General features: G+C 40.4%; 1 protein-coding gene, 1 long non-coding RNA gene and 1 other non-coding gene across 3 annotated transcripts; 2 read left to right on the top strand and 1 right to left on the bottom strand.

Moving 5' to 3' along the window:
* Positions 1–43,526: 43,526 nt before the first annotated feature.
* On the bottom strand, positions 43,527–43,633 carry LOC141593854 (small nucleolar RNA R71). The gene has a single exon (XR_012521913.1). It is a non-coding gene; the product is annotated as a small nucleolar RNA R71 (small nucleolar RNA).
* Positions 43,634–49,771: 6,138 nt separating this feature from the next.
* LOC141590816 (uncharacterized) lies at positions 49,772–52,898 on the top strand. Its single transcript, XR_012520500.1, has 6 exons — positions 49,772–50,009; positions 50,727–51,056; positions 51,445–51,551; positions 51,665–51,754; positions 52,426–52,486; positions 52,586–52,898. It is a non-coding gene; the product is annotated as an uncharacterized LOC141590816 (long non-coding RNA).
* A 10,397-nt stretch (positions 52,899–63,295) lies between these two features.
* LOC141591394 (L-ascorbate oxidase homolog) lies at positions 63,296–67,454 on the top strand. The gene is made up of 8 exons (XM_074411697.1): positions 63,296–63,721; positions 63,986–64,095; positions 64,708–64,978; positions 65,134–65,230; positions 65,513–65,858; positions 66,392–66,757; positions 66,843–66,921; positions 67,056–67,454. The coding sequence occupies exons 1-8, from the start codon at positions 63,572–63,574 to the stop codon at positions 67,257–67,259; spliced, it is 1,623 nt and encodes a 540-aa protein (XP_074267798.1). The 5' UTR covers positions 63,296–63,571; the 3' UTR covers positions 67,260–67,454.
* The last annotated feature ends 4,635 nt before the right edge of the window (positions 67,455–72,089 follow it).

Genomic DNA, 72,089 nt, shown 5'->3' with positions numbered 1-72,089 from the left:
AAAAACACCCAAAACCCCCAACATTACCCAATTAGGGTTTTAAAGAAACTCAACCAAACGCTATATAAATTATACAAGGAACTTACCCCTGTCACGATGATCACAATGGTATAACGAACGAGATTATCCGACAAACCTAGCCTTGAGATTTGACAATAACGCGAGAGATTCGAACAATGTAACTTCTAATCTCTTTTGAAAGGTTTTAGAATGTTGAAAATTATTTAAGAAAATAATGACGGAAGCTTTTATATTAATCTCGCGTTATTACCAAAACCTGGCTAATCAAACCCGTAAAACACACTTACTCGATCGAGTAAGTGACTTACTCGATCGAGTGCCCCTTACTCGATCGAGTCCCCAACTTACTCGATCGAGTACCCTACGGGCAGACTAATGTTTTGCGTCAAAAGCTACTTACTCGACAGAGTAAGCCCTACTCGATAGAGTACCCATAGACATAGAAAACCATAGTATTACACCTGGGCAGTAGACAGGGTGAGCAGACCACGGCTAGGCAGCACGGCCTTAATCCGTGTGTGTCCAGCTCGTCTTTTGTGCAGTCTGCGATCGTCTTTCCTCCTTTGTTCTATGCCTTGTTATGTTCTATATTAAGCTTTGAACATGCCTTGTAGTTGTTGGGTCACTCTTATATTGTGGTGTTGCTTATGAATGATTCACATGTGGTTATTTACGCTTCATCTCATGTTTTACATAATGTAATTTTTCATTTCCGCTTGTTTATATTTTGTTTAAGTGGCTTAGTTATATGAAATAAAATGGTGGTTCTCGTTATAAAAGTATGAAATGACGTGTTTCCAGTATAATATAAGTCCAATTTAATTATTTATGTTTTGTAAGTAATAAATGATCTATCCTACATTTGAGTCATTTATAATGCAATTCTTGTTTTGCTCATTATAAATGGTTCAATTCCTTTTATTTACATTTTTATTCAAGTGACAAGTATTTAAGAAATAAATTACTAATTCATGTTTATGAGTATAAAGTGGCTTGGAGTGTCTTATTGGGATTATTATTTGCCTATTATATTTATTCTTCCCTTTCCAAATTGAATCATGCCATTTTGAATATTTATTTGATTGAGTCGTATTCTTGTAAAAATACCATTATGCTATACTTTATTGCTTGACGTATCTTTACGCCTACTTGTGCCGTTCTACCAAGTATTGGTTGCACCACTCTCGTGCCGTTTTTCCGGGAGTTGGTTATCTTATTTCTTCCTCCCCTTTCGGACTATTCTGCCAAATGTGGGTACTCGACTTCCGTTATGTCGATCGAGTCTTGGATGTGGATTGTTCCGCCGCATGTCGAATCATGAACTGTTCTATCCCAAGAGTCTGGCCATATTTGGACTAGGATTGAGTCATTGTGATCATTATTGTCGTCCTACCAGGGGAATTATATTGATTGAGTAGTGAAGGTCTTGCATGGTTGGATAATTTGCATTTGTCATATTTCATTAGAATTCGAGCTCGTGATTAAGTGATCATGCCCATGTTCTTATTTTCTTTCTTATCTTACCTACTAATGCCTATGAATATTTGAGTTTTTAAAATGCTAATATTGATCTATCTTGTTTCCCTCTCATTTAATTGACATGTTTAATTATAGATCTTTTGATGTCCATGTCATTTGTATTGCGTTATATAATTTACATATTTGAGTTCCTTGTTATGTGTATTTCGACATATTGTGGCTGAGAGAACCCTGAGTTACTCCCCACTGACTGTGTCTTTCATGATTACATGAATGACAGGTTTGTGAAGATTTCATGTGTGGGGTTTAGACGTGTGAGCTAGCGAGCACCTTGGATTAGTAGTCTATTTAGTAGGATTGCATAGACGTGTGAGCTAGCATTGCACTCGTTTCATTTTGTTAGTGACTCCCGCATATTAAACTTTAACTAGTAATAAAAAGTTTTTTAAAAATTTCACATTTTCCGCTTGTATTTATTGGTTTTACCTTCCGCTTTATCGCGGGGTGTCAGAGGCAGAACATATAAGATCCATAACTCATATTGACAACAACTTTTTACCATTTTACTGAAGTCATTTAGGAGAGTCCACATGAGTTCAAATCGAAAAGGAGGGGCTTTCTTATGAACTTGGTCATGCAACTTCACTGAGATAGGACAACGGTCGGAGAAGCATGGTGCATAAATTGAAAGTTTGGATAACTACTAATCCAATTAGGAGAGGCTAACGCTTTATCTAGAATTTCCAAAACATTTTCAGAACCATTTTTCTTCTTTTTTTTCCAGGTAAAAAAATTCCCAAAGAATGGAAGGTCTACACAATTAGTATTCCTTAAAAGCTTATTTAATTTCACACAATGCGCATTAGTAACTTTTGCAACCCCTTCTTTTTCACTAGGACCCTTAATCTCGTTGAGATCTCCTAGTAATAGTAAAGGCAAATTAAGATTAAGGATAAAATTCTGCAATTCACTCCAAAGTTCCGCCTTTTCACTCGGTTGAGCTGGAACATAAATGAAAATAAGGCAAAAGACTACATTGTTCCTTACGTCATACACTTCACAAGCAATTAATCTAATTGATTTAAAAAATGACATTTATCGAAAAAAATCATGGTGTAACACCCCCATACACCAAGTGCCTTACCAGAACTACCTAATGCACGGGAATGCTACCATCTCGGTTACCCGAGGCAATGTATATCAAATAGACAATAACGAAACGTACTTTATTAAGTAAATTTAAAGCGATACACGTTTGAACCAAAACTGTCAAAAGGAAATACAACCGTTCCAAAAAGCTAACTCAAATAAAGTAGATAAATGTTTAAGACACGGCGAAAGACTTCTAGACATCTCGTGGCAACTCAACCCAGCTATCCCAAGCTCGTCCATCTCATACCTGCTCAATAACTGCTCACCACCCCCGAATGGATCACCACAATTTTCAAAACATTTAAACGGGGTCAGTTACTGATTACACAAAAACAATACAATAGAAACAATACACAATCACCCAATCTCCATCATAACTCCACACACCTGACTACACACTAAAGTGTGTACTTCTACCAGAATGCCCATCTCAACAAGTATTCCACACCGCCAGTGGTGGACTGCAGCCGTTCCCACCTAAGCCCCACTCATCTCATCCGAGCAATCACCCATGTTCCTTAATGTGCACATCCCCTCTGTGGCGGGTTCCCCAGAGGGCGAATCAAGGGTGTGAAGCCACTCTCGCAAGTGACTCCACTTAGCCGAGGACGCACCTCGAGAACCACAGACAAACAATCACAACCAACTATACAATCAACAATCAACAATCACCAATTTTCCAATTCCAATACGATATGAATCAACAACAATAAACAACCATCAACAACACTATGTAATCAATAACCAAGTAGGGAAACCCTACCTGGAATAAGCAACCACAAGACCGTCACAAGCAGCTAATCAGTAATACTCCTCTACGAAACCTTCTCCTATAAAAACATATTTATAAATTTACCATCTAATCAACATAATTCTCCCAAAACCCCCAATTCTACCCAATTACGGTTTTAAACAAAATCAACAAAACAATATAAAAATTATACATGGAGCTTACCCTTGACACGACGAACTCAACGGCGTAAAGAACACGACGATACGACTACCTTAGCCTTTGGGATTTGATAGCAACACGACAAAAGAGAGCAACGTAACTTGTTTTCTTTTTGAAAGGTTTTAGAAAAGGTGAAAAGTGACAAACAAGGTGACGGAAGGCTTTATATATTAATCACGCGTTACTAAAAAACCCGTCTAAAACAACCCACATAACCGACTTACTCGATCGAGTAAGTTACTTACTCGATCGAGTGCCCCTTACTCGATCGAGTGTCACATGTACTCGATCGAGTACCCATCAGACAGACTACTGTTTCGTATAAAAACATACTTACTCGACAGAGTAAGCCCTACTCAATAGAGTACCCATAAACATAGAAAACCGTTGTATTACAGTCTTCCCTCCTTAAAAGGAACTTCGTCCCCAATGTTCAACCCATACTCAAAAACAAACATACTAACTCGATAAAGACACAACAACGCAACTAAGAACTCAAAACAAAACCCCAGCCTATAAAACATGAACTCGTAACACCAACTCCACCAACTATGCCTACCTCCACAACATGGCTCACGATATCGTATCAACTATATTATAGTCTCTTGACCGTAACCCCATACACTATCAAATACCATCCATACACTATCAACAACATGGCTCACGATATCGCTAGATCCATTTCATTAACATATTATCCACTATAAAATCCATAATCAAAAATATCCACCAAGCAAGATCAACCACTAAACGGAATGTTACATTCTACCACCCTTAAAATGAACTTCGTCCTCGACGTTTACTAACACTCATAAACATCATCATCCAACTGTCAACACTATCGAAGTTTACTTATACTCCTAAACATCATACTACTACAAGCACGGCCATGACCTTTAATAAAATCAACCACAACAAAGATCCATCCTTTATGCTACACCAACACTCTACTTCCAATTATACTACAATATGTACAACCATCAACCTCTCTTTATCGCATCCTACTCCCCTTAAGATAAAGGTTACGTCCTCATAACCCACTAATACTAAATCCTTAGTTGTATCTTCTCATCACCACCACATGTGAATGATAACCGCCTATAAACTCAACACTTACAACCATTCCTATATCCAAGGCTCTCTTACTTTAACAGTTCTCATACCTCAATTCATTCGGCATATCACCTAACCTATATCACAAAATCCTTAGCACAACCAATACTCCAACTCTTCCACATTACCGCAAAACGACATACCTCTCTATATAAAGTACCTATCTCCAAAAGCATACTCACGATCCATACTTGTTACACACACTCACACTAGATCCTCAAGTTCTTTTCTGTTATTATCGCAAAACTCATCCATAACTTAACATGATACTAATTCTCAACACTCTATACTAACTATCTCAATAAAAGATTATGAACCATCTGCTTCTTTCAGATCAGTACAACATATGTCCTGCAAATCACTTGCCATTACTATGTCCACCAATGCCTCATCTAAAACAAGGTCAAAAATACTATAACGACCTCTCACAACTGTGTCTTATAAACAGAATATTACTATATCACGACAACAACTGAAACATAACCAACTCTCTTTCCTATCATACTCTACCTCACTCCCAAGCCGAAACTGGAAAAAACATCAATAAACAAAACAACCGTCGATCTGTCCAAATTAAATCTCACAGGAAACAGCAGTAAACAAAACAACAATTTATATAACTGGTATACACTTTCGAAAACTCGTCTCATAAGTATCTCGTCTACTCCACCACAACCGATGACAGCATTGCAACACCGCCACCAACAGCCGCACCGCAGTGCGAAAGTACCCGCATCACAACACGAAGTACCGTACCCGGATCACCACCCGAGGCACAACAACCACATCGATAGTCATCGCAACTTATACAATGTCATAAACACTGACTCAGTATAACTTCCTAGACAAGAAAAGTTACTCAAAACCGCCTTACTAGATCCAACGCAACATATTACACGAAATAAACAGATAAGAACCTCATGAATATCATCCACACCATTTCACGGAATAAACATATGTCATGAATACACATACAAGTACAACTAGCCATGCCAGATCACCCAAACTATCACTTTTGAATATCATTCCATTAGGTTAGCGTACCCAACATACATTACAAAACATTCAGATAACAACTTTATAACTATTACATCATACCACTTCTCGTGAGGTCAGAACCTCACACAAACATTTATACACATCATAGACCCGTAATCACATCCAACTAGTCAATCCTGATCACGTAAGTTACCATTTGATAAAGGTTATATCTCACCCAGGCTTAACTCGTATGCCCCTCATAACACATTCTCCCATTCGCATAACCATCACCTCCTGCCAAATATAACCATACCTCTAATACTCAACTACTAGCAACCGCCTCCTATAACCACATCTTATACTCCCTCACAACCATGCATATCAATCTGGTCTCTACAAAATCAACCTTTTTAGAATGGCTACCTTTCCTATTAATCATCACCCTTAACCACTAGTGACAACACCACAACACCACCACTGTTCGTATAACACATCTCTTACACTCACCTCTAAATATCACGGTTCCTTTCCTATCTTCGGTTAACATCCCAAATAACGAACATCAAATCCACCAACAAAATTTACCTCAACATTTTTCCCAATACTATTCTTAACTGTATCGTCATCTAACTCTCCACCAAAATCTCATATCGTGCAGATACTTGTAGATACCCAGTATCTGCTGAGACTCTAACAAACACCCGATGATTATCGGACTACAACATGCTTTGGAATCGCCGCGTTTGATCGACAGTTTGTGTACAACTTTACGCCGGAAAACTTAAAACGATTTCGAAAATAAAACATCTCAAAACATTTCAAAAATACCTGGAGTGTTTAATGCACGGCGACGGGGTCGCAATGACACTAACTAGAGTCAAAATCGGCACCGGACCAAAAACCGACTCAAAAATTCAAATCCCGACTCCAACAACGAGTCAAACCGAGTCAACCACAAAAAACCAAACATTTCAAACCTTCTACCTTAAGTTTTCCCGGATTCATGTTAAACAAGTACCAAACATGTGACTACAAAACCTAGGGTAGAACAAATCATGATTGCGTTTGTTGTGAAAGTGACAACACAGCTCGAAGACCCGCGACGTGGCTCGCGCCTCTTTGAGCAGCCCAAGTGGTCACGTCGCTCAAAACTCACACAACCACTCATTCTCCTATAAATACCCCTCAAATGCCACCCATTTGAGAGTTACGCGAGTGTCCGCCCCCTCTTTTCTCCCTTTAAATTCTCGACTCGACTTCTAAAGTCAAAATCCGACGCGTATTTACGGCCTACCGATCGTAAACACGAGCCTTACACATTGTTTGGTACCGTCATCGTGCATTAAATCACTTGACCGACCACTTCGACCACTACACCATCACTAAACTTTTAAAACACTCTTTTACTTACCAAAACGGTTTTAAACCGAGTTTTTTCCGATCAAACGAGTTGTTACACTTACGTCGGTCACTCGCCATAACCAAACATGTAAGTATGAGGGTGTAAAAATCCTCTTTTATTGTGTTTTCATTTGTTTCATGACTCTAACATGCTAAAACATGCATAACATGAAACCAAAACATGGAATAAACGAGCCAAAACTGATTTTTGGTCTGAGGCAGAAGCCCCTTAGGTCGCCAACTAGCTCGCGCCTAAATGGGGTATTCAGACCAGAAATCAACCGTGTTTGTTCTCGTCATTTCCCTTAATCCATTTTTCATATTTGTAATCGGTTTTCACCATTTCAAGTATTTTCGAACCTTTGTTGTTTTATTTCACATGTTTTAACCATAAAGCATTTTTCACCCTTGGTTCTTCATACCATGACGGTTAAATCCGTGTTTCGGTGATAATATTTGGTTAATGACATTTAAAAGGTATTTTAAAGCCTTTTATTTCGTTTCTTTACATTTTCAAACAAACATATTAGTCACCAACACAAAGTCATCCTTGGTTCTACATACCATACCGGATTTTAACCCGGGTACGATGATGAGTACCGACTAATAACATTCAAATGAACTTAAAACAATTAGTCCATAATCATTTTCAAAACTATTCATGTCAAGTTTGTCAAACCGAACCCGACACCGAATATTATCAAATAATGATGATTATTCGAGTCTAGTTCTTCAAATCAACAAATGTGGTTTAAGAAACCCCTTTCAAATCAAATCGGGTTCAAACACCCATTTTCAACACGTTTTACAACGTTTTCTAAAAGGTCAGAACACGGTACATGAACCGTGGGCTAACCCGCGCCTAAACAGGCTCTCCATTTCTCATTTTCAAAACCAGAGGAATGCCCTTTGTATCGCCAGCTAGCTCGCGCCTCATGTAGCTGTCTGATACAGGGCCTGTTCCCTTCCACCATTAGTCTAGGACGATCCCGACTCCGATTAACCCGGATATAGGACGGATCAGACGACTATTCAAACCATATTTGTAAAATGCCTTACTAAGACAAATGGATCATGTTATGCACCCTAAACCTAATACGGTAAATGGATGTTTGATTTCCGTCTTGCATGCAAATCAATCATTAATCCAACTCGACATCTTATACTTGATACTTTGATTAAATCAACCGACTTAGAAAGCTCTCACATGTTAGGTTTAAATTATTGGATGTGCATTCATGCATTTAAACCGTTCTATCAACTTTTGCATTCAACCAACCAAGATCGATTAGTAGAGGCCGCTAAACGCGGGAGGGATTGGGTGTCTGATTAAAGGGCTTCCCAATACGTACCTTCACCTCTTACTCAGAAACTTTGGATAGTGGACGACCTTATCCAGGGCATACGAGAGTCATTCTAGAGATATGATGCTAAAGAGGGACGATTTCCTTATCTTTAGTACCTATGTCAAACGCTGCTTTGTGCTTCGATTTGACCGAGGTATAAAGTGGAATTCGAACGGGTTCCAGGCATCCCACAAATGCTTGGTGGCGATTCCAAACATCTCTAATCGTTTCGAGACCCTTACCGAGACGAAACCGACCGATCTTAAACGATCCGGTCGAAAGCATTTTTACGCCGCCGAGCGTGACTTTCAAAAACACCGTTGTGCGTCCATAGATCGAAGTTGGCTCGCAGGTGGCCCATGACCGCAGATTGGTAAGTGGCCCAAATCCACAGACCGAGACGTGGCCCATGTCCACAGATTGGCGACTCCGCTGGGGAGAACTAGGACACTTACGTCTTTGTGATCCCTAGATGGTGAGACTCGAACGAGGTCTTGGTTGGAAAGCATTAATTGATATTACGGTCACGGTCGGGTTTCCTTGTCCGGGCCCACAACCTAACCCTTTTCGACCAATTGGCTCGTTTCGTCGGCGTGAGTTTTCTCATCCCCGCGTTTCAAATCCCGATTGAGTCAAGCATACCGTTGACGTCACACATTTTTGTTTCGTCAAAGAGCTTTCATCACTTTCGAGCAAGAGGCTAGGGCACCCTCCTTACACATTTTATTTGGATTGGTATCCCTCTCGCAAATCGGGGTTTAATTGCTTGGTGTGTAACCCACCCTTCTAAGCCAAAACCCGTGTCAGCATAATGCATAATATAATGAAACTGTGAGTGCTTATGTGCTATCTGATCATAAGTCCTTCCGTGTCATTTCTTTTCAAAAAACACCTTTTCGCGCCGTTATAATGGCCATTTCAAACCTCGGTCTTTCGCCGACCGATGCACGCCTTTCTAGGCCGTCATAATGACGATTTTCAAACTCGGTTTTGTATAACCATTTAAACACGCCTTTTTAGGCCGTCGTAATGACGATTTTCAAACCCGGTTTTTAGAACCATTTCAACACGCCTTTCTAGGCCGTCATAATGACGATTTTCAAACCCGGTTTTGTATAACCATTTCAAATCACCTTTTTACGCCGTTATAATCGCTGCGTCTAGACACAGATTTTAACCCGTTTCGCGCCGACAATGGCTCTTTCAAAACGCGAGAAAAGCACACACCCTTTTCTCGAGACACTTTCGGGATCCCGAGGACCATGCACCGTCCCCGAGACCTCTTTAAACATTTCAAACTCGATTTTCAAAACATACAATTTTGAATTTCAAAACCGTTTTGGGAAACAATGCACTGTTTTCCGAGCCGACTCAAACTCAAACCGTCTTTTGCAAATAAACTTAAGACAGCCTTTTCAACTGATTGACTTGCGGAGATTTCTATATTCGGAAGCCGCCCATTTAAAAGCGATAAATGAATCTTTTTGAAAATTTCTTTTTTCGAAAACTTCAGTCCACCATTCCAATTCCGCCTCGTGTCTATCGAGTCAAAGCAAACGTACTTATGGGTCTTTACTTCTGATTCGTCTCACCACAAGACCCACCCAATGGCGTCGCGCCGTCATAATTGGACTCGTGTCAAAGGTTCGGGCAAACACCGTCACGTCATAAATCGAGTCAGCACCGAGGGACCAGACACGGTCGCCCCGTCTTGTTGAGTCTGTCTTTGTCTCGTCCTCTGCGTTATCTGCGTTTAGTCTTGGAACCGTGTCGGATTGAGTTGTAATGTGAGTCGTTTTTCTGCCTCAGAGCCATGGCCCCGTCTTCAGCTTCATCCAACAACAACAATGATAACAACAGAGATGTCACAACTGATCAGCTAGCCAGCCTGCTTACCGCTCTTAAGGTCACCCTGGATCGCGTCGAGACCCGTCTCGATGCCCTGGAGAACAAGGAAATGAAGGAATATAATACCCCACCTCTGACTGAAACTAAGAAGAGACTGAAACTCTTGGAAGAACGGCTCCTAGCCCGGGGTAACAATATCCATCTTGAGAACAACCGAAGGTTCGAGCCAGTCGGGGACCAGTTACCTGACAACTTCACCCTGACTTACGTACCTAAGTTCAAGGGAGTGGAGGACCCACTCAACCATATCCGTGCTTTCAAGGACTACATGGCCATTAAGGGGGTCAAACAGGAGCTCTTTACCCGGATCTTCCCGTCCTCTTTGGAACCGATTCCTCGCCAATGGTACTACTCCTTGGACCCGAAAAACCTTACTACTTGGGATGAGATCGCAGTTGAGTTTGCCAAGCAGTATGCCGACAACGTCGAAATCCAGGCCAACACCCGCACTCTCGAGGTGTTAACCCAAAATGACAAGGAAGGGTTCACTGAGTTCCTAACCCGTTGGAGGAGGGTGAGTACTCAATTGGTCAGTAAGCCGAGTGAATCAACTCTGGTGGAAAAATTTGTCAACAATCTCCGCCCGGTTTATGCCAACCTACTGAGGTATTACAATATCAAAACTTTCCAGGATCTGCAGATTCTGGGGACGCGTATTGAGGACGACCTCCGAAAGGGTGTCTTAGGAAAGACCACTGGCAGGGGTTACCAGGGATCCACCTCAACCGAATCTCGCCCTTACGGTCAGACAAACAAGATTGATGAGGTCAACCTCGTCGAACCATCTACCAAGAAAACCGAGCGCCCCCAGAGAGTGTTCACCAACATAGGGTCGACTTATGCAAGTGCCCTGAAAAGGCTCATGGACCAAGGGAAGCTACAACCGATCGGACCCACCCCAGATCCGACCGACGCCAAGAAGTCCCGATTTTGGAACCCCAACGCATACTGCCAGTATCATCAAGGGAAGGGGCATGATACCGAAAATTGCTTCAAACTCAAGCACCTTATTCAAGACATGATTGAGAAGGGAGATTTGCCTATACCCCCACCAACTAAGCCGAACAACAAGATAAATCCTCTGGGAATTCACGCCATCTCTGACGATGAGCCGACCCTAGACTGCTCTCACCTCATCTTGCTGATTGACGACGAGGTGAATGTTCTGGAAAAGGATCCTTCAGACGGAGTGTTTGTGTTTAGTGCTGCCACTATGCTCACTATGTTTCAACAAGTTGAAGAGGCCATAGCCAGCCTCTCTGAAAGAATCACCCTACTCGACGACGCCTACCGTCGACTCATCTTCAATCCCCCAACACCGCGCCCAAGGGAGAATTCCCCAAGCATTCAAAACTACCCACCCCAGGATGGATTGCTCCCGCGACCATTCTGGCATAGACCTCACGAAAATCACCTTCAAAATAACTACCCTCAAAATGACTACCCTCATAAAAATCGCCCTCACAAAAATATTCCCCACAAGAACTACCCACCGAGGAATACCCCTCCAAGGTATCCTCGAGACTGAAATTAACGGCATATGGAGGGATGATGTTGAGGATGTCTATATCCTCCCAGGGAAGGAGAAGCGGACGAAGAAATCGGACATCTCACCCGGTCCTGACGCCCCTATCAAAATCCGAACAGTCCAACGATCGTTTCAACAACGAATGACCAAATCGTCCCAGAGGTGGACACTCAACCCAAGGCCCCCGAGAACTCAATCCTGAAACAGCTCCAAAAAGCAAAAGTCGAAATCTCAATTTGGCAACTGAGCGCAACGTCTTTTGAGAACCGACAGGCCTTGCTGCAGGCCTTGGGAAAATTAACCGTGCCCTCCATCTCTTCCCCAGAAGAAATAGTGGCGCACATGACGAAAGACGCCCCTGATCTGAGTAACTCGGTCGTCTTCTCCGACGAGGATATCCCTCCGTTTGGAGCCAATCATAACCTGGCCCTGTACATCACCGTACAATGCCTCCAGAAAAATATACCAATGGTCCTCGTGGATGACGGTTCCGCCGTGAATGTCATTCCTCTCAAAACTGCCCGCGGGCTGGGTGTCAAGGAATCTGATTTGATCCCAACGAATCGAGGAGTACGCGCCTACGACGGCACTCGTCGCAAGGTCGCTAGGCTAGTCACTTTGACCGTCGCAACCGGACCCTTAGAAAGACAAACCAGTTTTCAAGTGGTCGACATCGACGCGTCCTTCAACATGCTCCTGGGACGTCCCTGGATTCACGCCGTGAAGGTGGTCACATCAACTCTCCACCAGAAGATCAGGGTCCCCTTCAACGGGAAAACAATCACGATTCCCGCTTCCCCAATCAAAGCAGTTATGAGAAGGGGGATAGCCTCCCAAGCCATTGAGGAGGACGACAATGAAATGTGGGGTTTCCAAGCTGTAAACGCCATAACTGATGAATCGGCGACCTCTGACTGTGACCCGTTCACCAACCTCACGGTCAACCGTATTATGATGCGCCTGGGTTACTTCCCAGGTTTGCAACTCAATCCACTAAAGGACCCATTGCCTCTCTTGAAACAGGCTAAGGTCCCCAACATTCCCTTTGGGATGGGGTACGAACCTTCTGACCAAGATATCCGGGAGATGAACCTCCTAATCCGAAAACGCAAGAAGCACGGGGTTATCCTCCGTCCCTACCACCTGACTCTCAACGGATACTTTGTCCCCGAGGGAGAGTCCGAGCTCTACCACGGCTTTCCGGAACCGATCTATGACTCTGTGGCCAAGGCTAGGTACCCGGGAGTGGAAGTCTTCCAGGACTGCTACTTTATCCCCGACAATATCGAAGCTGCATCAACTGAGTCCAGACCGTCACCATGCCTTGACGGACAAGATGTCACACTCCTCTTTGGGGAAGATAACGTCAAACACCTCGATTATGAGGACATCATCAACATCGCCCTGAAAGACAATAAATTTGATCCAACCGCCTTGATCTCCGATACTGACCCGAAGAAGGCCACCCAAGGTTGGAGAAAGACCATCAAGTGGACCGATCGCCAAGGCCGCGTTCTCAAGATAACAACTGGAGAAGGCCCTATATTCAAAGAGGGAAGTGAAGAAGGATCTGAGTCCGAGTCTGAGTCGGAGTCAGAGCCTGTCATAGCTCCTAACACTCCTAATATCCCGGTCAAGGTCCCCTTCCCACTATTTTATCACAAAGTCGTGGCTGATTCAGAGGCTGAGTCTAGTAGGGTCACCCCCACTCCCATGAAAGGTGACAACCTGCAGCCTGTTCTAGTGGCCACTTCCTCTGTCGTGTCGCCTCTGACTGACCACGAGATGTCTGTCCTTTTCGAGCTTTTCGCTCTTGTCAACTTAATGAACGCTAAGTTTGCTTATGACTCGTCTCAATTTAACTGCAATGCGATTCTGAATGACTATGAGGAATTTGACTTGAGTGACTACCCACCTCACTTAGCCAAAGAACTTGACAAACAGGAAACCAGAACCCCCATCATTAAGGAAACTGAACCAATTAACATAGGAACCGACAATACACCTCAAGAACTTAGGATAGGGACAACCCTAGACCCCTCGGAAAAACAACAGTTCATTGACCTCCTCCACGAATACAAGGACGTGTTCGCCTGGTCTTACAGAGATATGCCTAGGGTTGACAGAGAAATTGCGAGCAGGATACCCATTAAACCGGGGCTAAACTCGTGAAGCGAAGCTACGCCGGATGCGTCCCAGTGGGCCCTAAAAATCAACGAAGACGTGGACAAACGGTTCAAGGTGGGTTCATCAAAGTGTCGAATACTCACATTTGGTGACCAACATTGTGTCCGTACCAAAGAAAGACGGAAGAATTCGGGTTTGCGTCGACTTCAGGGATTTGAACAAGGCAAGTCCTAAGGACGACTTCCCTTTGCCACATGTTGACATTCTGGTGGACAACACTGCCGAACATGCTCTCCTATCATTCATGGACGGGTATGCTGGGTACAACCAGATTAAAATGGCTGAGGAAGACATGCACAAGACTGCGTTCACTACACAGTGGGGTACATATTGCTACACGGCCATGCCTTTCGGCCTCATCAACGACGGGGCAACCTATCAGAGAACCGCTACCACTCTCCTACATGATATAATGCAAAAGGAGGTAGAGGTATATATCGATGACATGATTGTCAAATCAAAAGAGCGGGACGGCCACATCAATGCCCTCCGGAAATTCTTCACTCGTCTGCGGAAATACAACATGAGACTAAATCCTCAGAAGTATGCATTCGGGGTCACCTCCGGAAAACTCTTGGGACACGTCGTCAGCAAAAGAGGCATTGAGATTGATCCAACCAAAATCAAAGCCCTTCAACAAATGCCTCCGCCTAGGAACGAGAAGGAGATTCGGGGATTTCTCGGTCATGTCCAATACATCAGCCGGTTCATTGCCAAGCTTACTATGATCTGTGAACCGATATTCAAGAAGCTTCGGACCTCCGATCACACCGATTGGGACGACGACTGTTAGAAAGCGTTCGACAGGATAAAGGAAATCCTATCCAAACCTCCTGTCCTCATGCCACCTCAACCGGGGATTCCTCTATCCCTATACCTGACTGTTACCAACACAACCATGGGAGCAATGCTAACACAAACAGTTGGCAACGAAGAGCGAGCCATCTACTACATCAGCAAAAAGTTCATTGAGTACGAAACGAGGTATACCCAACTAGAAAAGACATGCCTTGCCCTAGTATGGTCAATAAAGAAGCTGCGGCATTACATGCTCAGCTATACGGTCCACATCTACTCCAAGATGGACCCGGTTAAATACATCTTCGAAAAACCCGTACTAAACGGAAGGCTGTCTAGGTGGACACTCATGCTGTCCGAATTTGACCTCAAGTTTGTACCCCTCAAGGTTATCAAGGGAAGAGCAGTCGCTGATTTCCTAGCAGAAAATCCCGTCAACGAGGATCTAACGACCGACACATGGTCACTTCCTGACGAAGACATCCTTTGTGTCGACTCCGACGCATGGGACCTATACTTTGATGGTGTATCTAATCTGAGAGGCTTCGGGGTAGGAATCCTTCTATTATCACCAGAGGGAGAACATGTTCCGATCTCGGTCAAGCTAGACTTCGCCGTCACCAACAATTCCGCTGAATATGAAGCATGTCTCATCGGCCTACAAGCAGCCATCACACTTGGCATCAAGAGACTGAGGGTCCACGGCGATTCCTCACTCATCATCAATCAGGTATCCGGATCATGGAAAATCCGATCTGACAGCTTAGCTCCCTACCAAGCGAAGATCAGTCAAGAGGCCGAATTCTTCGACCAAGTCGACTACTTCCACTTGCCACGAGAGGAAAATCAATTTGCTGATGCCCTGGCAAAACTTGTCGCGCTCGTCAACAAACCTGACGATATAACATCAATGCCCCTATGTGTCGAAAGACGGAGCGAGCCAGCTCACATTTGTGCTATTATCGACGACGAGGAAAGCCATGATGAACCTTGGTACCAAGCCATCCTCAATTACAAAACCAAAAACGAATTCCCTCCCAACTGTGATCAAAGAGGACAAAGAGCCATCCGTTTACTTGCATCACAATTCGTGATAAACCAAAACCAACTCTACAAAAGAACACCCCAAGGAATTCTCCTCCTTTGCATTGACCATCACAAAGCCAAGAAAGTCATGGGAGAGGTTCACGACGGAGAATGTGGCCCTCACATGAGTGCAATGATGCTTACACGGAAAATAACGCGGCTAGGTTACTACTGGACCACCATGGAAGCCGATTGCCGTAACTACGTCAAACATTGCCACAATTGCCAAATCTTTGCCAACATACAACACATACCACCATCCCTTTTATACACCATGACATCACCCTGGCCTTTCTCAACCTGGGGCATCGACATCATCGGAAAAGTCAACCCGATAGGCACCAAGGGGCATTGCTTCGTCCTCGTCGCCATCGACTACTTCACCAAATGGGTGGAAGCGCAGTCATATGCAATCTTGACTGCCAAACAAGTGGCCAAGTTCATTCAAAACAACATCATCTACCGATACGGGGTACCCCATGAAATCATCAGCGATCAAGGCACTCACTTTCGGGCGGAAACTCAAGCTTTGATGGACAAATACAAGATTAAACAACATCAATCATCCCCCTACCGTCCCAAAACTAACGGAGCGATGGAGGCAGCGAACAAAACTCTTGTCACCATTATCAAGAAAATGCAAGACAACTACCGCGATTGGCCGAGCAAACTCCCATTCGCACTCTGGGGATACCGAACCTCCATTCGAACACCGACAGGCGCCACCGCCTTCTACCTAGCATACGGTATGGAGGCGGTTCAACCGGTAGAATTAGAGGTCCCATCTCTACGCATCCTACTGGAGAGTCAAGTCCCTGAGGCGGAATGGACCCGTCGAAGGTACGAACAACTCACTCTTCTAGACGAACGGCGACTCAACGCCTTGCACAACGTCCAGTTATACCAACGACGTATACAACGGGCATTCAACAAGAAGGTCAAACCCAGACACATCCAGGAGGGAGACTTGGTCCTCAAGTCAGTTCGAGCACCATTACCCGTCGATCCGAGGGGAAAATTCAAACCCAACTGGGCAGGGCCCTACCTGGTTAAGAAAATACTTTCGGGGGGTGCAGTGAGACTGAGTGACCTAGATGGGGAGGACTTTACAAACCCGACCAACCTAGACCAACTCAAGAAGTACTACCCTTGAACCCTAGCAACCAACGACCTAGCCTAGTTTTACAACTAGCAACGACCTCAACACTTTTCAAGTCAAGTTCCTCAACGTGTTCTGATTTGAAATTGCATGTTTTATCTAGTCTAAGCTGCGGCACCTTGCCCGTTTCGAATGTCCTTTGATCTGTCAAAGGCAACGTCCATTTGCACTAAAACAAAAAAACCCCTGAACTACGAGCATGGTTTGATTTAACCTCTTCAGGTGAATACGTAGGCAGTCCCTCTTATGCCTGAGGGATACAACCACAAAACCCAATCAAATCTACAAAAATCCCTGAACTACGAGCATGGTTTGATTTCACCTCTTCAGGTGGATACGTAGGCAGTCCCTCTTATGCATGAGGGATACAACCACAAAACCCAATCAAATTTACAAAACGTTTCGAACTACGATCATGGTTTGATTTCACTTCTCCAGGTGAATACGTAGGCAGTCCTTTCTTACACAAGAAGGATACAACCATTCCCCGCAATCAAAAAAACATCCATCCCCATACAAAAAATCCCCACGTAGAAAAAAAACATCCCCATCAAAAAAGGAGAAAAGAGAAAACCATTCCTTTTCCCACAAAAATACAAACAATAAGCCTTTCTCCCTTTCCACAAAATACCACTTTTCCAAGTGCAAATGTTTAGGATAATTCAAATCGAATTGCCTTTACAGAATGGATGGAAGAAACAAGCGTTCACAATTTTCGACACGAGGAATCCTCTTATTTAATTAATAATGGGAGGGATTACAATTTCAACAAATAAAGCTCGACGAGTCTACAACTTGTCAAAGCTAAGGTGTCAACTAAAACACCTCACATAATAAAACTAGCACAAAACAAACAATAACTAGCTAGTACAATGTAATAAAAACTCACAACAATAATACAACATAATAATAAAGTCGGGTAATGGAGGTCTTCACTCTTCCATTCTACCCTTGCCTTTTCCCTCGGGGAACATCTTCCCCTTGTTCTTCTTGTTGGCCCGCCTAGCATGGACTTCTTCCTCGGAACGGATCCTAAACGGATCTAAGACGGCAACGGCCTCTGGTCTAGCACAAGACCCTATGTTCGACCCAAAAAGGGCCAATGCACGGCCCACCATATTCTTGGGACCGGAACTCCTCCTCTTCGGTGGTCTCATCACATCGGGAGTAGCTCCATCAATATACTCCTCAAAGAAGGCACGGTTGGCCTTGCCAACCTCTCGGTACTTCAAATCGACAACCTCGTCCTTACGAAATTTGGATCTCTCTTCCAAGGACGGAGCACATGACCACTTGACATAAGCGGGAGTCACCCATGTCGTGGCAACGGGGTTTGGCACCTCCCAAAGAGGCCGAGTGGCCCACCATCTTTCGAAGAACTCCACAAGCTCGGAGTTCTGGAAAATATACTCTTGGACAAGAGTATCTTGAGCGGGCACCTTTTGTTGACGCCCCATTTGCCTCATGAGCCTTTCGGGATAAATGAAGGAAACAACCTTCAAACCCACCACCATCAAAGAACGAGCACTATCACCCGAAGCGGGCAACCCCGTGAAGGACCTCAAGTGCCACCATGGCACCACCCAACGGATATGAGGACCACCCTCCTCCGCCAATCTTGCGGCCCAGTAGGCCTCGGTGGAAGCAAAACTATCCGGGTACAACTTCTTCCTCATAGTAAGGTGATGGAAGGAGTAAGAAGAAGGATTAACCGGAGGCTCTAAATACCTTAGCCTCTCCAAAAGCCACACTTGGAGGATCCTTGGGGATCCGAAAGAGGGAGCTTCTCCACAAGAGCCTTCCTTGTCCAAAGCTTTGATAATCTCTCCAAGCACCAATCATAATGGATCTCTACCATGCTCCATTTGCTCAATCACATGGATAAGGGTCATACTACCATGGCATCTCGGCCCCTCCTTCTTCAAGACATCAACAAAGAGGTACACATGGACAAGGCAAAATGCAAGAGCCCTTCTCCTAGCCACCTCCGAGACATTAACATCCAATGGGTTTGAAAAGATGTTGATAAGAGCCAACATATCCACACCATGTGGAGCAAGAAGAAAGTTGATTTGGCTTGTTGACAAGCCCAACATGGAACGGAATTTCTCCTTGTAGCACAACCGAGTCGGAGGAAGCACCGAAGCACAACCCGGCCACCCACCAATGGCTCCAACTTCTTCGGCAAGAGGACAAAGCTCACCTTTCGGGAAAACGAAAACATGGTGTTTCGAATCCCAAAATCGATAACATGCTTCAAGAAACGAAGGTTGCACCTTGACTTGACGAAGCACCAACAATTGGCCAACTCCCATGCAAACGAGTTGATGCTTTTCGGGAGGCGACAAATCTCGTTACCATTGTCGCAATGCGTTCTCAAAAGCATCCATGAAATATTTTTGTGGAAGAAGAAGAGGTTTTTTAGAGATGTTTTTGTGTTTCGGATGATGAAACAATGAAGCGCAAACGTCCCTATTTATACAAAATGATCAGCGCATTTTTCAGAAAAAGGGGAGAGCCGGCTTCCATCGCCAAGCTGCTCGCGCCTCTTTGAGGCTTCTCAAGGATTCCCGCTGTTGACTTGTCTCTTTCAACTTGTGCTTTCTCCTGACACCTCAAACCTCCCGCTAGGAAGCTCGCGCCTTTTCGGGATAATCCGGGACATTTTGTGTTTCCTCACACTCACATTTCTTTGTTTTCGCATTTTACGAAATCCGACACGGTTTCCATGACGCAGCTTTAAACATACAGATTTTTCTTTCTTTTTTTTAAGGTGGGAACGGCTAGTCGCCCAGATTCGCGATGGATCGTTTCCATGTCAGTCGAAATTGCGAAAAAGTTTTCGCTTTCTCGCAATTTTCCATCAAAAATCAAAATCGAGAATTGATAACACGACATCAATTTTCCTCAAAAACTCAAGCACTCACAAATTCGAGTCTTGACCTCAAAAACCAAATATACTCGCAAAAATCCTTTCCTAAAATTCTTTCCCTGACGGTTTGAGTTTGAATTTTTCGAGTCAACTTCGATAATTTCGATGCAATTTAATTCACGACACGAGTTAATTGCTCAAATTTTCAAATCATTTCTTTTTGAATTCCGAACGTGACGACTTGTCACGGAATTTTCAAAAGTCATTTCAAAATTTCAAATTTTAACTTCAAGTCATCTTGGTTAATTTTTGTTTTCCAATCAAATGCTTTTACGTGTTTACGTTTATGCGTATGCGCTATTTGTTGCTTGTTTTCTACACTAACGATGCAGGAACTAGTGCAAAGCAAAAGGAGAATCAACAGCCGACAGCGCTCCTCCGAAACACAACACATAAAGCCAAAAATCAAAAAATGAACCACAATCCAAAAACACATATATACAAATCGCCTCACGCAAAATGTAAATATGTACAGACAAGGGTCCAAGACACGGACAAGCTACAAAAACTACTCAGCATCTCCCGTTGGACCAGTCATGGTCTCACTAGGGGTCGCCGCCAACGCAGACACCACCACCTGCTCAGGCTCCCTCTCCGGAGAACTCTCTAGCGTCTCCTCCTCCATCACGACGCGAACCTCCTCCGCCGTAGCCAACTGAGCCCTGAGGGAGGCAATCTTCGCGTCTCGACTCCGCAGCTCGTCATCACGACGCCTCAACTCCTTGGCCCAACGAGTGATTCCCAACCCCTGGGCCTCGATCATCGACCTTTCTGCCTCAGACTCAGCACGGACCCGAGCAAGCTCCGCCGGATCCGCAGTGCCCTGCAAAACACAATAACAGATCCTCAAGATCTAAAAACATGAAATACAACACCAAATACACAAAAACAGCACACAAAACGTACCTGAGAAAACCGAGCCTCCCTCGTAGCCAGGTCACCAGCAAGCGCCCTCCAGCGGTTAGCCATCCGCCACAAGTTCTGGTGACTAATAGTCGTCACCTACAAAACAAAAATGTCCTTCAATACAATGCAAGGCAAAGTATAATCGGAGAAAGTGTTCAATTCAGGAACTCACCCTCAGAACAATCAACCTCCACTCCATGCCAACATCGGTCACCTCGGCCACCGCGGGCTCCGATAAGCGCAACTGAAGCTCCTTGCCACCCGGCCCCTGGAAACTGGTCTCCGCCGGGAAAGCTGGGGGCTGAGTCCTCATCAGCGGGTCAACTCCCTACCAATTGGATCCACATCAAAGATGACAAACCCTCCTATCAAGGGAGGCAATGAAAATAAAAGAAAAGAGGAAAACATACCTCGATCGGGTACCAAGCAAGCCTCGACAACCGGAAGGTGTCGTAGTCGGCGTTCCGCAGCAACAGCTCCTCACCTCCCCGACCATGAAGGTGCTCCTCAACCTCGTCAGGGGTCGACTCCTGGAACAACACCTTAGGCGGGTCAACCGGCACGACGAAAGTCTCGGTACAGCACTGGCGAACTAAACGCTCACCCAAGTACCAGACCGGCTCAATCGTCGTCTCCAAGTATAGACGCAAGGATATGCGAGGCCGCAAATGCTCCCTGATGGCAGCCGGTACACCCGTGTAGTTCTCCCAAGGCCGCCCAACAAACTGCATCCAAAGCAAAGCTATTCAGCTAACTGGGGGCTTCATGAGCTACCTAATCATCCTATCTCTATCTATTTCTATAAAGGAGAAGGGAAAGAAAGCGGAAACTTACATTAGCCACCCGAAGCTTGTTCACGAGACGCCTGCAGTCCTCGTAAGTCGACTTAGTCGACTTCTTCCGAGCCACCGTCCAACCCCTCACAACAGGGTAAGCCGAGGGAATGCCGTATGTAGTCCCCGGACGCAGAGGAGTGAAGTAAGCATACAACCAAGCCTGTAAGCAAACACAGCAAACACAAATTAGCCAATTTCTCAAAAATTGCCAAAGTCAAACTCAAAAAAAAAACTACCACAAAAAACTCGTACCTCAAAGATGAGGCCGGGACCAACCAAAGCAGGAGCACTACCCGCTCCCACTGTCTCCGGACGCACCGCCGCGTGCAAGTACCTCGTGAAACTCGCCAAAGCCGGCGTAACCCAGTCAAACCGACCCAAAGTGTCAAGGTCGGTGAGGAGAGGAAGCACCTTGGTCGACAAGCGCTCACCCTTGTCACCAAAGTAAGTGGAACCCAAGAAGTACCACAACCACAGCCACGCCTCCTTTGCGTCGGCCTCAACCTCTGCCTCCGGGCTCGCCAACGGCGCCGGAGCAACACCTGCCGTCCTCTCAGTGAAGTGGTCCGTCACGTACGAACTCGCAATCAGGTACGGAGTGACGTCGGAAGGCTCCGGCAAAGCGATCCGATCAAGCGAATGCGCAGGAGAGGACACTCTCTCCGGTGTCGCGATAAACTCAATGGGCAGCTCGCCGCAGGGAAGGCCGGATACCATGGCGAAGTCCTCTAAAGTCACGCCGACCTCCCCAAACTCCATGTGGAACGACGACGTCGTATCCCAATACCGATCCAACATAGCGCGGATCAAACACAGGTTCGCCCTAATCGAGGACCTGTGAATGTCCCGCCAAGCGGCCACCAACGGCCCAAAAGCCGACCTCTCTATCAACGCCCTCGACCCGGCTCGGAGAACGTCGTAGAGACCCAAGCAGGTAGAAAAGCCCGAGAAAGTCCTCATGGTGCCAATCTTCTGAAATAAAAAACAGACAACGTCAGAATGCCTATTTAGGCCCGACACTTCAAAAAATGACAAAATTCAACCAAAAAATACGACTCACCATGCCCTCGTGAGCACGGTAGGAAAGGTGTCGGTCTAGTCGAAGCAACAACTGGCTACCGTCAAAACCCTCAGCCCACTCAGGCGCCGCCCGTAAAAGCAACCCCCGCGGGGCCGTAACTCGCCTGGCTCTCCAGCTCGCGACGTCAGCATCGTCCTCGGCTGTCTCCACTCTCCGTCTCTTATGGCCACGAGACTCGACGTGGTGGGTAGGGCCCAATTCAACGACCCTGTTGACGTCCCGCAACGACCGCCTAGTCGCCCGAGGACGTCGCTCCCTCGAAGAAACCCTCCTCCCGGAGGTACTCGCCTCAGCCCCAGTCTGAGCTCCCCCAGTGCTAACAACCCCAACAACGGGCTCCTCACGCTCCTCGACGGCCCCTGAGGCCCCAACAGTCTGCTCAGGAGGTCTCTCCTCCTCAGTGACGGCCTCCACAACCACGGCAGGCGTGCTAACCGAAGTGCTAACCGGGCCCGACCCGAATAACTCCTCAAGAGTCGCAGCCATGGACTCGGCCTGCCCCGAACGCTCTCCTACAAACAATCAGCCGGAATTTCGGCATTACGACGGCATGAAATGGATAAATCCAAAAACAAAAAAACAACCTGCGATGCAGAAACAAGGGCAATCCCGCCCAAAATCCAACCAAACAAAACCATTCACAAAAAAAAACACAAAAACGACTCGCCCCTCTTTTCAAGCAAAAGACGAGTCAAAATCACAAAAACGGCATTTCAAGACCCATACAAGGTCTGCCAACAACCCAAAATACATTCCCGACACAATGGGGATTTTTCTACGGTTCAAAAAGGCAATTCATACGTTAATTTGAGCCCAAACCGGTCAAAATTTCAAAACGACCGCAAAAAGGCAAACGTGATTTTATCCCGCCTCAAGGTGACCTAAATTACCAATAAGGTCCAATTCAAGGCAGACTGACTCAATTCAAGCCCAAACAGACGCTTAATTTGTCAGACGTAAGACCGTCGCAAAAGGCAAAAATCCAAATTTTGCCCACAAGCATCCAACGAAGGTCCTTAAATGGCAAATGCGGGTTTTCCCAACTACAATGCAACCTAGTGGGAGCCAGTACCCAAGCAAATAAACTTGGCATTGTGAAATGAGACGGTTTCTCGCCTCACTCACGTTTTTCGAGCATAGGGAGCGGGAACGGGGACCAAAATGCAAACTAAAAGCACCCCTATACTCCTAAACAGGTTTCTAACCTAATGCAAGCATCAATTTCACTCGAAATGGGCTCAATCAAAAACGCCCAATTCGATTTTTAGGGCAAAATTCGCCCTAATTCAATCAAGCTAAAGATCAACAAATTTGAATGGATTCAAGAGGAAATACTTACCTTGAGATGACATTGTTGATGAAGGCAAGAATTCGAACAAGCAAGAAGGACCAACAATGGCGGATTCGGCTTTGTTTTGTCGAAGAGAAAGAAGACGAGATGATGAATGGTATGCGGCCTGCACTCGCGTCTTTTACAGAAAAATAGGGAAGCCCCTTTGGTTCGCCAGGTGGCTCGCACCTAAACCAGGCCTCCCCCTTGCTCTTTCAGCGGATTTTGGGCTTTAGCCCAATTTTCTGTGACAAACTACAAATTTCCATTTGACGATATTAAAGGTCGTCATTTTTCTCAAAAACAAATAGTGAAAATTCAAATTCACTATTTTTGAAAGCTTTAAACGACGGCACATAAACCGTCCCTCCAATCAAATAGTGAAAATTTAAATTCACTAGTTTCGGGAATTTTCAAGCAAACGGCGATCAAAACCGCCAATTTCAGAAATAATGGTGAAATCAAAATTCACCATTACCCTTCAAAATTTCAAAAATAATGGCGAAAATTCAAAAACCACTATTTCTCCAAATTTTAAGCGACGGCAATTAAAACCGTCATTTTCAAAATAATAGTTGGAATTTGAATTCTACTATTTTCACCACACATGTCAATGGCGGCATATAAACCGTCACTTCAATTAATAGAGAAGATTCCAAATTCACTATTTCCATCAAATGTCAACGACGGCATATAAACCGTCACTTCAAACACAATAGCAAACTTAAAATTTGCTATTTTCCTTCAAAATTAAAACAAACGGCGATCAAAACCGTCACTTCAAGTTCAAAAAAGAACGACGAATGGTGAAGATGCCAAATTCACTATTCTTTCAAATACCAGCAGGGGGCTTCCTCGCGGAACCCGCTCATTCCAAAAACAGTAATAGTGAAAATCCATACTCACTATTCCCACAGCGGCATCATGAGTTCGCTACTTTCAAAACAAGCCCATTCGACGCGGCTGTTCCCATGGTCCATTAATCGACCTTACCATTGGCTGGCAAGCGTTTGTCCGCAACTTTTCAAGGACAGATCCCGAAAATGCCTCGGGTACATTTCCTTACCATGGCTGGCGAGCCTTTGTCCGCAACCTTTCAACGACAGATCCCGAAAATGCCTCGGGTGCATTTCCTTACCACGGCTGGCGAGCCTTTGTCCGCAAGCCTTTCAAGGACAGATCCCGAAGATGCCTCGGGTACATTTCCTTACCATGGCTGGCGAGCCTTTGTCCGCAACCTTTCAAGGACAGATGCCGAAAATGCCTCGGGTACATTTCCTTACCATGACTGGCGAGCCTTTGTCCGTAAACCTTTTAAGGACAGATCCCGAAGATGCCTCGGGTACATTTCCTTACCATGGCTGGCGAGCCTTTGTCAGCAAGCCTTTCAAGGACAGATCCCAAAGATGCCTCGGGTAAATTTCCTTACCACGGCTGGCGAGCCTTTATCCGCAACCTTCCAAGGACACATCCCGAAGATGCCACAGGTACATTTCCTTGTCTCAGCTGGCGGGCCTTTGTCCGCAAACATGAAAGGACATATCCGAAGATGCCTCAGGTATGACTCCTTTCTATGGCTGGCGAGCCTTTGTACGTAGTCTAACGGACTCTAAACGACCCACACGGACAGTCGACAGACTCTAAACTGTTCTTGACGACAGGTCCTTGACTTTTACCCTCAAGTCGCCTTGGCGTCGCCCTTCTCGACGGCAGGTCCTTGGCCCGAATCCTTTCGAGCCGCCTCGACGTCGCTTGGGTCTCCAGGTTGTAATCTTCGATTGACCTGGGGGCTCTACTTTGACTTTCACCCTGTCCAAGCCTAAGTCAAAGTGGAGGCTCTGTAGATAACTAGTATCTGCTAAGACTCCAACAAACACCCGATGATTATCGGACTACAACATGCTTTGGAATCGCGGCGTTTGATCGACAGTTTGTGTACAACTTTACGTCGGAAAACTTAAAACGATTTCGAAAATAAAACATCTCAAAACATTTCAAAAATACCTGGAGTGTTTAATGCACGACGACGGAGTCACAATGACACTAACTAGAGTCAAAACCGGCACCGGACCAAAAACCGACTCAAAAATTCAAATTCCGACTCCAACAACGAGGCAAACCGAGTCAACCACAAAAAACCAAACATTTCAAACCTTCTACCTTAAGTTTTCCCGGATTCATGTTGGTCAAGTACCAAACATGTGACTATAAAACCTAGGATAGAACAAATCATAATTGCGTTTGTTGTGAAATTGACAACACAGCTCGAAGACCCGCGACGTGGCTCGCGCCTCTTTGAGCAGCCCAAGTGGCCACGTCGCTCAAAACTCACACAACCACTCATTATCCTATAAATACCCCTCAAATGCCACCCATTTGAGAGTTACGCAAGTGTCCACCCCCTCTTTTCTCCCTTCAAATTCTCGACTCGACTTCTAAAGTCACAATCCGACGCGAATTTACGACCTACCGATCGTAAACACGAGCCTTACACATTGTTTGGTACCGTCATCATGCATTAAATCATTTGACCGACCATTTCGACCACTACACCATCACTAAACTTTTAAAACACTCTTTTACATACCAAAACGGTTTTAAACCGAGTTTTTTCCGATCAAACGAGTTGTTACAGTTACGTCGGTCACTCGCCATAACCAAACATGTAAGTATGAGGGTGTAAAAATCCTCTTTTATTGTGTTTTCATTTGTTTCATGACTCTAACATGCTAAAACATGCATAACATGAACCAAAACATGGAATAAAAGAGCCAAAACGGATTTTTGGTCTGAGGCAGAAGCCCCTTAGGTCGCCAACTAGCTCGCGCCTAAATGGGGTATTCAGACCAGAAATCAACCGTGTTTGTTCTCGTCATTTCCCTTAATCCATTTTTCATATTTGTAATCGGTTTTCACCATTTCAAGTATTTTCGAACATTTGTTGTTTTATTTCACATGTTTTAACCATAAAGCATTTTTCACCCTTGGTTCTTCATACCATGACGGTTAAATCCGTGTTTCGGTGATAATATTTGGTTAATGACATTTAAAAGGTATTTGAAAGCCTTTTATTTTGTTTGTTTACATTTTCAAACAAACATATTAGTCACCAACACAAAGTCATCCTTGGTTCTACATACCATGCCGGATTTTAACCCGGGTACGATAATGAGTACCGACTAATAACATTCAAATGGACTTAAAACAATTAGTCCATAATCATTTTCAAAACTATTCATGTTAAGTTTGTCAAACCGAACCCGACACCGAATATTATCAAATAATGATGATTATTCGAGTCTAGTTCTTCAAATCAACAAATGCGGTCACCCCTTTCAAATCAAACCGGGTTCAAACACCCATTTTCAACACGTTTTACAACGTTTTCTAAAAGGTCAGAACACGGTACATGAAGCGTGGGCTAACCTGCGCCTAAATCGGCTCTCCATTTCTCATTTTCAAAATCAGAAGGAAGCCCTTTGTATCGCCAGCTGGCCCGCGCTTCATGTAGCAGTCTGATACAGGGCCTGTTCCCTTCCAGCATTAGTCTAGGACGATCCCGACTCCGATTAACCCGGATATAGGACGGATCAGACGACTATTCAAACCATATTTGCAAAATGCCTTACTAAGACAAATGGATCATGTTATGCACCCTAAACCTAATACGGTAAATGGATGTTTAATTTCCGTCTTGCATGAAAATCAATCATTAATCCAACTCGACATCTTATACTTGATACTTGGATTAAATCAACCGACTTAGAAACCTCTCACATGTTAGGTTTATATTATTGGATGCGCATTCATGCATTTAAACCGTTCTATAAACTTTTGCATTCAACCAACCAAGATCGATCAGTAGAGGCCGCTAAACGCGGGCGGGATTGGGTGTCTGATTAAAGGGCTTCCCAATACGTACCTTCACCTCTTACTCAGAAACTTTGGATAGTGGACAACCTTATCCAGGGCGTACGAGAGTCATTCTAGAGATAGGATGCTAAAGAGGGACGATTTCCTTATATTTAGTACCTATGTCAAATGCTGCTTTGTGCTTCGATTTGACCGAGGTATAAAGTGGAATTCGAACGGGTTCTAGGCATCCCACAAATGCTTGGTGGCGACTCCGAACATCTCTAATTGTTTCGAGACCCTTACCGAGATGAAACCGACCGATCTAAAACGATCCGGTCGAAAGCATTTTTACGCCGTCGAGCGTGGCTTTCAAAAAGACCGCTGTGCGTCCACAGATCGAAGTGGGCTCGCAGGTGGCCCGTGACCGCAGATCGGTAGGTGGCCCAAATCCACTGACCGAGACGTGGCCCATGTCCACAATACTCTACCAACTTCTTACTCCCTTAATTCCTCGAAAGTCATGACTAACATGTTGTCCTGAAACTCCTATATAACCATTAACTCTCATCCTCATGATAGTATCATATATCTCGACGATTCCTTACTTCTATATCACATAACTCCGGTCAACATTCTCCTAGTTTACTCACCTCATTCTTTTCTTTTTACACTCGAAAAATCAATTAACACTTCAACTCTTTATTCCTTCTACCTAACTCTTTAGACGTGCTCCGGTTACCTTCTCATTGCTCCAAAACTCAAATTCCATTATTTCATATCAGTACCATCTCACTCTTTCTTACCATGGATCTTCTCTCATCATGTTATCACTCACACTTGTCACCAATCCGTCCACACAAGCAAAGTATACCATCTAATTTCCTCTAGGAACCAAAACTGATTTCATACCGTTAATTGCCCAAGGAAATCGCACACTAGGTTCACCTCTTAATAAACCAAATTTCCCAAACTCACTCACTACCTACAAATCCAGGTCGTGATATGTCTCCATCTAAGTTCACTATATAGCACTCTTCTCCATCTCTCTACAACGACCTTTCATTACATATATTCTTAACCAACCCGGTTACAACTATCTCCCTTCATAATCCTTCAACATCCCAAGTTACTACCATATGCATCCCTCATTTCAATCTTTTCATTCTCAGGTTCCATAAACTTACATCACCCCCTTACCTATATTCACTTACTTTTACATTACTCAAATTCGCAATTAAATCACTCACCACGTCTCACAAAACTTGCACCATGCCTCAATAAGCCTTGCCAATCTTCCTTTTCTTTTTCCACTATCTATCACAACCACATATAACTCATGTCCTCCCCACCGAACTCATACCCACCATAAGGTGCCACTCCTTACATCATAAGATTGGGTAACTTACGCATCAGGACCAACACATATGTAAAACAATGCATAAAGAAGCAAAATAACACCTTTGAATTAAACATAATATGCGACGAAGTCAAAAGATAAGCATACGACCCAAAACAGGGGTCACTAGATCGAGTACAGCCTACTCGATCGAGTAGGTAAGGTCAGAAGCACGTATAAGAAATTACCAGGGCTACTCGATCGAGTAAGGGTTACTCGATCGAGTAACAAGAGGTGCACTTGATCGAGTAAGGGCCACTCGATCGAGTACCCTACGCAGTTCTCAACACTATCCAATTTTCATAAAACGGTCATATCTCACTCGTTTCTTGGTCATTTTGGGCGTGTGACCTATCATTAGAATCGTAAAAGAACAAGCTATCACCTCCAATTAGAATCGCATCAAAATCATATATACATCGCAAGTTATAACAGTTTAAAGATAACTTCGCTGTAATCGGACTACATAACTATTTGATTTTTACTTCCAAACAACTTAAATAACAACAACGTAAACAAAACGACTCAATGCACATAAAACCAGTATCCCTAACCACATGTTACTATCTTCCAAAAGCCAAGCAACAACATCCATCATTCACATATATTATTCAACTTGCTAATCATATGTATTACACACATGCTTTTATTCTATAACTTTACGTAAGAACAATAACATAATATATAACATCAAATTTTCCATTCATATGTTACTAGCATAACAGAATTATACAAATTCACTTCCGTCATATAAATATGCTTAAATTATGAAATCGTATTCTTATACAACATTACTTCACCTTTTCCACCAAATCATTCATCATACACTTTAGCCAACATATGCATATGAAATAATAGTAAACAAGTAGCTTAACCACAAGTCATATTACCCTATACAATTACTTTCATCTTTTCCACCACATCCTCCGTTCAACCACATACCATTCATCCAACAAATTCATATATACATATTCATCCAACATATGCAATTGAACATTAGTAAACATATAGCGATTCCATCAAACCCCATAGTAACCGGTTCAAAGTTGCAGGGCGAGATCTTACCCGGGTTCATTTTATTTTGACTCCCTCGATTCAATGGGTTCATTAGTTACAGGTTCCAGAATCGTCGCTCTGATACCATTTTGTAACACCCCCACACACCAAGTACCTTACCAGGACCACTTAATGCACGGGAATTCTACCATCTCGGTTAGCCGAGGCAATTTATATCAAATAGAAAATAACGAAACGTACTTTATTAAGTAAATTTAAAGCGATATACATTCGAACCAAAACTGTCAAAAGGAAATACAATCGTTCCAAAAAGCTAACTCAAATAAAGTACATAAATGTTTAAGACACAGCGGAAGACTTCTAGACAACTCGTGGCAACTCAACCCAGCTATCACATGCGCGTCCATCTCATATCTGCTCAATAACTGCTCACCATCCCCGAATGGATCACCACAGTTTTCAAAACATTTAAACGGGGTCAATTACTGATTACATAAAAACAATACAACAGAAACAATACACAATCACCCATTCTCCATCATAACTCAACACACCTGACTACACACTAAAGTGAGTAGTCCTGCCAGAATACCCATCTCAACAAGTATTCCACACTGCCAGTGGGGGACCTCAGCTACTCCCATCAAAGCCCCGCTCATCTCATCCGAGCAATAACCTATGTTCCTTAATGTGCACATCCCCTCTGTGGCGGGTTCCACAAAGGGCAAATCAAGGGCGTGAAGCCACTTCCACAAGTGACTCCACTCAGCCGAAGACGCACCTAGAGAACCACATACAAACAATCACAACCAACTATACAATCAACAATCACCAATTTTCCAAGTCCAATACGATATGAATCAACAACAATAAACAACCATCAACAACACTATGTAATCAGTAACCGAGTAGGGAAACCCTACCTAAAATAAGCAACCACAAGTCCGTCACAAGCAGCTAATCAGTAATGCTCCTCTACTAAACCTCCTTCTATAAACATATATTTATACAATTACCATCTAATCAACATAATACTCACAAAACCCCCCAATTCTACCCAATTAGGGTTTTAAACAAAATCAACAAAACAATATAAAAACTATACATGGATCTTACCCTTGACACGACGAACTCAACGGCGTAAAGAACACGACGATCCGACAACCTTAGCCTTTGGGATTTGATAGCAACGCAATGAAAGAGAGCAACGTAACTTGTTTTCTTTTTGAAAGGGTTTAGAAAAGTTTAAAAGTGACAAAGAAGGTGACGGAAGGCTTTTTATATTAATCACGCATTACTAACAAAACCCGGCTAAAACAACCCGCATAACCGACTTACTCGATCGAGTAAGTCACTTACTCGATCGGGTGCCCCTTACTCGATCGAGTGTCACACGTACTCGATCGAGTACCCATCAGACAGACTACTATTTCTTATAAAAACATACTTACTTGACAGAGTAAGCCTCACTCGATAGAGTACCCATAAACATAGAAAACCGTACTTATTACACATAGATATAAACTCTTTCCAAAATAACCAAATAGCACCTGATAACCTAACACTGGGAATAAAATCGCACTAATTAAACCTAAAACGGACAGTCATATAAGGATCAGGCTTAGAATTTGATTTAGTATCACATAGAGCTAAGATTTTAATACCATTTGACGAGTTAAAGATAATATTGCCTTGTTTATAAGAGATCCGCATATTATAATAGACGCGAAAAAGACAAAAAAATAACGACAAAGTAAGCAACACACATACTTACATGGTTCAATAACGGTGTGTTAAGTGTAACACCCGTCATTTCTTGAGTTAGAATTTATAATTCTAATTCTTTCTCGTTTGGAATTTTTAAGACTTGGGAATTTAATTTAGTTAAATTCATTTTCACCGTCATCTCGATAATTCCATTTTATTTAGTTTTTATTAAAGAGATTTATGTTCATTTTATTTTCACTATTTTAGTTTAATATTTCAAATTAAACCCGTCATTGGTCAATTTTTAGTCCGATTTTATAAATGGACCAACATTTATTCAAATGTCACATTTTTATAAAATGGGTAAATGATTTTGGTCATCACTATTTTTGTACCAACTAATGAAATGTAAACAAAAGCAAATATGAAAAGTAGGAAATGTAAACAAATGATGAAAAGCACTAGGGTGTCATGGGTTCATAGGGTTAATCAAATGGTTGTACACATGTGAATCTAAATTAGGTCAATATTGTAGTCGGACTATGGAATGAGGCTCTCGATCTTACGGCCCTACTGATCCATGCTTTTTATATGCATTTATTCCATTTTTTGCACGCATTTCTATGCATTATTGAGAAGCGTTATATACTATTCTCCCTTATTTTTGCTACTTTGGGTCATGTTGTGGTTTATGCAGGTTATAGGCCCGAGTATATGAAAACAAGCTAAAACCCGTAACTAAAGCTTGCAATATTAGCCTTTGTACGAAATGAGCTTCGAAACCACCCTTTTTAGAGTCCTTAGTCAAGTAAGGAAGCTTAACAAGCAAATGAAGAGCTTCACATTACTAGTGCCTACTTTAAAGAGACATAACAAGAGTTTTATGATTGATAATCAAGGGATTAAAATTGGAGGTGAAATCTTATCCTGCTATCTTTCCAACGCCATTGAAAACGCTTGATTTGCTCAAGTAACGAAGAAATGGCAGTCGTTTGAAGTTCAGTGCGCATTGCAAGAACTGCGCAACGCAGAAAAGTCGATCGACCGTTCCTCTTGGTCGATCGAATTATCTCCAGTTTGTTCAAAATATGCTTTATAATTTCGGCCCATTACTCTTTATATTGTTTAATAGGAACTTAGAAAACATATTAGGTTTTCTTTCAAATTGCTTAAACTCTCTTTCACGTTACTTTTGCTCAACTTTGGATCTGCAATTGTAACCTTTCTCTTTTCATTCGGTAATTCGATTAACCTTTGTTCTTCAATTATTTCTTCTTCCTATTTATTTTAATCTTCCTTGTTCTTGTTTATAGCTTATGTTTAATTGTTTTTCAGTTCTTTCATCATGCTTACTTGAATCAATTTTGTTATCTCGATCATGTATAGCTAATTTCCTTCGCTAGGATTTAAGGGATCCATGGGTATGTAATGGTAAGTAATTAGGATATCATATTTGGTGTAATTTCCGTGTTTAAATTGTTAATCGTAGCAATTAATCTTATTTAATTAGTTGAATGTAACACCCCCATTTATTCGGGAGCCTTTAGCTAGACATTCCCAAATAAATAGAACTGTTACCATCTCGGTTTCCCGATGTAGTGAATAACAAAGTCCAACTCACCAAAGTACTTTAAATTAAAACGTTAATGATTACATACGTATTACAAATTATTCAAAAACTTAATATAAAATAATTACAACTCGCAGCGGAAATAAATAAAGTGATTAAATAATCTATGTGGTCTAGACTTCTAGGTAGATTGTCCAAGTCCTCACGCATTCCCATAAGCTCCCAAGTCAGCTAATCTTTAGTACCTGTCAAATCTGCTCCCCATTAAGGTTCACCACAGGTGTTCACGAATACACTGTCAACCACGAGGTTGAGTAGGAATAGCCAAGCAACCACAATAATATACAAGAACAATATTAAATGCAAATGCAATGTATGCTCATGATCAATCCTCCGACGCTCCCGTTCATCCCGCCAATCCCTGGCCGGGGTTGTCTCATCATCCCAACCGAAGTTGAGGTAGTCTCATCATACCAGAACAAGTCCTGCAGAACCAGTTCTGAGGTATCCAATGCAAGTGCTCATGATATGAAAATGCAAACAATTAAGCAACACAACTTTTTACCATCTCAGACACGAAGCTGAGGAATCCAATAATCAATATAATCATCTCAGTCACGAGCGGAGGTAGTCAATAATCAAATCATCTCAGTCACGAGCTGAGGTAGTCAATAATCAAGTCATCTCAGTCACGAGCTGAGGTAATCATTAAACAATTTATCTCAACGCAACCAACCAACAATCATATATCATCCATCACAATTCCAAATAATTCAACCAATAAAATCAGATAATACCATTCAAGTAAACATTAAAGTGATTGAGTAGCTATCCTACCTTGATAGCAAATTTCCAACTGAGAAGCCCAACAAGAATCCGAATAATGAAGCACGCGAATCAAGTAGTAATAATATTACCGTCTCACAAGGTCGATACCTAAATAAATAATTAAATAGGCTGGGGTTTTTAGTGGGTTATTCGGTTTGGTTGTTCCTTGTGCATTAGGTTACGGTTTGTAGTTGGTTGTTGAGCATCACCGGTGTGGGTGGTGTGTCGGTGGTCTACTTAACCAGTGGTGCCTCCTGTTTGCTCGAGCGGTTGCCTGGGTGGTGGTTTTCGTGCGGGTTTTGGTTTGGTGGCTATATTGGTTTTTTGTGCAGGTCGGGTGTGGGGTTTTGCTACTTCTTTCATGCCCGAGCTAGTGCGGTACCATTGTCCTTTTTCGAGTCTTCATGGGTGTCGGGATGGTTTCGGTAAGGGCCTTACAAAGGCAGCTTGGAAGAAACATTTGCAGGACCGACATTGTCATGAAGGGGCGTTGGACCTTACGCGCGAGACTCTTTTCGATAGTTTGATTTGTCTATTCCAACGCCGAGAGTTCTTTGAGACGGATGGGGTTCTGGTTGTGTGGGGTGTGTTTTATGATCCATACTCTTGGTGCTAGATGTCGGCATAATCGGGGTGATATTGTGGAGCATCCGGAGTGTGTTGATGGCATTTACTCCTTCCATATTCATGGTATTCCGAGACCGTTGGCTCCTTCTACTTCGGTTTCTTCTGATGATAGTGTGGAGCTCGTTCAGTGGTCTATATCTTCGTTGGATCGTTTGCTGTCTTTGGGCCTTCGCACTGTGAAATCTATTCCTCCTAAGTGCCGTCTTGGGTTTGCTCGGGCTTTGAAAGGGGCCTTGGATGCGGTGTTTGATGCCCCTAGTGATCTCTCCCGCTGGGTTCGTTTGCTTGCTTTACCTCTTTGTTTTCTCAGGACTTTCGCTCCTCGGAGTAATCATGAGTGTCGGTCTGCTATTCGGCGTCAGCATCAGGAGGAGAGTATTGCCAGGGCTATTCTTGCTTGGGGGACACCTGGGGGGGTTTGCAGTTGTTACAGGAGTGCTTTGATGAGGGTCCTTCTTCTTTTTATGTGGATGAGGATCTCGATTTGAGTGACCTTAACCTCCGCCAATGCCGGCGGAAAATATCGATGGCCATTATCTGCTTTCTTTGTCAGACGAGTGCTTTCTTCCTCAGGGTCGCCCCCTACTCCGATGCCACTCTCGTGGCCCTGCGTGAGAAGCATCCTGTCGCCCCGCCTCCTTCATTGCCTCCTCTGTCTGGGGATCATCATCCTCTGGTTGCCTCTTCCGCGGTGGTCTTGGATATGATTCGGAGCTTCCCTCGTGGTACTTCTTGTGGGAGGGATGGTTTTGGCCCTGACACCTTATGGATGTTTGAGTGGCGCTTTGTGGCTATCTCCGATGATTTGATCACTTCTATTGCTAGGGTGGTTAATCTTTTTCTTGAGGGTCGATGCCCTCTTCCCGGGTGAGTACATTGCCAGGCGCCCCTCTCACACCACTCGTTAAACCGGGTGGTGGAGTTCGTCCTATTCTTTGTCGGTGCAGTGCGGAGACGGCTTGTCTCTAAGGTTGGTGCTTCTTTGGTTGGCCCGTCCTTATCTTCTTATTTTGATGGGCTTCAGTTCGGGGTGGGTGTGTCCGGTGGAGGAGAGGCTATATTGCATGCCTTGAACCGGCTCATTGAGGCTCGGGGGGAACAGGTGGGGCTTTCTATGTTGCTGGTTGATTTCCAGAATGCGTTCAACCTTGTTGACCGTTCGACCATGCTTCAGGAGGTCCGCCGTCGGTGCCCGGCTCTCTCCCGTTGGGTGGAGTTTTGTTATTCCAGCCCGGCCCGCCTTTTTTATGGGGAGCATTGCTTATGGTCTTGTCGGGGTGTTGTGGGGTGATCCATTGGGGCCTTTGCTTTTCGCGTTGGTTTTGCATCCTTTGGTTTGCAAGATCCGGGACACTTTTGACCTCACTTTGCAGGCATGGTACTTAGATGATGGCACCATTGTGGGAGATACTTTGGAGGTGGGGAAGGTGTTGGATTTGATTAGGTTGGATGGCCCTCGTTTTGGTTTACACCTAAATGTCTCCAAGACGGAGGTCTTTTGGCTGTTGAGGATCCACGGAGCCGGCTTAGGGGTTTTCCCACTTCTATTTCTCGGCCATTGCGCGGTGTTACGATTTTGGGAGGACCTGTCAAGATTACTTGTCTTGGTTTTAGCGGTGAGATTGTGGCGACGAGAGTAACTAAGACCATTGAGCTGATGGACTTGGTTGCGAGGATCGAGGACCCGCAGTGTGAGTTGCTTCTTCTTCGAGCTTGTACTGGTATATCTAAGCTCTACTTCTCTCTTCGCACTTGCTCCCCTAGTGTTTTTGGGTCTGTTCATCTTCCTTTTGATGTCGCTCTGCGTTCTAGCTTGGAACGTATTGTCACCGCATCGGGGGGGGTTTTGGGGATTGGCGGTGGCGCCTTGCTACATTCCCTTTTCATCTTGGTGGGCTTGGTGTTTATGCGGCAGGAGATGTTTTGTTCTATGCTTTTATTGCGTCCCGCTTGCAATCTATTTGGTTTGCGGGCTAAGCTCCTCGGCCCTTCTCGTGTTGTAGGCTGCTGGCCTGCTTTTGATGATGCCGCACGTGTGTTTACTGCGACTACGAGGTTCGATATATTAGGTCACCCTAGTGAAATTGTTGCCCCCAAACTTATGAAGAAATTGGCAGATATTTATTTCACGACGGTTGCTCTTGCCTAGTCTGTTTTTTTCTTTGACACCTCGCCGAGATCGCTCTTTGGCGTCTCAGCAGGTTCTCACTCCTCCGATTGGTTACGTGCGGTTCCTATCTCGGGGTTGGGTCAGACTATGAACGGGAGGACTTACCGTAGTGTCTTTGGGGTATCGCCCGGGTGTTCCGTTATTCTCGGTATCTAGGCCCCTGTCCCGCTTGCTCTCGGGTTTTTTCTTTGGGGATGTTTTTGGGGACCACGCTGTTTCTTGTCTCTTGCATCTTGTGGGCGTTAAACATCGGCATAACCTTGTCAGGGACACTCTCTTCGACATCCGCTATAGATCCTGGTATTTCGCGGGGAAGGAGGTTGATATCGGTTTGGTTGATGGGCATGGTGGCTCTCTTCGTCCTGCGGATTTATTGCTTTATTCTTGGGACAGGGGCGTGATGTGTGTCGACCGACGGGTTCTTCACCCTTGACTCGATCGGGTTGGCGGATTTTGTGCCGGGCCGGGTTGTTCTTGATCTTTGCTCGGCGAAAGTGTGCTAAGTATGGGGATTTGTGCGCGGTAGCGGGTTATGGTTTCCTACCTTTCTCTTTCTCTTCACTTGGGAAGTTGAGTTCGGATCTTTGTTGCCTTGCTCAAGCGGATCCAGAAATTCTCGGTATCTCAGGATGCTGGGGCTCGGGTAGCCGCTTACATTTTTACTCGTATTAGCTTTACTATTGCTAAGGGTGTGGGAGCCCAGATTGTCTCTCGGCTCCCCACCAATTTCATGTAAACCTTTAATTTTTTATTATAATGAAAGCTGCGCGCATTTATAATAAAAAAAAAAAAAAAATAAAAAAAAAAAAATAATAATAATAATAATAATAAACAATAATTACATTCTATTAATAATTTAATATATAAACTAATTAATTAATTAAATCCGGGTTAATAACTCACTAACCAATTATCCCGACTCATCTTAACTAAACTTGATTAAATTCCCGACTCAATGAACAAATAAATTAAACCCGACTCCAAAATAATCCCACACAACCCCATACACGGCCCAAGGCTTCAACCCATTTTCCCACATAACCCGACACCAACACACCCGAGTCAAAACCCGTCACCAAGCAATGTAATAATAATAAAAACATTATGACTCCTAAAACCCGTCACAAGATTCAAACCACTACCCATACACCCGTGTTCCCTCCTTTGCACCCGACATCAACCAACCATAATAGGCCGTTGCAGCCACCCCTGCCACGCCTGCCACCACCACGCCTGGTCTGACCACCGCCCCCATTACCACCAGCCACACCCTTCTTCAATCCCCCTTTCCCCTCTCGACACAACTACAACTACAACAACACCGAAACCTCCTTTTTCTTCCCCAGCCAGTCACCACCACGAACCAGTAGCAGCACCACCACAACCCAGCCGCCGCACCTACCACTCACAGCCACCATGCTCAGCCTCTCCTCGTCCTAACGCCATCACATCAAACACCACGCGCCACCACAACAGCCACCCTGGACCTACCCATAACCACCCTAGACTACCGCCACCTATCCCTCAGTCAGTCAATTCTCATGTGGGTTTCCAATCCCCTGTAAATCGCATAACAACAATAACATCAAACCGTAATAGCCCAGCCTGCAAAACGCCTCGCTACCACCGCCAGCCACCCTTATCTCCGCCGACAACACCGCCGTCACGACCCCCATACACCACCCTAGCCCTGCCCTTAACTCACTTGGGTCGAAACAATATATGGGTTGGATTTTGGGGTCTCTTAAGATGGGTCCAAGTATAAAAAACAACAATAATATGCTTTGATTAAATCCCAAACTAAAGCGGGTCAACGGTCAACGGGTCATGGTCAACAAGTCAAGGTCAGTCTAGGTCGAGTCCCTGGTCAAAGTCGAGTCAACATATTATTACATTATATCAATTCAATTATAAGAAAGACTTTATGAGACGGTTACCTTAAGACGGTTGTAAGATAGATATAAAGCTCCATTTTTCTTCTTATTTCTCTGTCTCTCACTTTTAATTGTGATTTATGTGAATATAAGTGACAAAAGAATAGCCAGAGGGTTCTATTTATACTAATAGGTAGGTGGAGGAACTTTCCTTATCTTATTAGGTAATATTATTATTATTATTATCTCATATTAATACCATATAAAATACTTGTTACCTTATTTATCGTATAATACCGTCACCATATATACTTATACTAGTATGCGTCATATGTATACATCCTCGGTTATATATTATTATATATTGTTTAATTATTATTTCCCGTCTCAATAATTAATAAATAATTAAAATATAAAATATCCATTTCCATAAATCACATTTTAATAAATGATGTTGACCAAACCTTTGACCATCTTCTAAAATACGGGGTATTACAGTCTTCCCTCTTTACAAAGAACTTCGTCCCGAAGTTCGCCCACAACTTCTACCACAACACTTATAAACATCCTCACAACTAAGCACCATCCAACACAATCATCCACAATCATCCATTTACGATTATCAACCACACCAATCTTATCACAAAGTATCACAACAATAACTCAAAACATTCGTAGTATTACTTTGAATGAATGCGACTAGTTATCTAATCTGGTAAACTCCGACCTAGATCGAGAGATTGGAGAGAGTGAGACCTGCTATGAATAATAGAATACCCTAATAAGAACGAAAGCATATTAGAAGCCTTCTAGGGCGAATAGCTGACCGAAATGACCTTTTCACTACCCTTCAGACCGTACTTATGTTGATCTTTGACCCTTTCCTTTACCATTGTTAGACCATGGTGAACTGACTGTCCTAGCTATTTCTCCTTATATTTTTAGACTCTTTTATCTTTCCGTCATTGCTTATAGTTTAGTAAATCAAACAAAACAAACCCTCGAATTTGTTACTCAAACAGATTTAGATTTTGCAAATAGAATACAATTGTCTCCCTGTGGATACGATCCCGACTTCCTCTACTGCATTAGTTTAGGCCAGTTGGTTTATCTTTGATTAGGTGTGCGATTTAGCCTGTCAAATTTTGGAGTCGTTGCCGGGGAGGCAACTATTTTCTGTTTGTTTTTGTTTTTGTTTAATTTGTCTTTTGTCTTAGGGAACTTCAGTTCCTTGAGACCGTTCTAATGATTTCTATCCAGTTTCCACAGAGTGAAGATGAGAACTTCCACGATTACATGCATAGATGGAATTATTGTATTCGTTCTCATAACTGTGAACGCACACTCCCATGGCTTACCGTGTGCCTTACCATCATAAGACGTATGAACAAATAAACCCAGGCCTACATAGACTCCATAGGTAGGGGAGATTATGGTGGTAAGAATATTGAAGATGTCCTTTCTTTTTTTTTGAATGGCTTGCTCTTGAATGCATTAAACTCACTTTCTCATTTCAATCAGACATGGATGAGGGCATGGTTAAGTCCATAGAAACCGTTTTAAAGAATGAAAAAGTTATCGCCGGAAGCATAGAGGATAAGACCATATACTCAGTTGATAACCCCTTCTTTGAGGCTAATTTAGATCCCCTCTACGACAACTTTACAAAAGGCGAGCAACATGAGGAACATTTGACAAGCCCCCTAGATAACCCTTTTTGTGACGAGTCTTGCGCTAAGGAGAGTGAGGATGTGCGATTGAAAGGTCTTGAGGTCAAATGGGATACATATGACGATATAATAGATGAGCTTATTATGAGATATCTCTGATGTGACTCATATTTGAGCATATTTAGTCCCCGAATCAGCCTCGTTCCTTTGCTTTTTAGTGCATAACTGGGTCATTTACTATATTTAGTTTCTCATTTTGCATATTCTTTGAGTTTTTGATCCCTTGGTAGGAAAGGAGTAAGAACCTTGCATTTTCATGGCAAAATGAAGCTAAATTGATCGAATTCAATGACCAAGCATCAAAGGGAAGACAATGCTAGAAGGCCTATGTAGATAATAAAGTAGATTGGGTAATGATGAAAGGATCCTTGCATCTCCAACAAGATCCCCGAGGATTGTTGAAGAAAGAAAAGAGGAGAAGTGACTGTGAAGGAATCCGAGCGTCGTAGTGCCCAGAACGAGCGTCTCCCAATGCCACAATCCGAGCGTCTCGATGCCAAGACACTCGTCTTGAGGCCAATTGATCTGAGCGTCCCTCCAACAAGCCGCTCAGATTCTGCTCCAGAACCAACCGTCCCTGCAGCCAAGACGCTCGGGACGAGCGTATTACTTGTAGACCACCAAAACGGAGATGAGCATCTCCATGGAGAGGAGCACTTCCTCAACTTTTCTTAAGGGTCTTAATAGTCATTTAAGCCCTTAGTAACCCTAATCTTTGTACCTAATCTCTAGTATAAATACCCCATTGTACTACCTAGATTAGCATGTCATCTTAATCTTATTATAATCAAGTCTTAATACTCTCTTAATCTTGTAATCAACTCTTAATTTAGCATTAATACAAATCTCATCTATTAATCTTTACTTAATTTCTCTATTGTTCATCATTTTATTTTGGGTTATTGAAGATTATTTAGGGTTTATTTGGAGGATTGACAACCTTCCATCAATCATCATGTACTTCTATTATTCTTTGCTTTATTATTTGGAATCATCTTTATAGGTATAATTCTCTCTTAATCCCTTTTAACTATTGTTAATCATCTTCATTTGTTCATCATGTTTTGCCTTGCTAGTATGATTGACAACCTTGTTAGCATGTTAAACTTGATAATTAGTGAGTAGTTACCTTAACTAGGGTTAATGGGGAATTAGGGAAAACCAACATGGGGATTAATTCATGCTTAATCTAATAAGCTTTAATAATTAATTTGCTTGCTTGTTGTGATTTCAACTTATGCACACGTTATGTTTGATGAAATGCGAGCCTATGAATCCTTGCATTTTTTACCCATCACTTACCTTTTCAATGAGACTTGTAAGACATAAACCAACTCGAGTCTCATTAGACCATGCATATAGTTGGATAAGGAGGATTAAGTCGACTTGTAGGTGTTGTACAATCTAATCGATTCGGCTCCAGGACCCAAACCTTCCTAGGGATTGTAAGATATACACTAACTCGATCTCATCACAATAATAATTGCATGCATTTAGTAGAAAACATGTTTGTATAATCAAATCCCATGAATCCCCTATGAACCCATGACACCCTAGTGCTTTTAATCAATTGTTTACATCTCATTTTAATCATCTTGCTTGCTTTCATTACTTTATTTACATTGTTATTTAGTTTAGTTGATCTCCTACCTCAACCCAAATTGTGACACCCTTAGACACGACCATTTGCAATTGAAAATTTTACATCAATACCTGTCCCTTGGGATCCGACATTTACTTACCTCTTTACTAAAAGTAAAGTAGTTTGTGAAGTTATAAATATTGTTTTGGTCTAGGTAACTCTTAACGACAAGTAACTGAAATCCATAGCCCGACCAAAAATGGCGTCGTTGCCGGGGACGATGTTAACTTAATTTGATTTTCTTTTATTGTTTTTAGTTGTGTCTTTCTTTACCTTGGGGAAGTAAAACTCTTCAAGGTTTGTTCTAATTGTTTTTGAGTTGTTTGATATTTTGCATGTCTAGGATATCACAAGGTAACTTGTTACTCATTGATCTTGAAATTGAAAGAACTTTGACCAACAATAGAAGACTTGCTAGAAATACTTTGAGAGGTATTGGTGAGATTGTGGATATTCAACCAAATACTATTGATTTCATCAACCCTTTTGCAAGAGAAGGAAAGGATAACCCAACACCAAATCAACCAAAAAATCAACCCACAATGCCTAAATTTTCATCACATTTCATACCAACCGAGGAGAACCTACCAAATGGTACTCTCACACCACAATATTTGACCGTTAATTTCATTGCAAAATCCGCATTTATCCAATTAGTCGAAAGAAGTCAATTTGGGGGGATGCCTAGTGAAGACCCTCATTCTCATATGGAGACTTTTTGTGACTATGGTGATGCGATTTCTCAAACCGGAGTGACTCAAAACCAAATTCGATGGGTCTTATTTCCTTTTTCTTTGATTGGTACCGCGAAACAATGGTTAAAGAGCCTTGATAAGGCTACTCTTGGTATTGACTCTTGGAAGAAATTGGCACTTTCTTTCTACAAAAAGTTATATCCTCCGGAAAAGACTAACATGTTAAGAGCCCAAATCACCGGGTTCAAACAAAGGGACGAAGAATCTTTGTATGAAGCTTGGGAGAGATTCAAAGGAACTTGCCGCTCATGTCCTCATCATGGACTTAACGAGTGGTTCTTGGTACAACAATTTTGGAATGGTCTTTATGAAGACTCCCGAAACATTCTCAATATGGGATCAAATGGTATGTTCACCAAAGTTGACGATAATCAAACATGGAACAAGATTGAGGAAATGGCGGTCCATAACTCACAATATAGTAGACCTCGGAAGGCTACTAGAGGAGGAAAGCATGAAGTGGACTTTATTACTCAATTGGGTGCTCAACTTAGTGCTCATATTGATACCATTAATTTGAAGTTTGTGAAGGTTATGGCTAAGCTTGAAAAAGCCTCCAAATCACCTAAGCAACATGTTAATGCCATGGTGGCATCTTCATCAATTCCAAGTGGAGTATGTGAGAGTTGTGGAACTTTGGGACATGACCAAAGTGAATGTAGGGGAACAAGTGAATACTTTCCAAGCATACAAGAGTGGTACCTCTTATTCAAACTATTACAATAAAAAGACCAAATTCCATCCAAACCTCTCATACAAAAGCCAAAATGTTCAAAATCCTCAAACAACATACACCCCTCCTCTAATGAGAAACCAAGCTCAAAGACCCTTTTACAACCAAAACCAAGGTTATCAAAATCAAACTCCATACAATCAATCCAATGACCAAGGTTTTAATGTTCAAAAAGCGGTCCTCCAAATGCAAAAGAACCAACAAGAATTTTTCACTCAAATGCAAAAAGATAGTTAAGCAAAAGACATCACCATCAGCAACATCCTAGACCACACTAAAATGTTGGAAACCTAAATGACTCAATTAGCATCTTCTAGCTCTCAAAGACAAAAGGGGCAATTACCACCTCAAAGTAATCCCCCAAGACATGAATCGGTGAGTGCCATCCATTTGAGGAGTGGTAAAAGCTATGAAGGGCCAAAGAATCAAATTGAGGATGACATTGTGGAGACTAGTGATAAGGAAAGAGTTGTGCAAAACTCTAGGGAAGAAGAACCCACCATTCAAGAAGTTTCAAAGAAGAATGAATAAAAGGCTAAAGAGAAGGAGCCTATTATGATTAGACTTCCTTTTACAAGTCGTCAAGCTAAGCCTAAGTTTGATGATCAACTTGGAAAATTCATGGAGATTGTGAAGAACTTAGAAGTCTTGATTCCATTCACGGAATTGATCAATCATGTTCCGGCCTATGCAAAGTACATGAAAGATATTCTTACAAAGAAGAAATCCATCCGGAAGCTTGAGACTATTGCTTTCACTAAAGTGAGTAGTGTTATTCTTCAAGGAAGTTCACCTCCAAAACTCAAGGATCCGTAAAGTTTCTCCATTCCATGCACTATTGGTGACACTGCAATCAACAAAGCTTTATGTGACCTTAGGGCAAGTGTAAGTGTCATGCCATTCTCGGTAAGCAAGAGGCTAGGAATAGGAGAACTCAAGTGCACTAATATCACGCTTCAAATGGCGGATCGATCAACGAAGATACCTTTAGGGGTATGGGAAGATGTGCCCGTAAGAATTGGCAAATTCTTCATCCCGATAGATTTCGTTATTGTTGATATGGATGAATACTCCAACATTCCTATTATCTTAGGAAGACCTTTCTTACACACCGCGGGAGCGGTGATCAATGTAAAACATGGAGAGCTCACCCTTGAAGTGGGAGATGAAACAATCACTTTTAATCTTGACAAGACAATGAGAGCTCCACGATTACACGAGCCATGTTTTATGGTTGATCACTATAGCCGACAAGGTGATAAGAAGAAGTTGGCATTTCAATGGAAAAATAAAGTGGAAGATGCTCCACCCAAAGAGCAAGAAAGTTTCAACAAAGAGAGCTTGAAAAGCTCACCCATGACAAGTGAAGAAGAAGGCCTCATTGGCCATGATAAGAAGGAAGGAGAGTTGTCCTCATCAGCTCATGACATTTTTGGGGATCAAGTAAACGAAGTATGCGGTCTTTGGGATAATGAGTTTAAAGGGATATTCAATCCTTATATCGGTAATGCTATGACCCAAGACCACCATGAAGAACAACAAGTGCAAAGGTCTACTAAAGATCTTTATCATGACAATGAACAAGCTTTCGACTACTTCTTCAAGGTGTTGTGCAACATCAACAACACCTTTAACATGCCCCCTTGACATCTCACTTATGGATGAGAGTTTGGTGGAGTCCTTCCTAAACCACCATTTATAAATATTCTATCCCCTTGACTTGCATTTTACTTATTGTATTACATTATTTGTCAATTTTGGATTTATATTTTTATGCCTTCATCAAGATTTTCATCATTTCGAGAGAAAGTGAGGGAGGGACTTACATATTATTGATGTGTAGTGTTTTGACATAGTGTGGGGATAGCAATTGCCTAGTCTATCCAAGCCTTCGTAGTGCCCCCACAATTAAGACCAAATGAATGAAGAGTTAATGACACGAGTTACGAAGTACCCACGGATGGACCTGAATTCGTGTGGTAAGGGAAGATCCGAGCGACCCGAAGGGAATCCGCTCGTCCTGAAGACTACCCGAGCGTCCTGGGTAGGATCCGCTCGTCCAGAGAGAGCTGGAAAAAGAAGTTTTTGCTCTGACTGAGAATCCGAGCGTCCCATAGAGAATCCGCTCGTCTCAGTCAGGACGCTCGTCCCACAGAGAATCCGCTCGTCCTGCAGCTGGTAAAATTTGGGATTTCTCCTTGACAAGGAATCCCAGTGTCCCGACAGCAATCCGCTCGTCCTCCTTCAAAAAGACGCTCGTCTTCCTCAGAAGACGCTCGTCTCAGCACGTCTTTTTCCTGAAGCAAACTGCAGCAGAATCCGCTCGTCCCGACTTAAAGCCGCTCGTCTCCCCCCTGAATTTCAAATCTAACGGGATTAAAACCCCAACTTTTCTAATTCAATTACTCATTCACAACATAAACACAACTCAAAACCCTCAAAATCCTCATTCTCTCCATCAACCAACATCAAATTTCTCAACCAAAATCACTCAAATTAAACCTAAACTTCCTCAAAACTCAAATAAATCACTCTTTTACCAACAACAAGTGATTAAAAGACCAACATCTTCAAAGTTTGAATCGATTTTTAGGAAACAAGGCAAAATTCAACTATCCTAAATCGATTTTAGTCTTATTGGAATTTGAAGAAATAAAACTTATCTTTGGTGTTACTATATAAAGGAGAACATGACAAGAACAAAAGGTGGAAGTAAGGCACCCTCAAAGAAGAACCTTTCCAAAAGACAACAAGCTCTTCAAGCTATTCAAGCATCTAAGGCATTGGTGGTTCAAAATGCAAGGTTGGAAATTCAAGAGTCTAATCCTCCTATGGAAGCTACTACTTCTACTCCGGTTGTTGAACAACTAGATGATTATCCGGAGGTAATTTTCACTTCCGACTCTCATAGGAAGAAATTTGTTTCCTTTGCTAAGAAAACTATTTTGCCCACCAAATTCATATGCCAAGAGACCTTGTCAAAATTGGGTATCCTAGAGCAAACCAAGACCTTTTTCGAGTCCATGGGATTGAGTACATTGTTTAATATGAAAGATTTGACTTACTCTTCCCTCACCTTAGAGTTCTTAAACTCTTTGAAAGTTAACAATGTGGAGACCCGAACAAATATTGAATTCCGTCTCGAGAATATTGATAGGAAATTGTCTTTTCGAGAGTTTGGTGACATTTTTGGCCTTAGTGATGATCCGACTTACACGAAGAAGCCTACCAAGTATGATCCCGCTCCCTTATGGAAGGCCATTACCGGAAGAAAGTTTACATCTTACCATGATTGTCGTGCTCTTTTTGTCCATCATCCGGGCATAAGGGTATGGCACAAGGTTGTTGGGCATACTTTGATTGCTAGGAAGGGTACGAACCATTTCACCGAACTTGACTTTATTTTTCTCGAGTCAACCTTGAACATTGGAAGAGAGTTCACCAAAAAAGTACAACATTCTTCGACTTTTGATTGAGAGGTGGCTTAATGTTGATCATGGCATAGAAGGCACGCCTTTATTGTTAATGGAGGATTGGTAACTTATTTGGCTAAGCACTTTAACCGGAACTTCAACAAGGATGGCACCTATAAACCGGTAAAGGGAGGCCATATCATTGATTTAGCTACCATGGTTCAAAAATTCAAATGGGTCAAGAATGATACTCTTGATAACAAGTTTGGGTGGTTAACAAAAGATGCTAAATCCTTCACATTGTCAAGCAAGATTTGCCGATTAAATGTTCATAGGCCAAACTACCTTCTCCCACTCTCCGAAGAAGCCGAATATATTATACAATATCAAGGGGAAGACATTGTCGAGCACTCCTCCTCCATTATCACCCCACGTTACCCATTCCTCTACCGCGAATTTCAACCCGAAAATGCTAAGGCGGAAAATGACTACTTGACTCTCTTGATGAAGGAAATGCACAAGCAAGCTTATGAGGATAGAGTCGATGCTTATAAAGCACAATATCCGGCCCTCTTACATCTTGCTAGGCAGGGACTTCTTGACCCATCTTGTCCTTTGCCTAGTTGGGCGGATAAGGAATTCTTCTTTCCTAGTACTTCTAGAGGTGGTACATTGGGTGAAGAGGAGATGGTTGTTGTTGAGATTGGTGGACAAGAAGGTGAATAAAATGAAGAGAATGATAATGATGATGATGAAGGGTAGTGAGGATGAAGTGGGAAGTGCAAGTGAAAGTGGTGATGACTCCGCATATATGGAGGTTGATGATGACTCAAGTGAGGAGGTCGATGATAGTGATGACACCATGGGCGAAGATTGAGGACTAGCAAGCTCTTGGGAGGATGCCACATTACTTTGTGAGTTTCCTACACCTCCTTTAAGGTTTGTCTATTTCTCTTGTTTTTCATATAATTTGCATCTTGATCATGGTTTGGAGTCCTAGCATCATTTAGAGGACTCACACCTTAGTCTCATTGAGGTGTTTGTTTTATTGTTCCCATTTTCAAAATCCAAAATGACAATTTTAGTGTCATGCATAGCATCTTTATGCATGAACTCCCCCAATTTTTGACATTAGAAATAGTGTCTATTTTGGTTTGGGGAAGTTTATGCATATGCATTGGGAGCTAATCTAAATTATGCTCTCCAACCATAACAAAAACCCATGCATCATATAGTATAGCTTAGTTGCATCACTTGTTTATATGTCATATATTTTGCATTTAGCTTAGAAATCATGCATTTTCATATAGATTGCATAATTTCCTATCGTATTGGTCATTGAGGACAATGCCCATACTAGTGTGGGGATGGAAAATTCTAACTTGACTCTTTAAACAAAAAAAAATGAAAAAAAATTTGAAAAATTTTGAAAAATACAAAAACATGTCTTTTTATTTCATAAACATAAAAACCATAAAAATTTGAAAAATTCAAAAATCCAAAAACATGTTCATTTCCTTTGTAGTGTAGTCTTCACTACTACAAAAAATGGCAAAGAAACGATATATAAGAAATCGGGTAAATATATAACTGATTTCTTTGATATAAAATACCGGTTGAAAGTAAAAAGGGGTCTCTTTGTTAGTCATAAGATACCGTTTCTTTAAAACCGGTTTCTTTGAGATGACGTGTCCCATTTTCTACCCCTCAAACTAACTCAAAATAAAAATAAAAAATACTTTGTATGTACTCAATCAATCCCCTATTTACTAAATGAATAGGCGAAACTCCAAATTTTCCCGCCTAAACATATTTCCTAAAATAAAGTTTAATTATTTTTAGCATATTCTATAAGTATGGTGCACTATAATACACAAAATCTTTCAGATTTATATTTTTATGTCATTTAGTATTTTACATTCTATACAAAATTATCCCCTATCTTTTTATGATATAAAAAGTGATTCTTTTTTTTTTTAAATAATCATACAAAAAAATTCATTGATTTTCTATGATAAAAAGTTACGGCTAAAATTATATTATCAGTAAATTTTTATAAAATAATACCATTAATCTCTCAGTAATAGGAAAAACTGTCATTGAAATACTCATTTCATTGAAATAACGATAAGAAACGTAAAAAAAATATTAGCTAATTTATATTTCATAAGTATAATATACTAAAAAAAGTAAAATTCTATATATATCGTGCATACATTGCACGGGAGCTAAACTAGTTAAACTATTAAAGTATTAAACCCTCCCTCTTCCCAGTTCCCACCTTCATCTCGATTCTCTACCGTCAAACTCACGCTCTTTCTAATAAATCATGATCTTCGTTGGCCTCGCCACTGATGACCTTCTTTATCTGCTCTAGGCTCGAGCACGACCAAAACCCCAAATCAATCATCGTAATCAGTTCAATTTCACGGAATTAGGGTCGATATGTAAGAAAACTGGGGCGAGTATTGAGGAACTTTCTGGTACCAATCGTCGGTAATTTCTTGCTTAAATTAAGTACAGTCCATTTTCAATTTATTGATTATTTGTGTTTTTTGTTATTTGCAAAAACCAGCTGGTAAGGGCAATTTACGAATTCCATTCTTTTCGAGATATGTTTTTAGGAATTAGAATATCATATAAAGTATGTACATAGGCCCTTTTTATCCATGAATTCGGGTATTTTTTTATTATTAAATTTTTTGATGTACTATGGTAGAAATGAAGAATGTTGGATAGTACTTGATTGATTGCAGTCCCATCTTTTGAAATGAGGTCAATCTGGACATTGTTAGTTCATGAATTTTGTTTCTTTCAATTATGTTTGTAAGTTGTGTGATGAATGTGTCTCGGGTTTACGATTTGATTACTCATTTCCTGTCTCTACATATTTGTTTTTTACTGGAAGGGTTTCTCATCACCAGATAAAGACTTCGGAGTACATACTAGTACTCATTCATTTTTCTAGGGTGAGTGTGCTGTTGGATTGTTGGGTGTGGGTTGTCTACATATATTTGAGTATAGGTGTCAAACACGACGAGTTGGGGATGAAGAAGTGCCTTCGAGTATGATTCCCTAGGCATTTTAGTCAATTTCACTTATGTTGGTCGATCCGAAGCTAAGTTGGTTTAAGATTTTGTTTTTGTGGTTGTCGTAAATTGGGCTTTATGATCCATCTCTCTAATATGTTCTTTTCTCTTATTAAAACTGCAGTGATTCAGTAGTCGCTCAGGGTCTCCCATATAATGATGATGTAAGAACAGAATGGAGCATCACTTTTTCTTTTTATGAGATGCATCAGTCATAAGCAACTATGCAGCAAGTTTTTGTATAGACGGGGTACGATGTAGCCAGCATGAGATTAACCAGCTAGTAAAGAGGGGATACTGATACTCTGATAATGCTATCATGCTAAGTGTTATCTTCAAATTCGGGCCAACATGAGAGTAACCAGCACGCAAGCTTGTCATAAGCATGAATCCGCCAGGCACAAAGTAGGCAACCCTCCAGGATCTTTTTTAACACCAGCACACGACAAAATAGGTACTTACCTTCTTTTACCTATCTTGTAACCTTCTTATTGTTCATTCTATATTTAGGCAAACAGTTAGTCTCTTAATAGATGGTTTTATACTAATGTAATGCGAGACTAACCCAATTCAGCTGAAATACGCTCTAAAATCCATTTGGATATGGCATCTCTATAAATTTGGCCATCTATGATTGTTCAGGAATTGCCCATTTGGAGAAGGGATTGTAGGTATTTTGATATATTGGAATTGTACATTTTTTGCAACTTCTGTGTAATTTGATATTTGAGACTTGAGAGTTCATGCTAGGAGTTGCTGCGACAAAAATTGACCCCTCATAAATTATGGTGCTTATGTTCTATTTGAAACTAGTATACATAAGGAATTTTGTCTTTATGAAGGAGTCTGTTCACCCATCTCAGATCTTACTGAGATGCTACTTCTTGATGATAAAGATCCTCTAGCGACACTACAAGAGCCTCTTCTGGAAATGCCCCCATTTGACGAGGTGATACTCTCATGACTAACTCAGTTGTTCATGCTTTGTTGTATAGTCCCACGCTTACTAGGCAGCATTGCACATGGATTTTGTTCTTATTGAACTTGCTGAATTTTGTTCAGGTTGACATACAAGCCCTTTCACATAGTGTTCAAGTTACTAGATAAGGAGTGGTTGATAACTTAAGATTTGTGAAGGGTCAGGCTTTTAAGGTTCTGTTACTTCTTTATTGATTTTGTTTATTTGGTGCTTTCTTTTTTTATTTGTCGAGCATCACGGCATGTTCGCATGCTTATTTTGAAGAGATCCACTGTTAGACTTTTAAGTTTCAAACTTTCACCTATATATAACACATAAATGTCTTGTTATAGACATGCGTTACCGGTTCACCATTCATGCTCTTGCACTCTGACATTTGACCTTATGCACTCTAAAATAGTTAGAATTTATAATTTTTTGTGGGCCTGGCAAGCCTTTTCTTTGGCTATCATGGCTTGTTGTTCTATCCTCTTGATCCGAATCAACCTGCAAATGTATTTTACTCGATATATGATTTTTTTCTTTATAGTTGCACCAAATACAATTGGAAAGCGATGTATATTTTATTTACTGTTGTTTAACATTTGAGAGGGTTTGTAAAGATGTTCAGATGCCAGGAAGCTTTTTAATTGCCAACGTGTAAGATCTTATGTACTTTAGTGCTTGTATGTATGTATGGCTGTGCTTTGGAGTCTCTGAATTCAGTTGTGAAAGATTTGATATGAGATTTTTTCTGTATTTTACCTTGCTACATGCTGCATTTGTTTTAGTCGCAGTTTGTATGTGGTTCATTAAGATATCTGAGGTTGAAGTTGACGAACTTTGTCCGTTTGGTTAATTTCAGAATGAGATATGCTGAATAAAATTGAATGTCGCTATAGTTGACCCTGTTGCGCCTTCCTGAGGTATGTTTAGTCTAACTGCTATCTTATCATTTATTTCCGCTTCTTTATGGTGTTCAAGTTTCTTGACTAGGTCTTATTAAGTTTATTTCTTATGTAAAGGGTCCGAAATGGTGATGTAGATGCCTCTCATCATGTGAAAGCTAGTGAAGTATATGTTTTTGGTTGCCCAATTAGAGATGGTTCTCATAATGTGGATGAGGAAGCAACAAACAATCAGACGATGAATTTTCTACAAGTAATGCTCATGTGGATGGTTCTGAAATAAGTATAGACATGTTAGCTTGAAGATGTTTACAATCGTGTTTACTAAATTTGTTCCTTGTATTATTCGGGATTAGTTTATACGAATCCGAATATGGTAAGATTGGTTCCGTTTGGAAATTGATAGTCACTTATGTAATTTAATAAATGTAATATTTTAGTGATTATAATTTTTTATCAATATTCTTTAAGTCTCGACTTTTTCGAATTCTATTTTTTTTTAAAATAAAATATAAGAGGCCGGTTTATGTCCAAAACTGATCTCAAAGATAATATCAAAGAGACCGTTTTTAGTCCAAGGCTGGTTTTAAAGATAATATTAAAGAAACCGATTTTGGCTAATAACTGGTGTCTCATCAACTAATTAGAGAAATCAGTTTTGTGTGACAACCAGTTTCTTTGATATACTTAAGAAACTGGTTTTAAAAACCGGTCTCTTAAAGCTAAGACACCTGTGAGCTAGAGACCGGTTATAAACCGGTTTCTTATAGCATTTTTAACCGGTTTCTTTGGCATTTTTTGTAGTAGTGCTTGTATATATTGTATATATTGTGTTTGTTCATCCTTTTCCACATTAATTGACTACGCCACATCCGAGACATGAGGATATAGAAGACCGCATGGTATGATCTTTCCAATCTCCTTTTTCCTCTTTATGTTAATGACTATGTGACTTTATTTGATTGATGCGGTAAAAACAATGTGAGTTTAGGATTGCATTTAGATTATTTGCCATACTAGTTGGTAGAAGCATATGCATTAGGATGTATATATGTTAGTTGCATAATGGCACATAGTTGCATGTTAGAAAAAGTTTGTGAAAGTATCTAGTTGGGAAACTTGACAAGTGTATATAAGGCCCTTGTAGATACTTTTTCTTCTTAAGACTTTGCTTGTTAGAATACTTGTAAAACACCTTAGGATGTGTCATGCAAGTATCCCTTGACCCATGGATTAAGGCCTAGTCAAGAGTACCTTGTGGTGTGATAACTCCTTGGCTACCGTTTATTCCAAGGTGACCCTTGAAACCATGCAACCAACCATCATCCCTATTCTACCACATTTTGTCATAAAAGGGAATGGGCACAAAAATTGTTCAAAAATTAGAGTTCAAGAAATGAAATGAAAAGTCAAAAAGTTTGCAATTGCATCAAAAGAAAAGAGGAGCAAAAATAGACTCCTAAAGCTTCAAAAATAAGTACCCTCCCTACAAGTGGGGTGACTTTGAAAATGTTCAAAAGAAATGCAAAAAGTTGAAAGTTGTCAAGTATTGAAATGTCAAACATCAAAGAAATGGCAAAAAGAAAGTGTTCTCAAAATGTCAAATGCCACAAAATTGGGGGAAAAACAACAAAAAAAGTAAACTCCCACATGAAACTCAAATTCTATTGATCCCTTTTCCATCGTATCCACTTTTGTACATGGTAGAGAGGGGACGACCCTTCTTTTTGTCTAGGCAAGAATGGGAATTCCGCGATCCTCCAGTGTTTCTAACACCATAGGGAGTCTACTCTTGACGAAAGCATTTGACGATTGAGGACAAAGGTACCCTAGCTTGATACAACTTGGAGGTGATTTATTGGTATCCTTTTAGGCTTAGTAGTTTGAAGAAACCGTATCTATGATGGAATGTGTACCCTTAGATTGCTTCCCCCTTAGATAATTTCCGCCACTTAGATGAGGAAAGTGGCTATTCATTTTTGTAGATCCATCCATTACATGTTTTGTGTGCTTTAATACTTGGATGTGTCGCCATTTTGGCAAGCCCCACCTTGCCTTGCAAGAAGGCATCCTACCTCATGGTTGTCTTGTTGTGAGTTGAAGGGGCAGAGTGAGACCCGCTAATTATCTCTCATCGGCTATATTAGTAGGTTAGTTTGAATAAGGGCCCTAGTTTTTGTCACCTCTTTACTCGGGACGAGCAAATGTTCGGTTTGGGGATATTTGATGTGACTCATATTTGAGCATATTTAGTCCTCGAATTAACCTCGTTCCTATGCCTTTTAGTGCATAATTGGGTCATTTACTATCTTTATTTTCTCGTTTTGCATATTCTTTGAGGTTTTGATCCCTTGGTAGGAAAGAAGTAAGAACCTTGCATTTTCATGGAAAATTGGAGCTAAATTGATCGAATTCAATGACCAAGCATCAAATGGAAGACAATGCTAGAAGGCCTATGTAGATAATAAAGTAGATTGGGCAGTGATGAAAGGATCCTTGCATCTCCAACAAGATCCCCGAGGATTGTTGAAGAAAGAAAAGAAGAGAAGTGACTGTGAAGGAATCCAAGCGTCGCGGTGCCCAGGAAGAGCGCCTCCCAATGCTACAATCTGAGCGTCCCGATGCCAAGACGCTCGTCTTGAGGCCAATTAATCCAAGCGTCCCTCCCACAAGCCGCTCGGATTCTGCTCCAGAACCAACCGTCCCTGCAGCCAAGACGCTCGGGACGAGCGTATTACTTGAAGACCACCAAAACGGAGATGAGAATCTCCTTGGAGAGGAGCACTTCCTCAACTTTTCTTAAGGGTCTTAATAGTCATTTAAGCCCTTAGTAACCCTAATCTTTATACCTAATCTCTAGTATAAATACCCCATCGTAATACCTAGATTAGCATGTCATCTTAATCTTATTCTAATCAAGTCTTAATACTCTCTTAATCTTATAATCAACTCTTAATTTAGCATTAATACAAATCTCATCTCTTAAGCTTTACTTAATTTCTCTATTGTTCATCATTTTATTTTGGGTAATTGAAGATTATTTGGGGTTTATTTGGAGGATTGACAACCTTCCATCAATCATCAAGTACTTCTGTTATTCTTTGCTTTATTATTTAGAATTATCTTTATAGGTATAATTCTCTCTTAATCCCTTTTAATTATTGTTAATCATCTTCATTTATTCATCATGTTTTGCCTTGCTAGTATGATTGACAACCTTGTTAGCATGTTAAACATGATAATGAGTGAGTAGTTACCTTAACTAGGGTTAATGGGGAATTAGGGGAAACCAACATGGGGATTGATTCATGCTTAATCTAATATGCTTTCATAATTAATTTGCTTGCTTGTTGTGATTTCACCTTATGCACATGTTATGTTTGATGAAATGCGAGCCTATGAATCCTTGCATTTTTTACTCACCACCTACCTTTTCAATGAGACTTGTAAGACATAAACCAACTCGAGTCTCATTAGACCATGCATATAGTTGGATAGGGAGGATTAAGTCGACTTGTAGGTGTTGTACAATCTAATCGATTCGGCTCCGAGACCCAAACCTTCCTAGAGATTGTAAGATATACACTAACTCGATCCCATCACAACAATAATTGGTTGCATTTACTAGAAAACATGTTTGTATGATTAAATCCCATGAATCCCCTATGAACCCATGACACCCTAGTGCTTTTAATCAATTGTTTACATCTCATTTTAATCATCTTGCTTGCATTCGTTACTTTATTTACATTGTTATTTAGTTTAGTGGATCTCCTACCTCAGCCCAAATTGTGACACCCTTAGACACGACCGTTTGTAATCGAAAATCTTACATCAATACCCGTCCCTTGGGATCCGACATTTACTTACCTCTTCACTAAAAGTAGAGTAGTTTGTGAAGTTATAAATATTGTTTTGGTCTAGGTAACTCTTAACGATAAGTAACCGAAATCCATAGCCCGACCAATCTCGTTGACACAATTGACTTTACTACCCCTTGTATTTGGGATGACTATCCACCTTCTCCTATTGCCCACTTGACTCCTCCACCTCACATAGAATACCCGTCTAAACATGCTATTTCTACTCGCGTTTTTTCAATGTTATATGCTTCAGTGCTCCCTAATTTTCCTCCTTCCTTTGACAGTAGTACAGGTAGACCTCCCAACCCATATGAATTAGCAATGAAAAATACTAACATGTTGGTTGTCGATGTGGGAGTCGGTTGTTTGTCTTTTGTGCCTTATGGTTTGAGCCTTGATGTTCGATGGTTAGTTGATGGGTGGAATAATTTGGTGGATTGCTATGAGAGCTGTCAAAGAAATTACAGCAACCTGAGGCAGTCTCTAAGCTTATTTTTATATGCTCACATTGTATGTTGGTGCTACTTATGCTTTTGTGTGGCGCATGCGCAGATTTATGGTAAGCTTTTAATGGCTTTTAGGGCTTACATACTTTTACTCACACTTAGATGAAGGTTGCTAATTAGTGGCACGTTGTCCACCTCTCCCCTTAGTTTCTGCTGGTTTGGGGAGGTCCGCTTTGTATAATTTTGTAGATTTTCCTTTCTTCTGCTTTACTTTATATGTTTTCATCGTGTTTCGCATATCCCTTTTCCCATTATTTCCTACTGCTGATGGTTGTTTGCAAAATACAATGAGGGCATTGTGTGATTTAGTTTAGGGAGAGTATGCATCTGTATTTGTTTGCATCCATCTGCATTTTATTGCATTCCAGTTTGCATGTTTCTTGCATTTCCATATGCATTGCTTTTGTCATTAAAAAACCAAAAAAAAGGATTGAAAAATCTCAAAAAAATACAAAAACATGTTTTACATTTGCATTTTAGGTCGACTTAGAACGGTTGTATAATACTGATGAAATTGCACTACCCGTTTATCTTTTTGCCTAAGCCTTGCATAATTAACACCTTTCTTAGTATGGTACTTGCATAATCTACGAGTTTTTGATTAACTATATTGAAAGAATAGACTTGACTTAATATCGGAAACCTACTCAAATTTCTAAGGAATTAGAGCCTTATTAAACCAATGACATTCATGATCAGTTTCATTTTAGGATGAGAGTAGTACTCCTTATAAGACATGTAACATCAATTTGCATAAGCATGACATTTATCTCTTAGTACCCGTATGCATTCGATTTGTGGTGATGACACATGTGAAGAGGCAAATCCTTCGTTCTCGTGTTTTACCCTAGAACTTCACTAGCCAAAATGACCTATTTTGACCTGTTTATTAACTACAATCCTAAATTTAACCTACCCTGGTCAAGCTAGTTTGGTTGTTAATTATGGGTATGTGTTTGATTGTCATTTTGGTATTCTCTTATTGTCATAAGAAGAGGGTTTAGAATGAGAAAGGAGAAAAAAAAACTGAAAAACAATCAGCAATGAAAAAAAAACAAGAAAAAAATCAGAAGTGAAAAATTGCTGATTTGTAGAATAAAAACGGTTTATTACTCCCATGTTGGTCTTTATATTTTATGGGGAGTCGTGTTTTAATGATGTGAGTGAGTTTGTCTCACATTGCCATCGTTTCTATCTTTTAAGTTAGTATACAAAGCGGAATGAGTTTATTATTTGGTTACGGTTCTACTAGCTTGGCTTTACCTCCGCATATCCAAATTTATTTTGCCCCTTTTCATTCAAATACCCCACCTCACACTATATATAAGTCCTCGGTATGTGCTTGGTCCAGTTTGGTTCGAATGCATATGTACAGTCGGTAGAGGTGTCTATCATGTTAGATTGCATTCATGTTCTTATAGGTCGTAATTAGGTGAGTGGCTTCATTTCTTTCTATCTTAAAATATACTTACCATGTTATTTAAATGAGTGATGAGCGATCCGTGAGAGTTCGATATATATAAGTCTTGCAAGGTCGACAGTTCAGTATTTTTATAATTGATTTAACTTGTTTGCATTTTATTTATTATTATGGTGTTGATTTATTGCATTAAACGGTTTAGGCGAGACAAAAGTATAGCTAGCTCAGAGATTGTATATCGTTCCATTAGTCTTCCTCCTATTTATTGTGTCTATTGCTTGCTGGGGGACAAGCAAGGGTTTGGTTTGGAGAGGTTTGATGCGTGCCTTTTATATGCATTTATTCCATCTTTTTGCACGCATTTCTATGCATTATTGAGTAGCGTTATCTACTATTCTCCCTTGGTTTGGCTACTTTGGGTCGTGTTGTGTTTTATCCAAGCTATAGGCTCGAGTATGTGCAAACAAGCTAAAACTCGTCACTAAAGCTTGCAATCTTAGACTTGGTATGAAATGAGCATGGAAACCACCCTTTTTGGAGTCCATAGTGAAGTAAGGAAGCTTAACGAGCAAAGGAAGAGCTTCACATTACTAGTGCCTACTTTGAAGAGCCATAACTCGAGTTCTATAATTGATAATCAAGTGATTCAAATTGGAGATGAAATCTTATCCCGTTAGTTTCCAACGCCACCAAAAACGCTTGATTTACTCGAGTAACGAAGAAATGGCGGTCGTTTACAGTTCAGTGCGCATTGTAGGAACTGCGCGACACAGAAAAGTCGATCGACTGTTCCTCGTGGTTGATCCACATATCTACAGTTTGGTCGAAATATGCTTTATAATTTCGGCCCATTACTCCTCATATTATTTAAGAGAAACTTAGAAAACACATTAGGTTATCTTTCAAATTGCTTAAACTCTCTTTCACGTTGCTTTTGCTCAACTTTGGATATGAAATTGTAACCTTTCTCTTTTCATTTGGTAATTCGATTAACCTTTGTTCTTCAATTATTTCTTTTTCCTATTTGTTTTACTCTTCCTTATTCTTGTTTATAGCTTATGTTTAATTGTTTTTCAATTCTTTCATCATGCTTAATTTAATTATCATTTTTATTGTTAATTTCATTATTTCGATCAGGCGTAGCTAATTTCCTTTGCTAGGATTTAAGGGATCCATGGTTATGTGATGGTAAGTAAATAGGATATTATATTTGGTTAATTACCGTGTTTGAATTGTTAATCGTAACAATTAATCTTATTTAATTAGTTGAATGCATGCGACTAGTTATTTAATTTGGTAAACTCCGACCTTGATCGAGAGATTGGAGAGAGCGAGCCCTGCTACGAACAATAGAATACCCTAATAAGAGCGAAAGCATATTTGAAGCATTCTAGGGCGAATAGCAGACCGAAAGGACCTTTTTACTACTTTTCATACCGTATTTATGCTGATCTTTGACCCTTTCCTTTACCATTGTTAGATCATGGTGAACCGACAGTCCTAGCAATTTCTCCTTATATTTTAGACTCTTTTATCTTTCATTCATTGCTCATAGTTTAGTAATTCAAACCAAACAAACCCCCGAATTTGTTACTTAGACGGACCTAGATTTTGCAAATAGAATACAAATGTCTCCCTGTGGATACGATCCCGACTTCATTTACTGTATTAGTTTAGGCCATTTGGTTTACCTTTGATTATGTGTGAAATTTAGCCCGCCATCTACCTTGGTCAATTCGGGTTAGCTCTCGCGTACACCCATTCTACCCACCAACATAGTGCATGGTTTAACAACTCCTAGAGCTCTCGATCTTATAGGAGTGTTTAATAGATAGAGATTCATATAAGTTTGTCAAACAAGCATTTTGTCAAACACTTAATATGCACTAGTTGAAACCACGACACTTAATCCATTTTGATAGACTCAACAAGCATAGATTCACCCTTTATCATCCTCCCACTCCCCCATTAACCCTAACAAGGTTACTACTCACTAATCATAGCAAGAAGGATAAAAACAATAATAAACAAGGAATTAAAACAAAACATGATGAAATAGAACAAGTAAGAATAAAGGATTAAAGGGAGATAAGAAAGTTACCAACTTGAAAAGTAAAGATGAACATAAGTAAAGGAGGATCCTCGTATAAAGATGGAGACTATTCACTTAGCAGTCTTCAAATACATACCCAAGAGATCTAAAGATGTAAACTATTGAAGGTATAAATTGTAAGAATAATTATTGAAAGATGAAAGTGTTTTTTGTGGAAAGATTAAAGGCTGATCTACTCCTAATCAAATTGGGTGTTCTAATCTAAGGAGGCTTCCTAAGTAGTCTAATCAAGCATTTTTTTCTGAATTATTACAAATAAGGTATTTACAGTTCGTTCCTAGATTAGGGTAAACTAAGGGCTTAAATGAAATGACCCATTAAGAAAGTCCATTGTCGTGCTAGACTCAGAGCAGCTCGTGGACATTGGTCAGGAGAGGCTAACTCTGTCTGTTGACTATATCGAGTCGTTGTGTGACTAGCTCGAGCTGGAGCTTGACTCGCTCAAGTCCTTGGCTGGCTTGCTCGAGTCAGCCATGTCTTCTTTTCTTTTGGTCCTTGCTCGCTTGAGTTCCTGGCTCACTCGAGTCAGCCCCTATGCATTTACACGGGATCAAAACTAGTTATATCATATTAATTCTATACCATAAAAACACGTATTTTGATTTTGTTACATAAGTGTAATTGCATTAATAATACGATATGATAGTGTTAGAATCATTAATCTCATTAATTTAACATATTCATATATGTAATAATTTATTTAGTCATAAAATAAATATTAGATCTTATGCATACAAACTAAAACAAGACAAAAGAAGAAATCGTCAATCTTACATTGAGGTTTCGGATATTAGGGCACCAACAAGATCTCCTTCTTGTTAGTTCTTCAGCTTTCCTAATAATGGATGAACAAAAAGTCCAAAATAGAACCTCTCACAAAAGTGAATATCCAAGGAAATCCCCTAATAACTAATATTATTTTGTACTAGAAATAATATAAGTTTTGCATAAAAATGACACAAAATATTAATTTTGTACTCTTGTATTTTTCGGTCAAGAGAGGAAGGATTTGGGAGATTTTTATTTCTCTAAGTTTTCACAAGGTTAGAGAGAATAAAAATATTTCATATACTAGAAAAATGATGTAAAAATTGTGAATGAATAATTAGAGGAAAAACCCTCTATAATCCCCTTTGAAAACCGGTGGGGAGGGTGGAGGAGAGCCAATGCATGGGCTCATTTTCTTCCCAAGAAAAATAGACTTGCATGGTTACAAATAGGTGTGTAATCATTTTGTTTTCCACTTAAACAATTAACACAATTTAAACATTATACTCCCTCCACTATTTCGGCACTTTTAACATAAAATGGACGGTCCATTTTATTTTGTCATTTGTCAATTGTGACATATGTGACATGTTACTTGACATGTGAAATTGTAATGTATTTTTAACATATTAAAAATCAACATACTCATAAAATATGTCATATACAATATCAACTAGTAATTCGTAATTACTTGTACCAAAACGGTTTATCAAATTATAAATTACAACGTCTTGCATTTATAATAAATTATTCATTCAATTTCAATTTCAATTGTTTCGTAAACAATAATTTTATCTAAATAATAAAACAATTTGATTAATTAGACCGTATCTAATTTAATCGAATTATAATAAGACACGTTAATCTCACTCACAAATCATCCGTCAATTTTAAGCAATTTAATTAACTCGTATCGATATACGATTAATTAAATAATCAATTAAGAGTATTTCCCTATAGGTATGACCTAAGGGGATCAATTGATCACCACCGTCGCACAACAGTAATGTCAAACTCTAGTCACCAATCATTACCGATATGTGTGGACTGATGGTTGAAGTAAAATATTACATCCCACATGTATTCTTAAAACGAGATTTAAACATGTGATCATCATGATCGACAGTTGTGATCGCATTATTGTCGGAGGACACTTATTCCAACAGATAGGAGAGAGTATTTTGCACAATCTTTTTCATAATTTATTTTTCTGTCTTTTGGTATAATAAAAGTACTACAAGTTGATTATATTTTATTCATAATTAAATCATTAATTAAGGTTATTCTTTTGGTAAATGTAATAGTTTGATAATACTCTCCCCTATTCGCCATTTTCTTCCTTATTTTCTTTTACGGATTATTCACGTTTTCTTCCCTATTTCCTTTTTTGGGTTGATTTGTGTGGTGCAAATTCAATAGCATGTGGGGTAGTGTATTTACGTGGTTCAAATTCAATTTCTTATTTCTTGTGCAAAAAGGAAAAAGGAAGAAAATAGTGAATAGGAGGGAATACTATTTTGAATAATTAAGTTATATAATTAGATTCGGGTTACACGTCAATCTTATATGATTTGAAAACTATCAATTTTTTTTCTCTTTTATACGCTTATACCGCTTAAAGCATATTAGTAAGCTATAATATTTACGAAAGTTAGTAGGGATGAGTGTTAAGGCGTTGTCGGTAGGGGATCTGCAAAGTCAAAAAAAAAGTAAGCTATAATATTTAAAGTCTTTAGACATTATTGTCCGAAAAACGGTGCATTTGCAAGGAATCAAATTCACATACTTGTCACTTATAAAGTACTTCCTCCGGCTTGCTGTTTCCTTCCCATTTCATTATAATACTCCTCACATATATTAGAGAAATGGGAAGAAAATTAAAAGCCAGAGGGAGTAGTTATCAAGTTTCTTTTACTTATTTAAACAAATAAAAAACGATTTTATAGTATCTTAAGCATAAACAACCACGTACAACAATTTTTGAAAGCTAAATCTCTCGGATCCCCTACCCAAGTTTATAAAAGACATTTTCCTCAAAAAAAAAAAATATACTTTGTGAAAGACAATCATTCAGGGGGAAAAAAGAGAGGGGGGGGGGGGGGGGGGATGGTGGGTACGCTTGTTTTGATAAATAAAACGGAGTGAAATTATGAACACAAAACCGCGTAGATAAAGAATAAAGAAGAACTAACAAAAAAATGATTAATAAAAAACCGTCAAAGGTAAAAGGACCCACAAAATTCCTGCATTAGCGGAAGCGCGGTGTAGTGTAAACCCAGTAAAGGGTGTAGGCTGTAGGGTGTAGCACACTTGATTGTTGCAGTATTTAACTAATCTTCCATCACTCTTGTTTCTTTGCATTCATTATCCCACTTGTTTCTCCATTTTCCATATATTTCTATTCTTATTTTGTTAATCTTTGCTATTGGAGAAATGGCAACGGAGAATATAAGTTTTATACATTGCATTGTTGGGCTTGTCACAATATTGAGCGTTTCGTTCGCCAAAGCAGACAACCCTTACAGATTTTTCACTTGGACCGTCACTTACGGCACTATTTCTCCTCTTGGTGTTCCCCAACAGGTTCGTATACACTTTCCCACTCTCGAGTTTCCAATCGTAATACTTTTACTTGTATGTTCCCAGTAATGCTAGATATTAATGTTATTAGAACCATCGACTGTGGTATACTCATTAATCATGTCACTAGTTTGCGGTTTCGGATATTTGTCACGCCCAAAGGCGATATTTGTTTCTTAGGGTGCATTGTCGTTTTCACATACGGGGTACTCCGTATTATTTTGAATCTGTGAATCTTATATTTGTGGATTTCAATGGAATGGGCAGGGAATATTAATCAATGGACAATTTCCTGGTCCTACACTCGACTGTGTTACAAATGACAACATTGTGCTCAATGTCATCAATAACTTGGATGACCCCTTCCTTCTCACTTGGTATGCTCTTTCTTTTCCTTCTCTCACTTGCCAATATCCGTAGTAAATTATCTGGTTTATCATCATCTTTTGTTGATTTGTTCATTAGTAAAATGCAAATAAAATGAGGGAAGGGATTGAATGCTAGTAGTAAACAATAGGGGTTGTAGTTTGAATCTCCCTATCCCGTGTAGTTGTACTGAATATGTGTCTGATTCGACACTCAAAAAAAAAACCACCCGGTATGTCATCTTAAGCAGCTAACCAAAGATTTTGTTACTATTTTGATTTTTGAAGGATTTGTAACATTATAGCAATCACCTACTGTACAAAGGTTGTTTATTGACATATGTCGCGCTACTGAAACTCTCACGCTACATAGCGTCTGCTGTTGTGCCATATACACTACGCGCTCCTGAGGAGTAAGCCTAGTGCCTAGGCACTACCGAGGTGCTATTTCTTAAACTAAAACAAAAGGATTAACAGTTTGATTGTAGCCAGTATTATCCTAACGACTCATTCCATAGTCGTAATTTGATGTCAATCACTATCACTGGAAAATCTTAAGGAGAGCACTAGGGGCTAGTTAAATGCTAATGAGCTTCTTGTCTTGTAAACAAATTCAAACTTCAGGAATGGAATTAAGCAAAGGAAAAATTCATGGCAAGATGGAGTGTTGGGGACTAATTGCCCAATCCCTCCAAATTCAAACTACACATACAACTTCCAGACAAAAGATCAGATTGGCTCCTACACATACTTCCCTTCAACCTCGATGCACCGACTAGCTGGTGGCTTTGGAGCCCTTAATGTCTACTCAAGGCCTAGGATCCCCGTTCCTTATGCTGACCCTGCTGCTGACTTCTCTCTGCTTATTGGTGATTGGTACAAGACTAGCCATATGGTTAGTCATTTTTTCACTAAATGAAATACGTACATGGTTTTTCTTTTTTTACTAGCTAACGTTTTCATTAATAGTTTTGCTTAAATTAATGGTTGAATTACGTGAATATTATTCTTCATAAGTTTTGACACTGTGACGTTCATTGTATTGTGCAGACCTTACAGCAAACTCTGGATGCAGGGAAGGCTCTTCCATTCCCTGATGGTTTGCTTATAAATGGCCAGACTCGCACCTCGTTCACTGCTGACCAAGGTCATTCTCAATTCTCATTATCAAAATTCAGTTTATACGTTCACATTGTAGCTTGCTTATATTGCATTGCATTTTTTTTTCCAGTGTAAATAAAGTTACAAGCATAGTTTTGATTCCAATGATTTTGAATCCATGTCCTGAGTACCATTTTTCAATAATTTAACCAACTAAACTAGCTGATATTTGCTCGTTTGTACATTTGAAATTCATGGATGTAACTTTATTGATAAGATTTCATGGAAGACGGGACTTCTAAACATAGCCGGCCTTTCCACTTTTCAGGTAAAACATACAAGTACAGGGTCTCAAATGTTGGGCTGTCCACTACATTTAATTTCAGGATCCAGGGTCACAAGTTGAAGGTGGTTGAAATCGAAGGGTCTAATGTTCTTCAGAACGTATATGATTCAGTCGATGTGCACGTGGGTCAGTCTCTTTCTATCCTTGTGACCTTAGACCAAGCTCCTAAGGACTACTACATTGTTGCTACTACAAGGTTCTCTCGAATAGTTCACACCGCAGCTGCAGTACTCCACTACTCCAACTCTCGTATGCAGGTCTCTGGACCTTTGCCTGCTCCCCCTTCTGGCCAATATCACTGGTCTATGCAGCAAGCCAGAACCTTCAGGTAAGGAGTACAAATAAAAACCAATTCACTAACAATTGTAAGGATACCATATGAGGTTCATGCTTAGATATATGCTAATTTGCTTGATTTTTTCATTTTTTTCCCCCACGTACCCATGTCGCACTGCACACATGGACATGGGCGCATACACGTATTAGTCCGAAAACATTAATTCGAGTCCAACACCTTGACTAGTAGTACCCGTATCGATGTTTATATGTATGTCATTGAAACAGGTATTTTCTTGCGTATTTTCCTTTGGGCTTTGGCAAAACTAAGAAAGAGAGATGTGCTTAGGCAGCATGCAAGCAAACTATAAAACTTAAATTTAATGAAATAACAAAGAAAATTCCTGGCATAGGAACCACAAGGGCAGTTGTTGATGAGGAAAGGTTTTGAAACCTGATGATGAGCATCACTACTCAATTACTTACTAGCTAAATTAGCTGAAATCTGCAAATTATGTGCATCTTCTGTAAAAATTGCCAAAAATGATTGGTGTGATTAACGTTTTGGATGACGGGTTCATACAGGTGGAATCTAACATCAAATGCAGCCAGGCCTAACCCTCAGGGATCCTATCACTATGGCCTTATCCCAATTGCAAAGACCTTTGTGTTAGCCAACTCGGCACCTCTAATCAATGGGAAGCAACGTTATGCAATCAACCGTGTGTCCTATATCCACCCTGGCACCCCTCTGAAGCTAGCTGATTACTTCAACATTACAGGAGTTTTCAGTGTGGATTCCATCCAAAGCAACCCTTCAGATGGGGCAGCGTACCTTGGCACATCTGTTTTGGGTGCTTCTCTCCATAATTTCATCGAGGTTGTGTTTCAAAATGATGAGAAGACATTGCAGTCTTGGCATCTTGATGGTTACGATTTCTGGGTTGTTGGGTAGGTTCTGTAACTGTCGTATGCATCTAATATCCATTGTTGAATCCAGATATCTTCTTACATCGTGAAACTGATGATTTTGCAGTTTCGGTTCTGGTAAATGGACACCAAAGACGCGAAAGAATTACAATCTGAAAGATGCTCTTACCAGACACACTACTCAGGTAATTTACCTCCCACTGAATTTGACATTGAAATAAAAACCGTCATTCTGCACTTAAAAGAGTTGATAAATTCAGATCGGAGACTAATCCAGCAAGTTTACACTTCCTTTGTGGTTATTTGGTGAACTTGACAGGTTTACCCAAAGTCGTGGACTGCAACATTAGTGTCCTTAGATAACCAAGGAATGTGGAACTTGAGGTCGGCGATGTGGGGCCGCCACTATCTCGGACAACAGCTGTATCTCAGGGTGTGGAACTCGGAAAAGAGCCTTTCTAATGAATATGACCCTCCTACTGATATGCTCCTCTGTGGAAAAGCTATCGGATTACATACATAAACACTCTAAGTTACCATAATTTCGATAGAAATATTAGTGGCAGAGCAAAATGTCTAGAAAAGCTTGAGATTTGTATGTGTTATAGTTGTTGTATATTTACTTTGTTGTTGAATGAATTCTGCATGGGAAATTCCTTGCATGATTAATTAATTTGTTATATTTAGAATCAAGATTAAGAGAGTTGTTCCTGAAGTTTATGTGATTGTGTTGGCCAAATGATTTCAGCACCAAATTAAATCAAAGAGATCACTTATTTTATTCTTTATTTTTTTTTGAACTTTTTTAATAGTGGCAAGTCGTAAGCTACATCACCAATACGGACTGTCACAGTGTCACAGCCGTTCCCAGTTTAGGCCCATTAAAATGTTGCCTTTGAATATTTGATATAACCATTGCCCCCCTAACCCCGGATCTCGGCCACTAGTATCACCAAAATGTATCATACAAACAAATGAAAACTAGAGGAACGTAACGAGAGTTGTATGTAGCATACTGTATACGATGTGAGGCTATCAGGTGTTAAAATTTAACGTAAGTTGTAGTATAAGCTGTCGCAGGAAACATATGAGGTTGAATAGATGAGCAGAGATAGAAGTTAAGCGGGAGCATGTGAGAGTTAGGCCCTGTTCTTTTGGATTGAAATTGTCTGAATTGAACTGAACTGAACTGAACTGAACTGAGCTGAACTGAATTGAACTGAACTTAATGGAGCTGAACTGAACTGAACTGAACTGATCTGAACTGAACTGAACTGAACTGAAATAATAATAAAAAGATTATATTAATAATAATATTAATAATAATAATAATAAATATTATAATAAAAATAATACCAATAATAATAATAAATATTATTATAATATTATTCATTAATAATAATAATATATTAATATAATCTAATAATAATAATCTAATAAGATATATAAAAAATAAAATATTAATATAATAATAAATAAAGTAATAATAATAATAATATATTAGTAATATAAATGATAACATTATTAATAATAATATAATATATTAATAATAATAACTAAAAAATAAATAATATAATAATAATAATAATAATAGGTCTAATATAATAACTTATTAACATAATAATATTAAATATAATAATAATAATAAATATGTGATTAATAATATTAATAATGAGTATATTAATAAAATAATAAATATTAAATAATAACTTATTAATATAATAATATTAAATATAATAATAATAATAAATATGTTATGAATAATATTAATAATAATAATAAATATATTAATAAAATAATAAATATAATATAATAATATTAATAATAATAAATGTATTAAATATATATATAATAATATAAACAATACGAATTAATTAATAATAAATATAATACTAATATAATAAATATAATAATAATAATAATAATAATAATAACAATAGTAAATACATTAATATAAAAATAATAATAAGAATATCAATAAGAATAATAATAGTAATGTTGAAATAAATCGAATCGAATCGAATCAATCGAATCAATCAATCGAATCAACGATTCAATCGAATCAATCGAATCAATTGAGTGAATCAATCGAATTGAATTGAATGGAGCTGAATTGAACTGAACTGAACTAATTAGAACTGAAATTAAGTCTAAAAGAACAGAGCCTTAATGAATTATGTTGTTTCCTAATTCTTAGGATATCAATTTCCAATTGTGTGATGGCCTCACTGCTTAACTGCTGCTCATGCCAATTAATCCTGCTCTCCATTCCCCAATATTTCACCCTCCAATTCAAGTTGACTTTTTTATTTTATTACTAGTTGCTTGGCTGCGCCCTAGTGGGCGCGGTGTTCGATTATGTTACTTTAGAGCTTATGGACGATTTATGGTGTGATGTGCATTTTTCAGCCTTTGTGAAGCATGACGTTCCTAATTTTATGCACCTTATCAGATTCCAATTTCCCGGCATTATGTACCCCAAGGGCCCTTTTTGGCGCGGCTGTAATTTGTTTATCATTTTTCAGCAAATGTGGAAGGAACGCATTGTAAGTTTAATTCAATTCTTAATCATGTATATTCTAATTACTAAATGAATATACGATATAAAATGCGGAAGCGATAAATAAAGATCGAGAATTAAAACCTCCAGCCATTGCTTATCGGTATTCCTGAACAGCTTTTAAACCCGAATAAAGAAATAAACCCGTTTCCGATATAAACCTTTCTTTCTTTGTAAAAACTCAAATCCGCTTAGTGTGCCTTTTCTGATTTCGGTTCCGAACCCTCCTTCTCACTGATTTAGATGGTGTATATTTTCTTAAGGGAGAGTAGATTTGGTGACCTTATTAATCAGAATTGTGTTGCATTTATACTAATCTTGCCATCAAAGATCAGTTAGAAACATGAAATGAGTGGGTGGTTGACTGAAGAAGTGGGGAGATAAAATAGGGCAGTTTGAGTCCATATTTTGACTGCCAAAATAATGGGCCACAACTTTAGTATTTTCAGTAACTGAAAAAATCCAACATTCTCCCACTTGGCCCATTTACGCAAGAGAAACTTCATATACGAATCATAGCGACGAATTCTCTAGAGCGAGAATTAATCTTCCATGTATTACGCTACACTTAGTCTCTCACCACTCACACTTAACTTAATGAATAAACCATATGTTTACTCTAGGTCAAAACATAATGATATTTCTCAATAAAAATAAATAACCAAAGTATGTACGTACATAATCCAAAATGAGGAAATATCCAACTAAATGAAAATTTTCAATACAATAAATAAATGTATCACATTATGGAACCAAGTCCCATATTCATTACATGACCCTTGAAACCTTTAGGTGGCATGCCTTTAGTCAAGGGATCAGCAATCATTAATTCAGTGCTAATGTGTTCTATGATCACTTTCTTTTCCTGAACACGCTCTTTTATGGCCAAATACTTAATGTCGATGTGTTTACTTCGACTTCCACTTCTATTATTCTTAGCCATAAATACCGCGGCTGAATTATCACAATACATTCGAATTGGCCGACTAATAGAGTCAACGACTCTTAGCCCAGATATGAAACCTTTCAGCAATACACCATGTGAGGTAGCCTCAAAACAAGAAACGAACTCGGCCTCTATATATAGTAGAAGTGGCTGTCAATGTCTGCTTAGTACTCCTCCAGGATACAGCTCCGTCAGCTAGCATAAACACATATCCTGATGTGGATTTTCGTGAATCAATGCAGCCAGCAAAGTCTGAGTCGGAGTACCCCACCACTTCAAGACTATCGGTCCGTCTATACATAAGCATGTAATCTTTAGTACCTCGAAGGTACCTCAACACTTTCTTTGCGACCTTCCGGTGATCGGTGCAGGTTACTCGATATCCGCCTAATACTCCAACAAAGATATGCAATGTCGGTCCAGTACAGACTTGAGCATACATAATGTTACCAACAGCTGAAGCATATGGAACATTTTTCATTTGTTCCCTTTCTAAATCATTCCTGGGACACTGGTCTAAACTGAATCGGTCACCTTTCATAATAGGTGCTACACTTGGTGAACAATCTTTCATTCTGAATCTTTCAAGCACTTTGTTGATATAGGCCTCCTGAGACAAGCCTAAAATGCCTCGGGATCTATCTCTATGGATCTTAATGCCAATGACATAAGATGCCTCGCCCATATCTTTCATATCAAAGTTATTTGAAAGAAATTGTTTCACCTTATATAGTAACCCCTTATCATTGGTTGCTAGCAAAATGTCATCCACGTATAACACAAGGAAACAAATCTTACTCCCACTAACCTTAAGGTATATGCATTGGTCCATGATATTTTCTTCAAAACCGAATGAAGAAATTACTTCATGGAACTTCTTATACCATTGACGGGAGGCTTGTTTCAAACCGTATATGGATTTATTTAGCTTACAAACCAAATGTTCACCATCTTTAGAGGAGAATCCTTCAGGTTGTTTCATGTAAACCTCTTCCTCTAAATTGCCATTGAGAAATGCCGTTTTCACATCCATTTGATGTAGCTCGAAATCAAAATGAGCTACTAATGCCATGACAACTCGGGAGAATCTTTCTTTGATACGGAGAAAAAGTCTCCGTGTAGTCGATTCCTTCCTTTTGAGTGAACCCTTTAGCAACGAGCCTTGCTTTATGTCTCTCGATGTTGCCAAGTGAGTCTCTTTTAGTCTTTAAGACCCACTTACATCCGATGGTTTTTACACCATCAGACAACTCGACGAGATCCCAAACTCGATTAGAAGCCATAGAGTTCATCTCATCTTTCATAGCATCCATCCATAAGTTTGAATCTGTAGAACTTATGGCTTGTGAAAATGACATAGGATCATTATCAGCTCCAACATTGCAATCCGATTCTTGTAGATATACTTTATAGTCGTCAGGAATAGCCGATCTCCTTTCTCGAATAGATCTTCTTAATGGAATTTGTTCAACCTCACGGTGAACTTCTTCCTCATTATGATCCACCCTATTTTGATCGACATTTTGTGGAATTTCTGTATTTGGTTGTTGAACTTGCGGTCGATCTTCAGGACCGTGAACAATAACCAACCTGTCACTTAAAACAGAGGGTGAAGCTTCATGTTGATCCTTTTCAGGTTCAACTTCTATAGTACTCCCACTGATTAAGTCATTCTCTAGAAATTTTGCATTTCTAGATTCCACAATCCTGGTACTATGAGACGGACAATAGATGTAACACCCCCATACTCCGAGTGCCTTACCAGGACCACTCAGGTATGAAGACATCACCATCTCGGTCGCCCGAGGTATGATAATCAAATAGACAAAACAGAAACAACATTTATT

Source organism: Silene latifolia, chromosome 7 (assembly GCF_048544455.1).
Source record: "Silene latifolia isolate original U9 population chromosome 7, ASM4854445v1, whole genome shotgun sequence".
Taxonomy (NCBI): domain Eukaryota; kingdom Viridiplantae; phylum Streptophyta; class Magnoliopsida; order Caryophyllales; family Caryophyllaceae; genus Silene; species Silene latifolia.
The sequence above is the reverse complement of the archived record's forward strand: the minus strand, read 5'-3'. Positions and strand labels throughout refer to the sequence as shown.

What these genes read in the sequence shown, in the direction of transcription:
- LOC141591394 (XM_074411697.1), top strand. Translation starts at nt 63,572, where the DNA reads ATGGCAACGGAGAATATAAGTTTTATACATTGCATTGTTGGGCTTGTC. An exon ending in GGTACAAGACTAGCCATATG is followed by an intron (nt 64,979 to 65,133) that starts GTTAGTCATTTT and finishes TGTATTGTGCAG; the next exon opens with ACCTTACAGCAAACTCTGGA. An exon ending in TTACCAGACACACTACTCAG is followed by an intron (nt 66,922 to 67,055) that starts GTAATTTACCTC and finishes TGAACTTGACAG; the next exon opens with GTTTACCCAAAGTCGTGGAC.